The sequence below is a fragment of the Camellia sinensis genome, chromosome 11 (assembly GCF_055761805.1).
Source record: "Camellia sinensis isolate YWXY chromosome 11, ASM5576180v1, whole genome shotgun sequence".
NCBI lineage: Eukaryota > Viridiplantae > Streptophyta > Magnoliopsida > Ericales > Theaceae > Camellia > Camellia sinensis.
This window is the reverse complement of record NC_138971.1, coordinates 147,312,946-147,385,034: the sequence shown is the minus strand read 5'-3', so window position 1 is coordinate 147,385,034 and position 72,089 is coordinate 147,312,946. Positions and strand designations below refer to the sequence as shown.

The 72,089-nt window shown below is 33.7% G+C and overlaps 3 protein-coding genes and 1 pseudogene across 8 annotated transcripts; all 4 read left to right on the top strand.

The window, feature by feature from the left end:
* The first annotated feature begins 1,209 nt into the window (after window positions 1-1,209).
* LOC145802943 (putative LRR receptor-like serine/threonine-protein kinase At3g47570) lies at window positions 1,210-4,962 on the top strand. The gene is made up of 2 exons (XM_082895854.1): window positions 1,210-3,982; window positions 4,339-4,962. The coding sequence occupies exons 1-2, from the start codon at window positions 1,267-1,269 to the stop codon at window positions 4,752-4,754; spliced, it is 3,132 nt and encodes a 1,043-aa protein (XP_082751980.1). The 5' UTR covers window positions 1,210-1,266; the 3' UTR covers window positions 4,755-4,962.
* A 10,461-nt stretch (window positions 4,963-15,423) lies between these two features.
* Window positions 15,424-18,893, top strand: LOC114273682 (uncharacterized). Its single transcript, XM_082895516.1, has 2 exons — window positions 15,424-16,726; window positions 16,850-18,893. Exons 1-2 carry the CDS (start codon window positions 15,424-15,426, stop codon window positions 18,019-18,021), a joined length of 2,475 nt encoding a protein of 824 aa, XP_082751642.1. The 3' UTR covers window positions 18,022-18,893.
* Window positions 18,894-26,936: 8,043 nt separating this feature from the next.
* LOC145803288 (putative receptor-like protein kinase At3g47110 pseudogene) lies at window positions 26,937-29,311 on the top strand (annotated as a pseudogene).
* Window positions 29,312-47,260: 17,949 nt separating this feature from the next.
* Window positions 47,261-66,752, top strand: LOC145802942 (putative LRR receptor-like serine/threonine-protein kinase At3g47570). 6 transcript variants are annotated; one of them, XR_014344779.1, is made up of 8 exons: window positions 47,261-47,585; window positions 49,892-49,949; window positions 50,507-50,586; window positions 50,849-50,985; window positions 51,072-51,141; window positions 51,701-51,774; window positions 52,946-53,049; window positions 66,525-66,752. XR_014344779.1 is itself a non-coding variant. In XM_082895853.1 (6 exons), exons 5-6 carry the CDS (start codon window positions 52,734-52,736, stop codon window positions 57,535-57,537), a joined length of 537 nt encoding a protein of 178 aa, XP_082751979.1. In that variant the 5' UTR covers window positions 47,261-47,585; window positions 49,892-49,949; window positions 50,507-50,586; window positions 50,849-50,985; window positions 51,072-52,733; the 3' UTR covers window positions 57,538-57,984. The 6 variants fall into 6 exon arrangements, 1 of the variants encoding a protein (XP_082751979.1); XR_014344777.1 differs by having other exon boundaries at window positions 51,072-51,774; XR_014344778.1 differs by lacking the exon at window positions 66,525-66,752 and adding an exon at window positions 57,317-57,984 and having other exon boundaries at window positions 51,072-51,774.
* The last annotated feature ends 5,337 nt before the right edge of the window (window positions 66,753-72,089 follow it).

Below are 72,089 nucleotides of genomic sequence, written 5' to 3'. Positions count from 1 at the left end.
ACTATTTGTATATATAATATTTATAATTGGCTTAATGGAAATAATTATAAATCCGTTAAAAAGATTACAATTAATGTATCAAATTATATAAAAAGATTGGACTGTTATTTACATTGCCAATATATGATTTGCATAAAGAAATGTTTTTAAAACCAAAATTGTGAAAGTCTTACCTAAGATGGGACTAAAAATATTTGAATATTGAAAATGAATGTGCTAAAAAAACCTTGACTACAAAAACTTAATTAGTAATTTTATATCTCAAAAAGCAAGAAAAATTCGGTTTTAAATAAAACATGTAGAACATAAAAAGATGAGTTGGATGTTTCTTTTATACCATAGTTTTTAAGTTGGAATCAGCACTCTACATGTACTACACTTTTGGATTACTTATTCCAAATACATAATTTTTGTTAAGTTCCATATAAAAATTATATTACGAAATAAATAAAAATTTTATTCGGGTGCAAGTTCAACTCGATAGAGTGGATGTGAAATTCCTCCATTTATTAGCCAGCAAGTAAGAGCAGTTTAGATGTTCTTGGAACTCGTTTGAGAACTTAGTCTTTTTAGTGGGTTTATAATTTTTTTATGAGGTGAAAAAAATTGTGTTTAAGAAAGATTTTGTTAATTAAATAAATAGTTGTGAGGAAAAAAAAAATTTAATTGATGTGTACGATGTAACTCTTTGCTATTGGGGTTGAATTTTTAATTTTTTGACAACGACTCCTTAATAACACAATAAACTACAAACACAGGCAACCAAAAAAAAAAAAAAAGAAAAAAAAAGGACAAATCATATCAGAAATCCCTACATTTTCACCTTTGTATTATTTTAGGTTTTGTCATTATAAGTAGTTCAATTTTGACCTTAAATTTGGTGTCAATTTGGTCTAATTGACAATATCAATTAGGATTTTAGAAAGAAAATAGTCACCGAAATTGTGTAGATTAACTCACTAAGTCAAATAATTTACAATTTCCTATAAAAGCATAATACAAGATACTCGTGTGTATTCTTTATAAATAAAAGACTAAAAATTGAAATTAATTAGATACAAAATCATAAATTTTGAATTAAAATAGAACCAATCGAAATTATAGAAAACAAAATAGAACAATGACCAAAGAATAAGAATTACTAGTGTAATTTGCGACCAAAAAAAAAAATCCCAAGCCTATGGCTCTATAAATACATATCCTTTAATGTATACAAGTTGGCCAGCTCCATTTCTCATCACAATAATATTCTATTTTTGACACCAAATGGAGCAAACTAATTCAACTTTTCTCAGTTGTCTACGTATATCTTTACTTTGTTTCATTTTCTTTTTCATGAACTCTTTTGAACTAATTACCACTGCCAAGGGCAACCCCAGTTTAGTTCTCACCAACGAGACAGACCATCAGGCTCTGCTTGCAATCAAGGATTTGATACAAGGAGATCCTCTGGGTGCCTTAAACTCATGGAATCATTCAATTCACTTTTGCAATTGGCAAGGAGTCTCATGCGGTCGTCGACATCAACGTGTAACAGTCCTAAACATATCATCTCTCGCATTGGTGGGTTCGGTATCTCCTCACATTGGGAACCTCACCTTCCTTAGTACAATTGATCTAGGTAACAACAGCTTTCATGGCGAAATCCCACAAGAACTTGGCAAGTTGTTTCGTCTGCAATATCTTTGGCTTTTGAATAACTCTTTCCAAGGTGAATTTCCAATCAGTTTGACTCATTGTTCACACTTGAGAGTTATCCGTGTGCATAATAACAATCTAAGAGGTAAAATTCCTACCGAGTTGGGTTCCTTGCCCAGTCTCTCCGCCTTGAATCTTGCAAGCAATCATCTCACTGGAACTATCCCACTTTCAATTGGGAACCTTTCCAATCTACGTGGGCTTTGTCTAGCGTACAATAATCTAGAGGGAAGCATTCCCACCCAACTTGGGCAGCTTTCCAAGTTGGAGTTTCTTCAGCTGACGGAAAACAATTTGTCTGGTATGGTTCCGACTTCGCTTTACAACATCTCATCAATCTACTACTTATCTATCAATTTCAACCAATTGCACGGAACTCTACCACCAGATTTAGGCTTGACCCTTCCAAATTTAAAAGGATTTTATGTTGAATCCAATCAATTCTATGGCCAAATTCCATCGTCAATAGCAAATGCTACAAGACTTGCGCACATTAATTTTATCAGCAATTCGTTTACTGCGCCCATGCCTATGAATCTGGGAACCCTTGATGCTTTAGAAAGTGTAGAGGCTTCTAACAATTCACTTGGAACAAACCAAGCCAGTGAATTAATGAGCTTCCTCACTTCTTTATCCAATTGTTCCAATCTACGTGTTGTGGGTTTGGCAATGAATCATTTTAAAGGTTTTTTGACCCATTCTATTGCAAATCTCTCCACCAAGATCACTTGGTTCAATCTACAATACAACTATATATCTGGAAACATACCTCTTGGTATTGGGAACCTTGTAAATTTGCAATACCTATTTCTAGATCAGAACTTGCTTACAGGTAGTATTCCAAATTCCATTGGAAAACTCTCCATGTTACAAATCTTCTTTCTTGACATAAATAACATCTCTGGAGAGATTCCATCGTCTTTTAGAAACCTGAGTAGGCTTGGTATACTTGACCTATCAACAAATACGATTGAGGGAAGCATTCCTATTTCTTTAGGCAATTGTACCAATCTACAACAAATTCATCTTGATTACAATCATCTCACGGGAGCAATACCTTATCAAATCTTTGGTCTGTCTTCCCTCATTAGTCTATACTTGAGTCAGAATTACTTAACAGGACTATTACCACAAGAAGTTGGTAACTTGAAAAATCTGGGTAGACTATATATATCAAAAAATAAACTATTTGGAGAAATCCCTGCCACTCTCGGCAATTGTGAAGTTTTAGAATTCCTCTACATCAATGGTAACCTTTTCGAAGGTACAATTCCGACGGCCTTCAGACAATTGAAAGGTATTCAAGGACTAGATGTTTCTAGGAACAACTTGTCTGGACAGATTCCAAGGTTTCTCGGGGAGTTTCGGTTCGTTCAATATCTCAATCTTTCCTACAATATATTTGATGGTGAAGTTCCGAATGGAGGAGTTTTCACAAACATTAGTGCCTTCTCAATTGTTGGAAATAGTAAGCTATGCGGAGGAATTAAACTATTGCAATTGCCTGCATGCCCGATGGAAGTCTTAAATGAAAGGAAACGACCTTCCAACCATAGAGTAATAGCTCTAGTAGTTACTCTCACTATTGTTGTATTATCATTGTGCATTCTAGCTATTCTTTACTGGAACAGAAGGTCAAGACAACAAGTCAATTTAGCCTCACCCTTGAAAAACCAATATCCACAACTCTCTTATGGAGAACTTTTTCAAGCAACCAATGGGTTCTCTCCATCCAACTTAATTGGTGAGGGAGGATATGGTTCTGTTTATAAAGGGATTCTCAACTCCGATGAACAAATTGTTGCTGTGAAGGTGCTCAAACTGCACGAACATGGAGCGAACAAGACTTTTGTTACAGAATGTGAAGCGTTGAAGAACATTCGCCATCGAAATCTTGTCAAGATAATTACACTTTGCTCAAGCATTGATTTTAAAGGCAACGACTTCAAGGCTTTGGTCTTCAAGTTCATGGAAAATGGGAGCTTAGAAAATTGGTTACACCCAAGTCTTTTAGAGCAAAATGAACCTAAGAACTTGAACTTTGTTCAAAGGCTAAACATTGCCATTGATGTGGCTTGTGCATTGGATTATCTTCACAATCATTGTGAAATGGCTTTTGTTCATTGTGATTTAAAGCCAAGTAATATTCTTCTTGACGGTGATTTGTGTGCCCATGTTAGTGATTTTGGCTTGGTAAAGATTTTTTCAGCAACCAATGGAATTTCTATTCATCAGCAATCAAGTTCAATTGGGATTAGAGGAACAATTGGCTATGTTGCCCCAGGTAATTGTTTATTGCTTCTTATGTTGAAATTGATTAAGAAATATTATTTAGTTATATTATATTATTATCTTGCGGTGAACTAAAAACCAATTACGAGATTATATAGAAATTAAGCCATGTTTTAGAGATGACTTTCCTTGGCTTTGCCTTATTATTTGTATAGCTACCACAACAAATTAAATCAATCATGGTCTTACCCCTATGGTATTTGAACATAGATTTTAACCCTTGAGATAATTTTATCTTTTGAAATGTTGAACTTTTTTTTTTCAACAAAAGAAATACAACTTATTAGTTAAACAATCATACCAAAAGTAAAAATTTTATGCATTTTTTTAAACTATTTCTTATTGCAGAGTATGGTATGGGTGTGGAGGTATCAATGCAAGGTGATATGTACAGTTATGGAGTGTTACTACTAGAAATGTTCACAGGAAAAAGACCAACTAATAACAGGTTTACAGGCAATGTAAACCTCCATAGCTACGTACAAATGTGTCTTCCGGAGCAAGTAATGCAGATCGTTGATCCCCAAATCATATTGGAAAAGGAAGAGGAGCCAAGTAGGAGCATTCAAAGTAGTACAACCAACATTTCTAAACTAGAGGCTTGCCTAGTATCAGTCTGTCAAATTGGAGTTTCATGTTCTGCTGAAATGCCGAGTGAAAGAATGAGTGTGAAAGATGTTGTCAAAGAACTACACAAGATTAGAAATGTATTTCTTGGGGTTAGGGGACAAAGGCATTATGATGGAAGAAGAAATGATTCTTAACTAAAGCCGCATCTATAGGTTATTTTGATGTTCTAAGATTTTCTTTCCCTCACTTTCCTTCTCCCCCCTTTTATTTTCTGAATCTGTAATTGTTAAGCTCGAAAAGGCATGAAAGTGGTTGTACTTGTTGCATTGTCATCAAATATTTATAACTAGTTAAGGTTTCTATATGTTTATATGTATGCCTTCTCTATCTAGTTTTGTCATAGTTTCGTTTTCTGGTTTATTCCCTCTAGTAGTTCTATTGTACATAAGGGAGCTTGGCTCAAAACAAAAAAACTGATGCCATAGAAGCTAAAAGAGAAAAACAAAAACGAAAACAAAAAAAGATTTAGCTCATAATATGATGGATTATGAAGTTATGATACATCAAATACTAACCAATATCACTCATATAAATTATTGAGCAAAGGGAAAAATGTTTCATTTATGTTGATTTCACTCTCATCATCTATTAATCTAAAACTTAATCTGATGGTGTAATGGTATTAGTGACATATTAGTTAGATGCAAAACTAAAACTTAATCAATGTATATAGCTAATGGGAAATATAAATAATCTTTATTATAAGGAAAACAAAAATTTACTAGTAGAAAGTGTTAAAAAAATAAAAAAGCACAATGCTAGCAACAATCTTCTAGTCTATAACCTACCTATAAAAGCAGGAAAATCTGCCTCTAACATCAGTGTGTCTAACCGAGGTGAAATGGAAAATTCACCCTTGTTGAAGATTGCAGAGCAAGATCTCCATTAGTTGGGTCTTCTCCAGCAATCTGTTCATCACCTCTTCCCGCATGTGTTCCTGCAGCTTTCCACTCAAGCTTCTTCCACAAGTTCTGCTATTTTAAGAGGTGTAAACTGTTGCCTTGCTGCAAACTACTAGGAGTTTGGTCCAAGAAACAAAAGAGGCATGGCATTCCTCAACTTCCATATTCCAATAGCTATGAATTCCATTTCTTACTTCCATTGTCCTATGTTTGTGTAGCGATCTCGGTTTCGATCCTTCTTTCATGTTTTGCCACTTCGACTAGGCCGCTTGGGGGTCGAGCTGCCCGGTCAGCTCGCGGGGGTCCAAAGGGCAGCGGCCCTTGGCGGGTCCTAGGGCAGCGCCCTGGCAGGGTTAAAGGGCAGGGCCCCCAAAACAAAAATGCAAAATGCGTTCGAAGTTGCTTGTCTGCTCGAGCGGCCGTTTATGCGCTCGCGCGGAGAATGTTTGGTTTCAGAAATTTGACATGTCTCCAAAAGTACTAGGTTAGTGTATTTGACGCTCGAGCGGGGCATTCCACCTCGAGCGGACCATGTTATATCAATTCGTGAATCTGATATTTCATATCACTTTTTCAGTCCTCTCTCTCTCTAAAACTCTCCAGAATTCCAGATCGGGAGCTTCTCTCTCTAAAAGTCATCTTCTCTCTTTGATTTCTCAAAATCCATTGGGATTCAGACCTAAGTTCTTCACCAAAGTTGGTTGTCATCTCGAGGGCTTCGTTGTGTGCGGTGAAGATCGAGTTTCAACACCGTTGATTTTGGGGGTTTCATCTCATTTCTTCTTCAAAACTTGAGGTAGGGATTTTCTTAGAGTTATATATATATTTTTGCAAGATCTAGATAATTTTCGAAATTATCCTTTGATTAGTTTTGAGAAATTGATTGTTGATTTCAAGAAGATGAGTGATTTTGAAAGAGGGTTTAATTTCTTTTCCTTTTAAAATAGAAATTGAAGGTTTTGAACCATATTGATTGAAGAAAGATGATTTTGGGGAGATTCTTCTAAATATCTCGGAGATGAATGGTTTTGGTGAGAAAACCTAGAAATTGGGTCTTTTCTTCGAAAGATGTTGAAAATCCTTAGAAGATGTTGTCATATTTGTTTTGTGTACCAAAATAAATGGATGCTTTGAAAATTGTTTATTTATATATATAAATGACGAATTTTGTGAAAAAAATGAGAAATGTTGTTTATTTTGGAAATTGTTGTCAAAATGTTGATTTAGTCTTGAATTGACTAAATTGTTGAGATTGTTCGAAATGTGGGAATTACGTTATTCTCTTGAATGAATTGGATATAAAAGTATATATATATATATATTCATCTTGTGGAATTGTGTTGAAAAGAGGATTGAGAATTTTGATCACAATGATATCCCTACCTCAAGTGTAGAAGCTCAAAGAGAAGAAGAAGAACATCAAAGATGCCCAAATTCGATTTGACTCGGATCAAAGGAAAGCCCTTGAGATGCTCCAACACTTTAACAAAGGAACTAGGGTTGAGAGATACTTAGATCTAGGAGTATTTTAGAGAGAGAAGGTTCCCGATTAAGGTTTTGAGGTGAAAAGATCTCAATTTTCTGGGTAAAAATGAGCTGCTGTGAACTGATATAGGCAGTCCTCGCTCGAGCGAAGGAGTTGTCGCTCGAGCGACCAGACACAACAAGTGACCTCCCTTGAGCGCAAGAAGCCTCGCTTGAGTGTGGAATACAAAGCTTCAGAAGTTTTTCAGACGCACACGCTCGTTCGAACGTAAGAAGCCTCGCTCGAGCATAGAATACAAACCTTAAGGTCTTACACAGACGCACACCCTCGCTCAAGCGCAAGAAGCCTTGCCCGAGCGAAGGAACAAATAACACAAGGCTCGCTCGAGCGTAAGAAGTCTCGCTCGAGCGAAGAACTTCATCTATCTAGAAATTCTGCGTCCAGGAAAGAAACCTGAGGACTCCCAATTCTCACTCGAGTGCAAGAAGCCTCGCTCGAGCGAAGAAGCAAACTACAAAAAGCTCGCTCGAGCGCAAGAAGCCTCGCTCGAGCAAAAAAGCCAAAATTTGGGCAACAACAATCTAACCCAACTAACAACCAACCTGCTCCAAACTCGCCCAACGTGTTGTAAAACTCAAATACAAAGAGTCAAAGAAGAAGACATGGATACAATATTAAACCACGAAACCCGAGTCCGGGATACAAAGAAGGTCGGGGCAAAACCTGGATCGCGATATAATTTTTAGCGACAGTTTGAAAATTGTCACAAAAAATGTCACTAATTATAAGTTTTAGCAACAATTTAAAAAAATTGTCACAAAAAAGTCACTAATTTTTAACTTTTAGTGATAGTTTGAAAAATTCGTCACAGAAAAATATCACTAATTATAAATTTTAGCAACAACTTATAAAAATCGTAATAAAAAAGTAACTAATTATTAATGTTTAGCTACATATGCAAAAAAAAATCGTCACAAAAAATTATTTGTAACAATGATTTTACTTGGACTTATTTTCAATAGGACTTGATGAGAATTAAGTCTAACTATTAGGACCTATTGGTAGTTTTCCCTAAACTATAAACAAATCCCATGATAAAAATGAGATGTTCAATCAATTCAATTCTTACCATTAACTTTTCAGCTTAGAGTATAAAAGAATGAACAAAAAAAATATAATATAGCACTTTTATAAACTTTAAAATACAAAATAATTTTACATGATTTAAGGATGGGGCACTATTTTAATTTTATAAAGGGCAACTTAGATATAAACTCCATATATAAGGGAAATAGTGTAAATCTGAAAAATCCAAGAAGACACGTGACTCCTCTAGTCCTACATTGGCTCCGCCTCTGGTGATCGGTGAAAGGTAGTGACATGTGATATCCTATTAGCATACAAAAATTTCTCGTAATTTATCCATGTATATTTTATTGTGAAAAAGGTATTTCGTGTATAAAAAAATTATAAAAAATTAAGTTGATCGGATATCAATAGCCTTTCAACAAAACATAACACATTTGTATTGAAAAAAATGAATGGCAACTGTTATTTTAAATATAAAATTGAATGCAAATGCAATTTAATAAAAGGTCTAACAATATCCGTAAATGCAAGTGTTACTTTAAATATAACACTAAAGACAAATATAATTTGATGAAAGATCTAACAATATCCAAGTAACTTACTTTTCTACAAATTTATTCTACACAATATACCTTAAAAAGTAAATGATTGAGATCATCTAAATAGAATTCGAGTTTTGACTAATGTACTTCACCGACATCAACCACTAAAATCCGTGTTTGTCACAGTGGAACAATTCAATGAACTTGTGAACAAGTTGGGAAGTTATTCAATACTCCTGTAACATTGTTAGGTGATGTTTCAAAGTAATAATTATTGATCTAAAATATGAGACCTACTATTTTTGTATTAGAATTATAGGAGACAATTGATGATGTGTGGAACCTATAAATAGAAAGGAATAATGCTATAGAAGCATTGAATAATTTCCCAAACAGGTTAGCCAAGGGAGTTGTGTTCCATTCTTCACCACTTAATTTCATTAATTTTAAACGTAGACGTTATTCAGCTCTACCACTAATTTTATAGTCAAGTTTGTAAATTTGCAATCAAAGGATTGTGAGAGACATATCCCTTTCTTTCCTAATCCTCCATTTATTTGGATCAAATGATTTCATCACAAAAAATAAATTTTCCATAAAATTAGTTTTTAAAATTATTATTTTTATATTTAATTATAATTTTAAAGTTGATATACTAAAATTATATTAGTGATAAAGGTGATGGGTTGATGGTAATAATGGCAGTGTGCCAGTGGAGTAGGAGTGGCCATGGAATTCTTTTAGACTTGAAAAAAATATTTAAATTATAAAATCAGACCTATTAACCAAAGTACCTTTAATGTAAAAAAAAAATATAAATATATATATATATATATTTAAAAAAATTGTAGGAGCCACTGAGTAAGGAAAAATTATTTGGCCCTCGTAAGATGTCACATAATGATACTTCTCACTAATTATAATATACATAAAATTATGAATATTTCCTATTATATCAATCATAACACTTTAAGTACACTACGGGACCATTGTCCAGTACAGGCCCACAACGTTGACTTTTACCATGCAGGTCACTCAAAAGCTGTCCATGAATCAAAGAGGCCCATATGAACTACATTTCCATGCAAATTAAATTCTCAGAGGGACCTACGGAATATATTTCCACAGATTTTAAATTCTTATATTGTCGTATTATATACAAGTTGAAGTACTTGACCCCCTTCCTCCCAAAAAAATCTTTCTAGGATTAAACTTTTTTTAAAAGTAATTCTTTTGGGACAAATTGGTATTCCCAATATTGTCGTATTATATACAAGTTGAGGTACTTGACCCCACCCACCCACCCACCAAAAAAAATCTTTTTAGGATTAAACTTTTTTAAAAGTAAATCTTTTGGGACAAATTGATATTCCTAACCACCCACCCAAAAAAATCTTTTTAGGATTAAACTTTTTTAAAAGTAAATCTTTCGGGACAAATTGATATTCCTAACCGTATATTTTTAAGCGATATTTTTAAAATTTTATCTTTAAGGTTTATTTTGACAATTAAGTTAAAAGTTAATTTATTAGCTCTTTAGCTTTTTTGGATCGCATCACCTCTCTATTTTTTTAGTACATTTTAAAAAAAAAAAAATCAAAAAATACTTTTTTTACCTACTTTTCAAAATAGGCCTAAATGTCGTTTTTTTTTTAAACTTTTCAGACAGCCTTTTCGTGAAGGCTCAAATTGGTTTGTTAATATTTTTTATAACAAAATTTTTATTTTTAAAAATGAAAGAGTTTAATTCTTAAAATTTTTATTTGTTGTTGGGTTAGATAGGAAAATGTCTCGTAGCTCAAATTTTGTGACTCAAAAGTGGCTCAAATGGCTAAAATGACGTCGTTTTGGCCATTTTTATGTTGTTATGTACTCAAAACGACGTCGTTTTGGCCATTTGAGCCACTTTTGAGCCACAAAATTTGAGCTACGTAGCATTGTCGGGTTAGATAATCGTAATTTATGTTGTAATTATTGATTCATTATATTCCGTTTGTGATAAAAATAAAATCCAATAAAAAACTACTCAAATGATGTGGCTGATACACGGATTCTCTCTTAAAGAATGCATTTATTTTTGATGAAAATAATCACTAAATTGATTGAAATTAACTTACGAAATTGGCCAAGTTTATTAATTGGCCAAGAAACCCACAAGACTAACAGGAACATAAGTATTTTTACAAGACTACATGTAGCATAAGTCTTTTAAATAGGACTTATAAATAATTTAACATAAATATAAAGTGGTTAGAATTATCACAACAAAAACTATAGCAAATAATCATAATCCATGTACTTTAGCCTTTGCTGACACTGGGAATCGTGTTGATGCAACACTTACCCCATAACTGAAAAAATAACCATTGGATTAAGTTTCTTAAAAATTATATATAAAGGCCAAATTTATTTTAGATTTTAATGATTCATAGGCTTAAATTGACTGGACAATCATCATTTTAGTTAAGAAAATGTTAAGATTGGAACAATTATAGATAGAAACTTATCAAAATACTCACAAACTTTAAGTGAGAGGCATCTGAAGTGGTGATGAATTTCACCAAGACTTGTAAATGTTTGGTATATACATGGAAAATCCTATGGCGTGCACATTTTCAGGAATACATATCATATGCACTTTCTCATAAATTGGCGTAATTTTATTATAAAATTTTATAATATCAATTACAAAATGCCTAATCTCGTCACAAATTGACATAACACAAAATATTGTAACAAAACCACAAACTTTTGTTACGTGATTCACAAAATTTTGGACATTTTGATATATTAATTTGTGACGAGATTATGTATTTTGTAATTGATATTACAAAATTTTGTGATAAAATTATGCCAATTGTGATAGAGTGCATATAGTATGCACCACTAAGGGAGTGCACACCCTAAGCTTTCACTATTTGTGTATATAATATTTATAATTGGCTTAATGGAAATAATTATAAATCCGTTAAAAAGATTACAATTAATGTATCAAATTATATAAAAAGATTGACTGTTATTTACATTGCCAATATATGATTTGCATAAAGAAATGTTTTTAAAACCAAAATTGTGAAAGTCTTACCTAAGATGGGACTAAAAATATTTGAATATTGAAAATGAATGTGCTAAAAAAACCTTGACTACAAAAACTTAATTAGTAATTTTATATCTCAAAAAGCAAGAAAAATTCGGTTTTAAATAAAACATGTAGAACATAAAAAGATGAGTTGGATGTTTCTTTTATACCATAGTTTTTAAGTTGGAATCAGCACTCTACGTACTACACTTTTGGATTACTTATTCCAAATACATAATTTTTGTTAAGTTCCATATAAAAATTATATTACGAAATAAATAAAAATTTTATTCGGGTGCAAGTTCAACTCGATAGAGTGGATGTGAAATTCCTCCATTTATTAGCCAGCAAGTAAGAGCAGTTTAGATATTCTTGGAACTCGTTTGAGAACTTAGTCTTTTTAGTGGGTTTATAATTTTTTTATGAGGTGAAAAAAATTGTGTTTAAGAAAGATTTTCTTAATTAAATAAATAGTTGTGAGGAAAAAAAAAATTTAATTGATGTGTACGATGTAACTCTTTGCTATTGGGGTTGAATTTTTAATTTTTTGACAACGACTCCTTAATAACACAATAAACTACAAACACAGGCAACCAAAAAAGAAAAAAAAGAAAAAAAAAGGACAAATCATATCAGAAATCCCTACATTTTCACCTTTGTATTATTTTAGGTTTTGTCATTATAAGTAGCTCAATTTTGACCTTAAATTTGGTGTCAATTTGGTCTAATTGACAATATCAATTAGGATTTTAGAAAGAAAATAGTCACCGAAATTGTGTAGATTAACTCACTAAGTCAAATAATTTACAATTTCCTATAAAAGCATAATACAAGATACTCGTGTGTATTCTTTATAAATAAAAGACTAAAAATTGAAATTAATTAGATACAAAATCATAAATTTTGAATTAAAATAGAACCAATCGAAATTATAGAAAACAAAATAGAACAATGACCAAAGAATAAGAATTACTGCTGTAATTTGCGACCAAACAAAAAAATCCCAAGCCTATGGCTCTATAAATACATATCCTTTAATGTATACAAGTTGGCCAGCTCCATTTCTCATCACAATAATATTCTATTTTTGACACCAAATGGAGCAAACTAATTCAACTTTTCTCAATTGTCTACATATATCTTACTTTGTTTCATTTTCTTTTTCATGAACTCTTTTGAACTAATTACCACTGTCAAGGGCAACCCCAGTTTAGTTCTCACCAACGAGACAGACCATCAAGCTCTGCTTGCAATCAAGGATTTGATACAAGGAGATTGTCACGACCCCAAACCGCCCCTAGTAGTTTGGTGCCGTGATGGCCAGTAATCCGTAATTACCGAAGGCCAACTTTCAAAGCTTAACACAATCAGAGTATAATAAACGGGGCTCACAAATGCGGAAGCAATAAATCGAAATACAAGTGGTCCGTGAGAGCAGTGCATAAGTTCAATGAAATGGCATACATCTTTACAACTTGAATATAACAAAGCAAAATACGTATTACATCTTGATCAAAAGGCTTCTCGAGCCGACATATACAAAATACAGTGAATACAAGCCAAGAAGCATAATTTTCAAGAATTGCCGACATAAATAAAAATGACATCGCCGACGTGAATACAAAACAAAGCCGACAAAAATCAAGGATCCAAAACAGTCTTTCAAAAACACATTCTAGGCGTCGCCGACGTCCTGCTCGTCACCTACATATATATAGAGAGGATGAGTATGGAAACTTAGTGAATGGTACTAGTAATAAAGGTTTTGCATGAATATAGCCGAAGTCTTTCCAAAACAAAACATGCCAAAGCCATACAATATTAGCCGAGATCCTTTTCAAAGCAAAACACATCAAAACTTTATCGAAACAAGGGATGAACCGTATTCATCTATCAAAGTCTTACAAGTCTCAAGGGATGCTCACTGACATCGGCAAAACACAAATCAAGCTTTCCGAACAAACAAGTCCACGCGGTAAACCGTCGGTGGCAAATCAAGGACTGCACGATCCGTAATCAATTAGTCAATGGTACTGCGAAAGTTTATAGTCCTCCAGCACGAGGGACTTGTGTTACTTAAGCCCGTAGCTCCTTTTAACACGATGATCTAGTGTTACTTAGGCCCGTAGCCCGATTTAACATGATGGTCTTGTGTTACTTAGGCCCGTAGCCCGCTTTAACACAATAGTCTTTCCAAGAAAGGACCGTATCCTTTTATACTTAGTGCTGCGAAAGTTTAGAGTCCTCCAGCACAAGGGACTTTTCAAGGATGACATCAAAACAAAGCTTATACTTGATACATCAAAACAAGGCTATTCATTCATGCTTAACAAAACTTTCGTCAAAACAAAGCAAGGCAAGACTTATCAAAAACAGTATAACATAGCTTTATTAAAAGCACCACTCACCTAGTTCTTCAGGTGTAGGCTCAAAGCAAGGATCAAGGTCCTACAATCACATAGTAATCACATTCTCAAAAAGAAGCTTTATATGCATGCAAATGATCTCGGCATTCTCACCAAATCCAAGTCAATAACAAAGCAAGACATGCTGGGAGATTAAACACTGTTCCCGTCTCACGAAAACACACTGGGTACCAACCAGGTCTTTGCCGAGGTCCCGCACCTCCTCGCCGAGGTGTGGTCCTGATGGCCTCAATCAAAACAAAGTCGGGAAAACCTGGGTTTCCCTTTGAAGAACATGATCATGAAGGAGATGAATGCAAGGTCATAACTTGTTACAAAAATCTGAGATTTCATGCCATGAGTTCAAAACATGGACCTGGGTACCCATACAAGAAGGTCATGCAAGAACAAACACATAACATGGTTTTGGGTTTCCGAACTTTCGGGTCAAAACGAGACTTTCCTCAAGAACACATGAAAACTATTTTTCTCTTTCCAAAACCAACTTCAAATCGATGCATGACACGCAAAACAGATTCGATCATGCAATGCAGCTAGATGATCAATAACAACAATCAAAGTAGATCGAGATTCTTACCCCAAAGCTCGAATCTAACGGCTCAAACCTCGAAGATCAAGCTTGGAAGATCTATTCTCACTCAAGAACTTCTCCTCCTTCTCTCTAGAGCTTCTCTGTCTAAAGGCAATGATTTGAGACAAAATGATTTGCTTCTAGGTCTGCCGGCTGTCTTAACAATCAGCTCGAACACGTGGCGCTATCGGGTCGGTTCAACTCAAAAGGTGATTGATTGATAAGACAAGTCTATGACAAAGCGTACGCAGCAAGCTGGGGTAAGACACATCGCCAAGTAATGACATCGGCTCAAGTCAAAGCTTCGGCAACAGGATAACAAAGACATCGGCTAGGGAGGACGACACTTGACTAAGCTGTGCCACACCTTGGCCGGGGTGTGCCACACCTCGGTCTAGGCCATACCTGCCCGAGGACAAGGATCACTAAGGGCAAAACATCTCGGCAAACAAGCCCGAGGTGAAGATGAGGGTCAACCAAGGTCCCAAAACATTTCAAACTACCAAGGCTCAGAGTTGAACTAAACTCAAGATGACCTCGGCTACACGCCGAGCAAAGAACAAAATCAAGCAAACAACACTTCAACAAAACAAGGCAAGACAAAACTTTCAAAATAACATAACGAGACAAGATCATGCATGAATGTATGCAGGTATGACAAGAGTAAGGTGAGGGTTACTACAGAGATCCTCTGGGTGCCTTAAACTCATGGAATCATTCAATTCACTTTTGCAATTGGCAAGGAGTCTCATGCGGTCGTCGACATCAACGTGTAACAGTCCCAAACATTCATCTCTCGCATTGGTGGGTTCGGTATCTCCTCACATTGGGAACCTCACCTTCCTTAGTACAATTGATCTAGGTAACAACAGCTTTCATGGCGAAATCCCACAAGAACTTGGCAAGTTGTTTCGTCTGCAATATCTTTGGCTTTTGAATAATTCCTTCCAAGGTGAATTTCCAATCAGTTTGACTCATTGTTCACACTTGAGAGTTACCCGTGTGCATAATAACAATCTAAGAGGTAAAATTCCTATCGAGTTGGGTTCCTTGCCCAGTCTCTCCGCCTTGAATCTTGCAAGCAATCATCTCACTGGAACTATCCCACTTTCAATTGGGAACCTTTCCAATCTACGTGGGCTTTGTCTAGCGTACAATAATCTAGAGGGAAGCATTCCCACCCAACTTGGGCAGCTTTCCAAGTTGGAGTTTCTTCAGCTAATGGAAAACAATTTGTCCGGTATGGTTCCGACTTCGCTTTACAACATCTCATCAATCTACTACTTATCTATCAATTTCAACCAATTGCACGGAACTCTACCACCAGATTTAGGCTTGACCCTTCCAAATTTACAAGGATTTTATGTTGAATCCAATCAATTCTATGGCCAAATTCCATCGTCAATAGCAAATGCTACAAGACTTGCGCACATTAATTTTATCAGCAATTCGTTTACTGTGCCCATGCCTATGAATCTGGGAACCCTTGATGCTTTAGAAAGTGTAGATGCTTCTAACAATTCACTTGGAACAAACCAAGCCAGTGAATTAATGAGCTTCCTCACTTCTTTATCCAATTGTTCCAATCTACGTGTTGCGGGTTTGGCAATGAATCATTTTAAAGGTTTTTTGACCCATTCTATTGCAAATCTCTCCACCAAGATCACTTGGTTCAATCTACAACACAACTATATATCTGGAAACATACCTCTTGGTATTGGGAACCTTGTAAATTTGGAATACCTCTTTCTAGATCAGAACTTGCTTACAGGTAGTATTCCAAATTCCATTGGAAAACTCTCCATGTTACAAATCTTCTTTCTTGACATAAATAACATCTCTGGAGAGATTCCATCGTCTTTTAGAAACTTGAGTAGGCTTCTTATACTTGACCTATCAACAAATACGATTGAGGGAAGCATTCCTATTTCTTTAGGCAATTGTACCAATCTACAACAAATTCATCTTGATTACAATCATCTCACGGGAGCAATACCTTATCAAATCTTTGGTCTGTCTTCCCTCATTAGTCTATACTTGAGTCAGAATTACTTAACAGGACTATTACCACAATAAGTGGGTAACTTGAAAAATCTGGGTAGACTATATATATCAAAAAATAAACTATTTGGAGAAATCCCTGCCATTCTTGGCAATTGTGAAGTTTTAGAATTCCTCTACATCAATGGTAACCTTTTCGAAAGTACAATTCCGACGGCCTTCAGACAATTGAAAGGTATTCAAGAACTAGATGTTTCTAGGAACAACTTGTCTGGACAGATTCCAAGGTTTCTCGGGGAGTTTCGGTTCGTTCAATATCTCAATCTTTCCTACAATATATTTGATGGTGAAGTTCCGAATGGAGGAGTTTTCACAAACATTAGTGCCTTCTCAATTGTTGGAAATAGTAAGCTATGCGGAGGAATTAAACTATTGCAATTGCCTGCATGCCCGATGGAAGTCTTAAATGAAAGGAAACGACCTTCCAACCATAGAGTAATAGCTCTAGTAGTTACTCTCACTATTGTTGTATTATCATTGTGCATTCTAGCTATTCTTTACTGGAACAGAAGGTCAAGACAACAAGTCAATTTAGCCTCACCCTTGAAAAACCAATATCCACAACTCTCTTATGGAGAACTTTTTCAAGCAACCAATGGGTTCTCTCCATCCAACTTAATTGGTGAGGGAGGATATGGTTCTGTTTATAAAGGGATTCTCAACTCCGATGAACAAATTGTTGCTGTGAAGGTGCTCAAACTGCACGAACATGGAGCGAACAAGACTTTTGTTACAGAATGTGAAGCGTTGAAGAACATTCGCCATCGAAATCTTGTCAAGATAATTACACTTTGCTCAAGCATAGATTTTAAAGGCAACGACTTCAAGGCTTTGGTCTTCAAGTTCCTGGAAAATGGGAGCTTAGAAAATTGGTTACACCCAAGTCTTTTAGAGCAAAATGAACCTAAGAACTTGAACTTTGTTCAAAGGCTAAACATTGCCATTGATGTGGCTTGTGCATTGGATTATCTTCACAATCATTGTGAAATGGCTTTTGTTCATTGTGATTTAAAGCCAAGTAATATTCTTCTTGACGGTGATTTGTGTGCCCATGTTAGTGATTTTGGCTTGGTAAAGATTTTTTCAGCAACCAATGGAATTTCTATTCATCAGCAATCAAGTTCAATTGGGATTAGAGGAACAATTGGCTATGTTGCCCCAGGTAATTGTTTATTGCTTCTTATGTTGAAATTGATTAAGAAATATTATTTAGTTACATTATATTATTATCTTGCGGTGAACTAAAAACCAATTACGAGATTATATAGAAATTAAGCCATGTTTTAGAGATGACTTTCCTTGGCTTTGCCTTATTATTTGTATAGCTACCACAACAAATTAAATCAATCATTGTCCTACCCCTATGGTATTTGAACATAGATTTTAACCCTTGAGATAATTTTATCTTTTGAAATGTTGAACTTTTTTTTTTTCAGCAAAAGAAATACAACTTATTAGTTAAACAATCATACCAAAAGTAAAAATTTTATGCATTTTTTAAAACTATTTCTTATTGCAGAGTATGGTATGGGTGTGGAGGTATCAATGCAAGGTGATATGTACAGTTATGGAGTGTTACTACTAGAAATGTTCACAGGAAAAAGACCAACTAATAACAGTTTTACGGGCAATGTAAACCTCCATAGCTACGTACAAATGTGTCTTCCGGAGCAAGTAATGCAGATCGTTGATCCCCAAATCATATTGGAAAAGGAAGATGAGCCAAGTAGGAGCATTCAAAGTAGTACAACCAACATTTCTAAACTAGAGGCTTGCCTAGTACCAGTCTGTCAAATTGGAGTTTCATGTTCTGCTGAAATGCCGAGTGAAAGAATGAGTGTGAAAGATGTTGTCAAAGAACTACACAAGATTAGAAATGTATTTCTTGGGGTTAGGGGACAAAGGCATTAGGATGGAAGAAGAAATGATTCTTAACTAAAGCCGCATCTATAGGTTATTTTGATGTTCTAAGATTTTCTTTCCCTCACTTTCCTTCTCCCCCCTTTTATTTTCTGAATCTGTAATTGTTAAGCTCGAAAAGGCATGAAAGTGGTTGTACTTGTTGCATTGTCATCAAATATTTATAACTAGTTAAGGTTTCTATATGTTTATATGTATGCCTTCTCTATCTAGTTTTGTCATAGTTTCGTTTTCTGGTTTATTCCCTCTAGTAGTTCTATTGTACATAAGGGAGCTTGGCTCAAAACAAAAAAACTGATGCCATAGAAGCTAAAAGAGAAGAACAAAAACAAAAACAAAAAAAGATTTAGCTCATAATATGATGGATTATGAAGTTATGATACATCAAATACTAACCAATATCACTCATATAAATTATTGAGCAAAGGGAAAAATGTTTCATTTATGTTGATTTCACTCTCATCATCTATTAATCTAAAACTTAATCTGATGGTGTAATGGTATTAGTGGCATATTAGTTAGATGCAAAACTAAAACTTAATCAATGTATATAGCTAATGGGAAATATAAATAATCTTTATTATGAGGAAAACAAAAATTTACTAGTAGAAAGTGTTAAAAAAATAAAAAGCACAATGCTAGCAACAATCTTCTAGTCTATAACCTACCTATAAAAGTAGGAAAATCTGCCTCTAACATCAGTGTGTCTAACCGTGGTGAAATGGAAAATTCACCCTTGTTGAAGATTGCAGAGCAAGATCTCCATTAGTTGGGTCTTCTCCAGCAATCTGTTCATCACCTCTTCCCGCATGTGTTCCTGCAGCTTTCCACTCAAGCTTCTTCCACAAGTTCTGCTATTTTAAGAGGTGTAAACTGTTGCCTTGCTGCAAACTACTAGGAGTTTGGTCCAAGAAACAAAAGAGGCATGGCATTCCTCAACTTCCATATTCCAATAGCTATGAATTCCATTTCTTACTTCCATTGTCCTATGTTTGTGTAGCGATCTCGGTTTTGATCCTTCTTTCATGTTTTGCCACTTCGACTAGGCCGGTCGGGGGTCGAGCTGCCCGGTCAGCTCGCGGGTGTCCAAAGGGCAGCGCCCTGGCAAGGATAAAGGGCAGCGCCCCTAAAACAAAAATGCAAAATGCGTTCGAAGTTGCTTGTCTGCTCGAGCGGCCGTTTATGCGCTCGCGCGGAGAATGCTTGGTTTCAGAAATTTGACATGTCTCCAAAAGTACTAGGTTAGTGTATTTGACGCTCGAGCGGGGCATTCCACGCTCGAGGGGACCATGTCATATCAATTCGTGAATCTGATATTTCATATCACTTTTTCAGTCCTCTCTCTCTCTAAAACTCTCAAGAATTCCAGATCGGGAGCTTCTCTCTCTAGAAGTCATCTTCTCTCTTTGATTTCTCAAAATCCATTGGGATTCAGACCTAAGTTCTTCACCAAAGTTGGTTGTCATCTCGAGGGCTTCGTTGTGTGCGGTGAAGATCGAGTTTCAACACCGTTGATTTTGGGGGTTTCATCTCATTTCTTCTTCAAAACTTGAGGTAGGGATTTTCTTAGAGTTATATATATATTTTTGCAAGATCTAGATAATTTTCGAAATTATCCTTTGATTAGTTTTGAGAAATTGATTGTTGATTTCCAGAAGATGAGTGATTTTGAAAGAGGGTTTAATTTCTTTTCCTTTTAAAATAGAAATTGAAGGTTTTGAACCATATTGATTGAAGAAAGATGATTTTGGGGAGATTCTTCTAAATATCTCGGAGATGAATGGTTTTGGTGAGAAAACCTAGAAAATGGGTCTTTTCTTCGAAAGATGTTGAAAATCCTTAGAAGATGTTGTCATATTTGTTTTGTGTACCAAAATAAATGGATGTTTTGAAAATTGTTTATTTATATATATAAATGACGAATTTTGTGAAAAAAAAAATGAGAAATGTTGTTTATTTTGGAAATTGTTGTCAAAATGTTGATTTAGTCTTGAATTGACTAAATTGTTGAGATTGCTCGAAATGTGGGAATTACGTTATTCTCTTGAATGAATTGGATATAAAAGTATATATATATATATATATATATTCATCTTGTGGAATTGTGTTGAAAAGAGGATTGAGAATTTTGATCACAATGATATCCCTACCTCAAGTGTAGAAGCTCAAAGAGAAGAAGAAGAACATCAAAGATGCCCCAAATTCGATTTGACTCGGATCAAAGGAAAGCCCTTGAGATGCTCCAACACTTTAACAAAGGAACTAGGGTTGAGAGATACTTAGATCTAGGAGTATTTGCAGAGAGAGAGAGTATTTTAGAGAGAGAAGGTTCCGGATTAAGGTTTTGAGGTGAAAAGATCTCAATTTTCTGGGTAAAAATGAGCTGCTGCGAACTGATATAGGCAGTCCTCGCTCGAGCGAAGGAGTTGTCGCTCGAGCGACCAGACACAACAAGTGACCTCCCTTGAGCGCAAGAAGCCTCGCTTGAGTGTGGAATACAAAGCTTCAGAAGTTTTTCAGACGCACACGCTCGTTCGAACGCAAGAAGCCTCGCTCGAGCATAGAATACAAACCTTAAGGTCTTACACAGACGCACACCCTCGCTCAAGCGCAAGAAGCCTTGCCTGAGCGAAGGAACAAATAACACAAGGCTCGCTCGAGCGCAAGAAGTCTCGCCGAGCGAAGAACTTCATCTATCTAGAAATTCTGCGTCCAGGAAAGAAACCTGAGGACTCCCAATTCTCACTCGAGTGCAAGAAGCCTCGCTCGAGCGAAGAAGCAAACTACAAAAAGCTCGCTCGAGCGCAAGAAGCCTCGCTCGAGCAAAAAAGCCAAAATTTGGGCAACAACAATCTAACCCAACTAACAACCAACCTGCTCCAAACTCGCCCAACGTGTTCTAAAACTCAAATACAAAGAGTCAAAGAAGAAGACATGGATACAATATTAAACCACGAAACCCAAGTCCGGGATACAAAGAAGGTCGGGGCAAAACCTGGATCGCTATATAATTTTTAGCGACAGTTTGAAAATTGTCACAAAAAATGTCACTAATTATAAGTTTTAGCAATAATTTAAAAAAATTGTCACAAAAAAGTCACTAATTTTTAACTTTTAGTGATAGTTTGAAAAATTCGTCATAGTAATAAAAAAGTAACTAATTATTAATGTTTAGCTACATATGCAAAAAAATCATCACAAAAAATTATTTGTAACAATGATTTTACTTGGACTTATTTTCAATAGGACTTGATGAGAATTAAGTCTAACTATTAGGACCTATTGGTAGTTTTCCCTAAACTGTAAACAAATCCCATGATAAAAATGAGATGTTCAATCAATTCAATTCTTACCATTAACTTTTCAGCTTAGAGTATAAAAGAATGAACAAAAAAAATATAATATAGCACTTTTATAAACTTTAAAATACAAAATAGTTTTACATGATTTAAGGATGGGGCACTATTTTAATTTTATAAAGGGCAACTTAGATATAAACTCCATATATAAGGGAAATAGTGTAAATTTGAAAAATCCAGGAAGACACGTGACTCCTCTAGTCCTACATTGGCTCCGCCTCTGGTGATTGGTGAAAGGTAGTGACATGTGATATCCTATTAGTATACAAAAATTTCTCGTAATTTATCCATGTATATTTTATTGTGAAAAAGGTATTTCGTGTATAAAAAAATTATAAAAAATTAAGTTGATCGGATATCAATAGCCTTTCAACAAAACATAACACATTTGTATTGAAAAAAATGAATGGCAACTGTTATTTTAAATATAAAATTGAATGCAAATGCAATTTAATAAAAGGTCTAACAATATCCGTAAATGCAAGTGTTACTTTAAATATAACACTAAAGACAAATATAATTTGATGAAAGATCTAACAATATCCAAGTAACTTACTTTTCTACAAATTTATTCTACACAATATACCTTAAAAAGTAAATGATTAAGATCATCTAAATAGAATTCGAGTTTTGACTAATGTACTTCACCGACATCAACCACTAAAATCCGTGTTTGTCACAGTGGAACAATTCAATGAACTTGTGAACAAGTTGGGAAGTTATTCAATACTCCTGTAACATTGTTAGGTGATGTTTCAAAGTAATAATTATTGATCTAAAATATGAGACCTACTATTTTTGTATTAGAATTATAGGAGACAATTGATGATGTGTGGAACCTATAAATAGAAAGGAATAATGCTATAGAAGCATTGAATAATTTCCCAAACAGGTTAGCCAAGGGAGTTGTGTTCCATTCTTCACCACTTAATTTCATTAATTTTAAACGTAGACGTTATTCAGCTCTACCACTAATTTTATAGTCAAGTTTGTAAATTTGCAATCAAAGGATTGTGAGAGACATATCCCTTTCTTTCCTAATCCTCCATTTATTTGGATCAAATGATTTCATCACAAAAAATAAATTTTCCATAAAATTAGTTTTAAAAATTATTATTTTTATATTTAATTATAATTTTAAAGTTGATATACTAAAATTATATTAGTGATAAAGGTGATGGGTTGATGGTAATAATGGCAGTGTGCCAGTGGAGTAGGAGTGGCCATGGAATTCTTTTAGACTTGAAAAAAATATTTAAATTATAAAATCAGACCTATTAACCATAGTACCTTTAATGTAAAAAAAAAATATAAATATATATATATATATATATTTAAAAAAATTGTAGGAGCCACTGAATAAGGAAAAATTATTTGGCCCTCGTAAGATGTCACATAATGATACTTCTCACTAATTATAATATACATAAAATTATGAATCTTTCCTATTATATCAATCATAACACTTCTAATACACTACGGGACCATTGTCCAGTACAGGCCCACAACGTTGACTTTTACCATGCAGGTCACTCAAAAGCTGTCCATGAATCAAAGAGGCCCATATGAACTACATTTCCATGCAAATTAAATTCTCAGAGGGACCTATGGAATATATTTCCACAGATTTTAAATTCTTATATTGTCGTATTATATACAAGTTGAAATACTTGACCCTCTCCCTCCCAAAAAAATCTTTCTAGGATTAAACTTTTTTTAAAAGTAAATCTTTTGGGACAAATTGATATTCCTAACCACCCACCCAAAAAAATCTTTTTAGGATTAAACTTTTTTAAAAGTAAATCTTTTGGGACAAATTGATATTCCTAACCGTATATTTTTAAGCGATATTTTTAAAATTTTATCTTTAAGGTTTATTTTGACAATTAAGTTAAAAGTTAATTTATTAGCTCTTTAGCTTTTTTGGATCGCATCACCTCTCTATTTTTTTGGAACATTTTAAAAAAAAAAAGTCAAAAAATAATTTTTTTACCTACTTTTCAAAATAGGCCTAAATGTCGTTTTTTTTTTTAAACTTTTCAGACAGCCTTTTCGTGAAGGCTCAAATTGGTTTGTTAATATTTTTTATAACAAAATTTTTATTTTTAAAATGAAAGAGTTTAATTCTTAAAATTTTTATTTGTTGTTGGGTTAGATAATCGTAATTTATGTTGTAATTATTGATTCATTATATTCCGTTTGTGATAAAAATAAAATCCAATAAAAAACTACTCAAATGATGTGGCTGATACACGGATTCTCTCTTAAAGAATGCATTTATTTTTGATGAAAATAATCACTAAATTGGTTGAAATTAACTTACGAAATTGGCCAAGTTTATTAATTGGCCAAGAAACCCACAAGACTAACAGGAACATAAGTATTTTTACAAGACTACATGTAGCATAAGTCTTTTAAATAGGACTTATAAATAATTTAACATAAATATAAAGTGGTTAGAATTATCACAACAAAAACTATAGCAAATAATCATAATCCATGTACTTTAGCCTTTGCTGACACTGGGAATCGTGTTGATGCAACACTTACCACATAACTGAAAAAATAACCATTGGATTAAGTTTCTTAAAAATTATATATAAAGGCCAAATTTATTTTAGATTTTAATGATTCATAGGCTTAAATTGACTGGACAATCATCATTTTAGTTAAGAAAATGTTAAGATTGGAACAATTACAGATAGAAACTTATCAAAATACTCACAAACTTTAAGTGAGAGGCATCTGAAGTGGTGATGAGTTTCACCAAGACTTGTAAATGTTTGGTATATACATGGAAAATCCTATGGCGTGCACATTTTCAGGAATACATATCATATGCACTTTCTCATAAATTGGCGTAATTTTATTATAAAATTTTATAATATCAATTACAAAATGCCTAATCTCGTCACAAATTGACATAACACAAAATATTGTAACAAAACCACAAACTTTTGTTACGTGATTCACAAAATTTTGGACATTTTGATATATTAATTTGTGACGAGATTATGTATTTTGTAATTGATATTACAAAATTTTGTGATAAAATTATGCCAATTGTGATAGAGTGCATATAGTATGCACCACTAAGGGAGTGCACACCCTAAGCTTTCACTATTTGTATATATAATATTTATAATTGGCTTAATGGAAATAATTATAAATCCGTTAAATAGATTACAATTAATGTATCAAATTATATAAAAAGATTGGACTGTTATTTACATTGCCAATATATGATTTGCATAAAGAAATGTTTTTAAAACCAAAATTGTGAAAGTCTTACCTAAGATGGGACTAAAAATATTTGAATATTGAAAATGAATGTGCTAAAAAAACCTTGACTACAAAAACTTAATTAGTAATTTTATATCTCAAAAAGCAAGAAAAATTCGGTTTTAAATAAAACATGTAGAACATAAAAAGATGAGTTGGATGTTTCTTTTATACCATAGTTTTTAAGTTGGAATCAGCACTCTACATGTACTACACTTTTGGATTACTTATTCCAAATACATAATTTTTGTTAAGTTCCATATAAAAATTATATTACGAAATAAATAAAAATTTTATTCGGGTGCAAGTTCAACTCGATAGAGTGGATGTGAAATTCCTCCATTTATTAGCCAGCAAGTAAGAGCAGTTTAGATATTCTTGGAACTCGTTTGAGAACTTAGTCTTTTTAGTGGGTTTATAATTTTTTTATGAGGTGAAAAAAATTGTGTTTAAGAAAGATTTTCTTAATTAAATAAATAGTTGTGAGGAAAAAAAAATTTATTTGATGTGTACGATGTAACTCTTTGCTATTGGGGTTGAATTTTTAATTTTTTGACAACGACTCCTTAATAACACAATAAACTACAAACACAGGCAACCAAAAAAAAAAGAAAAAGAAAAAAAGAGGACAAATCATACCAGAAATCCCTATATTTTCACCTTTGTATTATTTTAGGTTTTGTCATTATAAGTAGCTCATTTTGACCTTAAATTTGGTGTCAATTTGGTCTAATTGACAATATCAATTAGGATTTTAGAAAGAAAATAGTCACCGAAATTGTGTAGATTAACTCACTAAGTCAAATAATTTACAATTTCCTATAAAAGCATAATACAAGATACTCGTGTGCATTCTTTATAAATAAAAGACTAAAAATTGAAATTAATTAGATACAAAATCATAAATTTTGAATTAAAATAGAACCAATCGAAATTATAGAAAACAAAATAGAACAATGACCAAAGAATAAGAATTACTGGTGTAATTTGCAACCAAAAAAAAAAATCCCAAGCCTATGGCTCTATAAATACATATATTTGGCTCTCCTTTAATGTATACAAGTTGGCCAGCTCCATTTCTCATCACAATAATATTCTATTTTTTACACCAAATGGAGCAAACTAATTCAACTTTTCTCAGTTGTCTACGTATATCTTTACTTTGTTTCATTTTCTTTTTCATGAACTCTTTTGAACTAATTACCACTGCCAAGGGCAACCCAGTTTAGTTCTCACCAACGAGACAGACCATCAGGCTCTGCTTGCAATCAAGGATTTGATACAAGGAGATCCTCTGGGTGCCTTAAACTCATGGAATCATTCAATTCACGTTTGCAATTGGCAAGGAGTCTCATGCGGTCGTCGACATCAACGTGTAACAGTCCTAAACATATCATCTCTCGCATTGGTGGGTTCGGTATCTCCTCACATTGGGAACCTCACCTTCCTTAGTACAATTGATCTAGGTAACAACAACTTTCATGGCGAAATCCCACAAGAACTTGGCAAGTTGTTTCGTCTGTAATATCTTTGGCTTTTGGATAACTCTTTCCAAGGTGAATTTCCAATCAGTTTGACTCATTGTTCACACTTGAGAGTTATCCGTGTGCATAATAACAATCTAAGAGGTAAAATTCCTATCGAGTTGGGTTCCTTGCCCAGTCTCTCCACCTTGAATCTTGCAGGCAATCATCTCACTGGAACTATCCCACTTTCAATTGGGAACCTTTCCAATCTACGTGGGCTTTGTCTAGCGTACAATAATCTAGAGGGAAGCATTCCCACCCAACTTGGGCAGCTTTCCAAGTTGGAGTTTCTTCTAACGGAAAACAATTTGTCCGGTATGGTTCCGACTTCGCTTTGCAACATCTCATCAATCTATTACTTATCTATCAATCTCAACCAATTGCACGGAACTCTATCACCAGATTTAGGCTTGACCCTTCCAAATTTACAAGGATTTTATGTTGAATCCAATCAATTCTGTGGCCAAATTCCATCGTCAATAGCAAATGCTACAAGACTTGCGCACATTAATTTTATCAGCAATTCGTTTACTGTGCCCATGCCTATGAATCTGGGAACCCTTGATGCTTTAGAAAGTGTAGATGCTTCTAACAATTCACTTGGAACAAACCAAGCCAGTGAATTAATGAGCTTCCTCACTTCTTTATCCAATTGTTCCAATTTACGTGTTGTGGGTTTGGCAATGAATCATTTTAAAGGTTTTTTGACCCATTCTATTGCAAATCTCTCCACCAAGATCACTTGGTTCAATCTACAATACAACTATATATCTGGAAACATACCTCTTGGTATTGGGAACCTTGTAAATTTGCAATACCTCTTTCTAGATCAGAACTTGCTTACAGGTAGTATTCCAAATTCCATTGGAAAACTCTCCATGTTACAACTCTTCTTTCTTGACATAAATAACATCTCTGGAGAGATTCCATCATCTTTTAGAAACCTGAGTAGGCTTGGTATACTTGACCTATCAACAAATACAATTGAGGGAAGCATTCCTATTTCTTTAGGCAACTGTACCAATCTACAACAAATTCATCTTGATTACAATCATCTCACGGGAGCAATACCTTATCAAATCTTTGGTCGTCTTCCCTCATTAGTCTATACTTGAGTCAGAATTACTTAACAGGACTATTACCACAAGAAGTGGGTAACTTGAAAAATCTGGGTAGACTATATATATCAAAAAATAAACTATTTGGAGAAATCCCTGCCACTCTCGACAATTGTGAAGTTTTAGAATTCCTCTACATCAATGGTAACCTTTTCGAAGGTACAATTCCGACGGCCTTCAGATAATTGAAAGGTATTCAAGAACTAGATGTTTCTAGGAACAACTTGTCTGGACAGATTCCAAGGTTTCTCGGGGAGTTTCGGTTCGTTCAATATCTAAATCTTTCCTACAATATATTTGATGGTGAAGTTCCGAATGCTGGAGTTTTCACAAACATTAGTGCCTTCTCAATTGTTGGAAATAGTAAGCTATGCGGAGGAATTAAACTATTGCAATTGCCTGCATGCCCGATGAAAGTCTTAAATGAAAGGAAACGACCTTCCAACCATAGAGTAATAGTTCTAGTAGTTACTCTCACTATTGTTGTATTATCATTGTGCAATCTAGCTATTCTTTACTTGAACAGAAGGTCAAGACAACAAGTCAATTTAGCCTCACCCTTGAAAAACCAATATCCACAACTCTCTTATGGAGAACTTTTTCAAGCAACCAATGGGTTCTCTCCATCCAACTTAATTGGTGAGGGAGGATATGGTTCTGTTTATAAAGGGATTCTCAACTCCGATGAACAAATTGTTGCTGTGAAGGTGCTCAAACTGCACGAACATGGAGCGAACAAGACTTTTGTTACAGAATGTGAAGTGTTGAAGAACATTCGCCATCGAAATCTTGTCAAGATAATTACACTTTGCTCAAGCATTGATTTTAAAGGCAACGACTTCAAGGCTTTGGTCTTCAAGTTCATGGAAAATGGGAGCTTAGAAAATTGGTTACACCCAAGTCTTTTAGAGCAAAATGAACCTAAGAACTTGAACTTTGTTCAAAGGCTAAACATTGCCATTGATGTGGCTTGTGCATTGGATTATCTTCACAATCATTGTGAAATGGCTTTTGCCATTGTGATTTAAATCCAAGTAATATTCTTCTTAATGGTGATTTGTGTGCCCATGTTAGTGATTTTGGCTTGGTAAAGATTTTTTCAGCAACCAATGGAATTTCTATTCATCAGCAATCAAGTTCAATTGGGATTAGAGGAACAATTGGCTATGTTGCCCCAGGTAATTGTTTATTGCTTCTTATGTTGAAATTGATTAAGAAATATTATTTAGTTACATTATATTATTATCTTGCGGTGAACTAAAAACCAATTACGAGATTATATAGAAATTAAGCCATGTTTTAGAGATGACTTTCCTTGGCTTTGCCTTATTATTTGTATAGCTACCACAACAAATTAAATCAATCATGGTCTTACCCCTATGGTATTTGAACATAGATTTTAACCCTTGAGATAATTTTATCTTTTGAAATGTTGAACTTTTTTTTTTCAGCAAAAGAAATACAACTTATTAGTTAAACAATCATACCAAAAGTAAAAATTTTATGCATTTTTTAAAACTATTTCTTATTGCAGAGTATGGTATGGGTGTGGAGGTATCAATGCAAGGTGATATGTACAGTTATGGAGTGTTACTACTAGAAATGTTCACAGGAAAAAGACCAACTAATAACAGGTTTACGGGCAATGTAAACCTCCATAGCTACGTACAAATGTGTCTTCCGGAGCAAGTAATGCAGATCGTTGATCCCCAAATCATATTGGAAAAGGAAGAGGAGCCAAGTAGGAGCATTCAAAGTAGTACAACCAACATTTCTAAACTAGAGGCTTGCCTAGTACCAGTCTGTCAAATTGGAGTTTCATGTTCTGCTGAAATGCCGAGTGAAAGAATGAGTGTGAAAGATGTTGTCAAAGAACTACACAAGATTAGAAATGTATTTCTTGGGGTTAGGGGACAAAGGCATTAGGATGGAAGAAGAAATGATTCTTAACTAAAGCCGCATCTATAGGTTATTTTGATGTTCTAAGATTTTCTTTCCCTCACTTTCCTTCTCCCCCCTTTTATTTTCTGAATCTATAATTGTTAAGCTCGAAAATGCATGAAAGTGGTTGCACTTGTTGCATTGTCATCAAATATTTATAACTAGTTAAGGTTTCTATATGTTTATATGTATGCCTTCTCTATCTAGTTTTGTCATAGTTTCATTTTCTGGTTTATTCCCTCTAGTAGTTCTATTGTACATAAGGGAGCTTGGCTCAAAACAAAAAAACTGATGCCATAGAAGCTAAAAGAGAAAAACAAAAACTAAAACAAAAAAAAGATTTAGCTCATAATATGATGGATTATGAAGTTATGATACATCAAATACTAACCAATATCACTCATATAAATTATTGAGCAAAGGGAAAAATGTTTCATTTATGTTGATTTCACTCTCATCATCTATTAATCTAAAACTTAATCTGATGGTGTAATGGTATTAGTGACATATTAGTTAGATGCAAAACTAAAACTTAATCAATGTATATAGCTAATGGGAAATATAAATAATCTTTATTATGAGGAAAACAAAAATTTACTAGTAGAAAGTGTTAAAAAAATAAAAAACACAATGCTAGTAACAATCTTCTAGTCTATAACCTACCTATAAAAGCAGGAAAATCTGCCTCTAACATCAGTGTGTCTAACCGAGGTGAAATGGAAAATTCACCCTTATTGAAGATTGCAGAGCAAGATCTCTATTAGTTGGGTCTTCTCCAGCAATCTGTTCATCACCTCTTCCCGCCTGTGTTCCTGCAGCTTTCCACTCAAGCTTCTTCCATAAGTTCTGCTATTTTAAGAGGTGTAAACTGTTGCCTTGCTGCAAACTACTAGGAGTTTGGTCCAAGAAACAAAAGAGGCATGGCATTACTCAACTTCCATATTCCAATAGCTATGAATTCCATTTCTTACTTCCATTGTCCTATGTTTGTGTAGCGATCTCGGTTTCGATCCTTCTTTCATGTTTTGCCACTTCGACTAGGCCGGTCGGGGGTCGAGTTGCCCGGTCAGCTCGCGGGGGTCCAAAGGGTAGTGCCCCTTGGCGGGTCCTAGGGCAGCGCCCTGGTAGGGTTAAAGGGCAGCGCCTCCAAAACAAAAATGCAAAATGCGTTCGAAGTTGCTTGTCTGCTCGAGCAGCCGTTTATGCGCTCGCGCAAAGAATGTTTGGTTTCATAAATTTGACATGTCTCCAAAAGTACTAGGTTAGTGTATTTGACGCTCGAGCGGGGCATTCCACGCTCGAGCGGACCATGTTATATCAATTCGTGAATCTGATATTTCATATCACTTTTTCAGTCCTCTCTCTCTCTAAAACTCTCCAGAATTCCAGATCGGGAGCTTCTCTCTCTAGAAGTCATCTTCTCTCTTTGATTTCTCAAAATCCATTGGGATTCAGACCTAAGTTCTTTACCAAAGTTGGTTGTCATCTCGAGGGCTTCGTTGTGTGCGATGAAGATCGAGTTTCAACACCGTTGATTTTGGGGGTTTCATCTCATTTCTTCTTCAAAACTTGAGGTAGGGATTTTCTTTGAGTTATATATATATTTTTGCAAGATCTAGATAATTTTCGAAATTATCCTTTGATTAGTTTTGAGAAATTGATTGTTGATTTCAAGAAAATGAGTGATTTTGAAAGAGGGTTTAATTTCTTTTCCTTTTAAAATAGAAATTGAAGGTTTTGAACCATATTGATTGAAGAAAGATGATTTTGGGGAGATTCTTCTAAATATCTTGGAGATGAATGGTTTTGGTGAGAAAACCTAGAAATTGGGTCTTTTCTTCGAAAGATGTTGAAAATCCTTAGAAGATGTTGTCATATTTGTTTTGTGTACCAAAATAAATGGATGTTTTGAAAATTGTTTATTTATATATATAAATGACGAATTTCGTGAAAAAAAAATGAGAAATGTTGTTTATTTTGGAAATTGTTGTCAAAATGTTGATTTAGTCTTAAATTGACTAAATTGTTGAGATTGCTCGAAATGTGGGAATTACGTTATTCTCTTGAATGAATTGGATATAAAAGTATATATATATATATATATATATATATTCATCTCGTGGAATTGTGTTGAAAAGTGGATTGGGAATTTTGATCACAAAGATATATTGTGTGGAACAATTGAATATGGAAGTAATGTTGCATTGCATTATTAAGCATACATTGGTATTTCAATTCATTGGACTATGTTATGCTTTGGAAATTTGCATTGAGAAAAGAATGTTGGAAAATGCGTTTTCATGAAATAGTTTTGGGGTAAATACGGTGGTAAGTCTTGAGAGGAGGTGTACATGAAATTGTTTAAGCTGGCTCGAGTGTCCTTGGTGAAAGACCAGAAAGTCGCACAGATAGGTGTCGAACCTTCCGGTTAATACCGGTAAAAATGACAATTGGTAATACTCGTATAGTTTACTTGTAGACACCAACCTAGGGATCACCAAAGTTGTATTTATTGCCCCTTTAACTAAATTGATAAATTTTGAACAGTTGAAATTGCATAACATCATTGAGCATGATGGTTTTCAAAAGATAAAGATGTGTTTTATTTTCAAAAAGGCATGGCATGGCATGTGCATTCATCTCTTGAGACTTGTATAAAATGTATATACTTTGTTAAGAATTTCCTACGGGGCTTTATGCTCACCCTACCAGATTTTTGTGCAGGAAAAGATGTGGTGAATCCGCCTAATTGAGGGCGTGGAAATGTGTGTATTGAGAGCACTAAAGTTCTCATTTGCTGTGATCCTATTTGTAAGCCAAGCGCTATGTATGTGTGGGTTTGAATAACCATTTTGTGTATCGGGCTTAAGCCTTGGAAGATTGTAAACCCTTGGGGGTGTTTATTTGGTTATTTACTTGTTGTTGAATCAATGTAATATCGCATGAGGAACTATTATTATTATGTAATGCAAGTATGGGAAGTTATATTTGGTTTTCCTTTAAGAGAGCCATGATTGTTGCATTATCATTTGGGCTAGAAATTTGGGGCGTTACAGTTTGCTTCATTGAAAATTGTTTTCAGATGTCTGCTTATGAGCTTGGTTAGTGCCGACATTGAATTGAATTTGTTTTTTGTTCAAATTAATGTTCATGCATTTTTGCTTTGTTTTGAAGTTCTTATTAATATCTGTAAATGAATCCCTTATTCCTACTTGAGCCTCAACATTTTAAGCTTCAGTTGAAATTGTTGTTTTTAAATAAGTACTTAAGGACAACAAAGTCAGTAGTTGATGTTGAAGCACCATTAAGAAAAATAGGAAAACAATAGTTTTTTAACAGAAGAAGAGAAGACAATAGTTCATCTGATCTTAATTCAATTATCTGCCTTTGTTCAAGTGAGCATTCAGTAAAACAAAATTGTAATTTGCACAAGATATTGCAAATTCCTTGTTTTGGTTTTGTTGGTTGCTTGGAGTTGGTTTGAATAGAATTTGAATTAGTTTTCTTTGTGTTTTAATAAAATTTGAATTACCAAAAAAAATTTTAAAAATTGAATGTTTGTAACTTTGTAAATGCATCGAGTTGTGTTTAGTGTGTGGATGCAACACAACTTAACTTTAGACGAGTTCATTTTCAAAGTGTTCTTTTAGAGTTGGTTTTGTGCCAATTCAAATGGCTTATAATTTATTTCTTTTGTTTTTCAATTTACCTTTTTTGTATTGCTAATGATATTAAACATAGTTCAATTTACCTTTTAAGCATAATTTTAGTTGAATTTTCACTGTGAATGAAAAGATTAGAGAAGCCATTGTTCCTCTAGTAATCTTTTCAAAGATTTTAATTCCAGTGAGAGGTGAATTTCAAATCTTTTAATCTTAGTTGCTTTCCTCATGCATGCAATATCTAATTGTCATGATCTTAGGTGACATTTGTGAGGTAGTTTGGATGTTTTTCAATGTTACTTGGACTGCTTTTATAACATCTGTAGGGAAATAGTAAATATTAGCAGTTCAGAACTCTTTCAGTGCCAACAGTAAATAGTCCTTCCAAAAGACTTTTAGTAGAACAACAAAGCTAACCCTAAAGTCAGTTTAGGGTCTAAAGCTGTCCAGATATGGAGAACTCTTAGTACAATAAAACTTATTTTGTTTTATAGCCACGTAGTTGATACCAAAGGATATGAATATTGCAAATTCCAATTTTTGTTTTTCAAGAATATTTTCAAACTCATCAATTTTTTTAATTTTATTTTTCATTTCAAACTCTTTCATTTTCATCATTAGAAACACAAATTCTTGTATTACAGGTTTGCATAATTATAGTGAATTCTCCAAGGCACTGAATCAAGAAAGGCAACATAAGTGTCAATAAGGCCATATTTGTTGACTGTAATCACAGCTAGAATACTATATATGGAGCATATTGAGTTACTTGGGTTTAAGCTCGATTAGGAGCTTTTTTTCAATACCAACTTCTAGAGTTCTTTTGATTTTTCAAGTTGATCGCAAACTTGACTCATTAAGCACCAAGAAACCATCCTTCTGTATGAACCAAGCTACTTAAGCTTGGGATTGGTTTCCACTCAATCAAAAGCCAAGCTTGATATTTTGTAGCAACATAAAAGAAAATGTCATTTTCACATCATCTACTGCACCCAATACATTTACCTTTAATTGATTAATTTCTTACCCTCTTTTTTTTTTTCCTCAGATCGTGAGAACATTATTCATTGTAGAGAAAGAAGGTTAGCCCTAATTGAAACCCTGTTGTGAGCTTGGGATAACAGATTCCTTAACACTACTTTTCATTAATGAATTTCAACCCTCCCATGTTTTCTTGTAAAAAATAGGAAGAAGATAAAATTGAAAGAGGATATATATATTTTTTTTGTTTTTGTTTTTTGTTTCGGTGAACTGCATGTAAAGCCAACCCAAGGCTCCCATCTGTGCTTTGGAAAGCTTCCAGTTTGGCCGTGAACACATATACGCGGCCAACCCAGTGGCTTCTTAATTTCATTTTCTACATACTCTTGGCAGTGGCTCCTGAATTTCATTTTCAATCGTCATGAAACCCTCTTCCATCAATTGTTACAGATCTTCAATTCAGGGAAAGGCCTTTTGCTTTCTCTTATCCCCCTCTGGTAAGTACCTCATTTGTTTCTCTTAATTTAGTATCATTATCTTAATTTCTTAATCCATTTTTGCATCAGTAAGTGGAATATGTGTTAGTTTTTAAATTTTTTGGTTTCCTCTCCAGCTGAAATGCAACAATTATATTCTCTAGTTAGGTTTTGGAGAGAGTGATTCTCAAGTTCGTTGACTCAATTGATGGAAGCATGCCAGCTATTTGCTAAAATTCCTATAAGAGCGTTCCTTATGTTTCTTTTTTTTTTTTTTCCTCATCGATTTGTTTACTTTGTTTTTGGTAGAAGTTGTTTACTACCTTATTCCAAACATGCCTTCAGTGCTTAATTGTTTGGTATTTGATACAAAAACTTGAAAACCAAATTTGGGAACCGAATCATGTGAAGTATGGTATGGAGAGAAGATATTCACATCTCATTTTGTATTCTTATGTTTCTGTAGATATATGTGCATAGCAAAATCATGATAATTGATGACTGTATATCCTTGATAGGATCAGCTGATATAAATGACAGGAGTTTACTTGGATCAAGAGATTCTGAGGTATCAACTTAAACTTTTGGATCCTTCTTCATTAATGTTTTCTAGTGTTTGGCCAACTGTTCTAAATTGCAAAACCGGATACAGTATGATTTATCTTGTAGTTGATTGCATAATGGAACTCATTTATTTTTCATTACCCTTTCTTTCAAAAACTATAAACATGAGCTCTGTATTGAAGGCGGGGCAAAGAATTTCTATGCGAATTTGTAGGTTTTTTTGGGGGAAAAAATAATGCTTCGTTCTTAATATATAGTCTCCAAGTTTGAAAATTTTGCATATGTGGATTCTCTTGGTTCCTTTTTTTTTTTTTTTTAAATAATAAAAAAAATTGTGAAGTGAGCCATTGATGCTCTTTGCATAATGACTGGAGAGGCAATCAGAAGAGTGGTGGAATCATCTGATCTACACATTATAAGATTAGATAGATTCTTGTGATAACTTTCTTATTTTTGAGTTCTTTTGGTGTGTCTGCATTATATGAGTATTACCTTTTTTTGGTTCAACTGAGAACAACTTTCACAGATGGATTGATTGTTGGATTTATTTTCTAGTGTGGCCCAATAGCCTACATATATCTACATGTTTTAATTTATTTGGACTCCACAATTAGATAAAGCCAATATTCAAGATAAAGTTCAGTAATTAGAATTTTAATATAATTACTCGTCTAAGATAAGAAGGAAACCTTGATGGATAGGAATTCTTCTGATAGAGTATATCTGGCCCTCTTTTCTCCTCTATATAAGGATGGATGACTCTCCTTAAGAGAGACAAAGAGAAGAATGTGAGCCAAGAATTAAAGGTTCAACTATTAGAGGTATTTTCTCAACTTCTGTAATTCAATGGCTGACAAAGGTATGTTCGTTTTATTCTTGAGTTGTATTGAATTCAAGATCCTGTAAAGTTTAATTCCGCATTATGAATATGGTTACATGTATTATTAATTCTTGCATTGATAAGTCACAATTTCTCAATAATACAAGTTGTTGAACAATTCAAATTTTTTTTACCCCTTTAAAATGTACAAATTAATAACTAAAGTAGTAGATACAACTCTTTACTTTCAGTTTGCTGTTCTTAACACAAGGAATTTTGTTGTTATTGCTGACTTCTTGAATTGTTTCTCCATTTAGTCACGTCCCAAAATTCGAACAATTAAATATTATATTAGGACTAACCCCAATCAATATTCCATCATCCAAATCCTAGGGGTGAAACAAAAAAAACTAAATGCAAACCAAACCATCCACCATAAATTCATAACTAACCAATACCTCAACATCAAGGTAACAGTAAATAGTCAAAACAACTTAAATAAAGTACGGTTACAAATCATGCCAAATTATTCCAATACTAAAGTCATTAAAAGAAAATAATAAATACATAAATTAGTATTAACCCTAAACTCAAGAAAAATAAAAGAACTCCAAACGACATGTCCTACGATCACAGTTATTTCTTGTCACCACCAAAGCCTCTATTAATCCTGCAAAGGAAGCTCAGCTGTGCTCAAACAGAACGCACCCGAGTTGCCAAGAGACAAAATGGGTCAGTATACAGGTATACTGGTATGAGTACAAGAATTGACACCCACGTGTCCACCAGACACAAACAAAAAGTACATTATTTCTTGTTACGGAACAAGACAAGTAGTTCCAACCGTACCGAGACGAATGGGTAGTTTCTCAAGATGCGGTGGCATTTAGTTTCTTGTCCGTACACAACGAAATATAAATTGATTATAAAATAGACAAAATAGAAATAAAAATATGTTGGGTCAGTCCTACATAAAAAGTTAGTAAGACCCACCATCCTGCAAAAAAAATAAAGTTAGTATAATTTAATCATAAGTAACTCGCTGAATAAGTATAAAAATGTACCGTTTCCTGTTTAAATAATTTGAATTGACCAAAACTCAAAGAACGAAAGTTGTACAGAATCAAATTTTCTAAAAGCGAGCGCAAACGAATTTAACAGAAATTGAACATGTTAAGAGAAAAACTTGATCTAAAAATCTAGACGGAATTCAATCGAAAAATCTGAAGCTGAAAACGAACAAAAACTTCCCTAAGATGATTTTTTTTCGAAAAAGTTCAAAACATGAAAAGTGTGCAGAATAATGTTTTACTTCAGTTTACGCAAAACCAATAAAAATGAGCTCGTTTCATGGGTTAAAACAGCCTATAAAATCTGCATTACCAAAATGAATCAAACCGACAATAACCAAGGTCATCCGATTATAAGTTCTAATCGATCTTTTTAATAAAAAGATACAACACAAAAGTTGTCCAAAATCACATATATATGCCTCTGCTCAAATTTCATAATTTATTGAGGTCGATTACTATTTTTCAAAATGTTCAAATCAATAAACTCATAATTAAATTTTTGTACCTTAACTCCACCACTTCGGCCCTCCCCTTCCGGCCTACACATATATCCCATGTGCCTCCCGTATACCTAACACCGCTCCGAAGCTAAACTTGCACGGGGTTATCGTCCCGAGTTTGACTCACACTCCCCGAATGGTTAGCATATACGTACGCGCGCAAATCAAAGCACTCGTCTACTCATGAGAACGAGGCAACAATATATATATACACAACATGTCACACATGAGAATAAACATAACAATGCCGAGCCTAAGGTATTCAAATAAATCTCATAATCTTCACTTTTTTTTATACACTCTTTCTCACCATCACTCAAATAAAACAACAATCCATGGAGTCATGGTGGAGTATAAGGAATTTATCTATAGGTTCTTAATTAATTTTAATTTCATATGACCATGACTGTAATCACAACTATAAAATAAATCCATATAAAAATCCTAAACATGGCATACACAACTAATCAAAATAATTAAAATCAATCCATCATCTACATGCAAATACAAAACCAATCCAACATCAAATAAAAATAAATAAATAAAAACAACGAATCAATCCATCATCTAACCAATATCTATGGATTCTAAGTTTATTTTAATTTTATATAATCATGAGTGTGATTACAATCATAAAATCAATCCATATAAAAACCCTAAACCTTGCATATACCACTAATCAAAATAATTAAAATCAATCAATCATCTAAAAACCCTAAACCTTACATAAACAACTAATCAAAATAATTAAAATCAATCAATCATCTATAAACCGTAAACCTTACATACACAACTAAACAAAATAATTAAAATTAATTAATCAATCATCTAAAAAATCTAAACTTTACCTCCACAACTAATTCAAGTAATTAAAATCAATCAATTATCTAAGAACCCTAAACTTTACATACACCACTAGTCAAAATAATTAAAATCAATCTATCATCTTTATGTGAATACAAAATCAAACTAATATCAAATAAATAAGTAAAAACAAAGAATTAAATATAAATCAAGGGAAGTGAGTTTTGTACTCATAATATTATTTTGAAGATCAATAAAATATTTGGAGAACTAAACGAGCCACCAAAACAAAACCCTAATCCTTTTTATTTTTTTCTCTCTTCCTCTCTCTTTTTTTTTCCCCGCCGTTGCTCTTTCTCTCTCGGAACTGATTCCTCCGATTTTCTTTCATAAGTCTCTCTGTAACGTCCTCAAAATAACAATATTAAACCCATCAATAAAGATATGCATTGATATGTAAAAGTTCCACATTCTTCCATTTATCAGAGTTCCATTACAAAAAATATTACATGTTAACAACAAAAGCAAATGCCCTAAGGGCTTACAGCTCTCCAAGTTAACACTTGGTTACAACAAAAGAGTACTAACTCATTTACACGTTAAGCCCTTGGCTTGAATATACATGTAATACATCAAAAATAAAACGACAAAAGTATGTCCGCCTCTAGCCTCCCAAGCTATGTCTTTGGAGGTGGCATGCTACCTGTACCTGAAAATGATATTCCCATATAGGGTGAGCCACAGCCCAGTAGAAATACACTAAACCAACCATGAACAATGATTAAAAGATTAGCAATTGATAGATGGCCAATACTGATACATTCACATAAATCACATATTTATGTCATACGACTTACGAGTCCAAGTTACTTTCCATTTTCCCTTTTTCAACAGATAAGCATATTAGCTCTATCATTATTTCAACAGATATGTATAACAATAATATCCCACATTCACAGATAAGCGTATAAGCTGTATCCACATTTCACAAAGATATGCATATGAGCTCTATCTTCACTTCTCTAGACAAGCATATGAGCTGTATCTACGGAGTTCATCCCCTATCTTCTCCCAACACTATCCGGTTTAGAGGTACATCCCCTATCTTCTCCTAAACCGCGGAGTACATCCCCAATCTCCTCCTCTACACATAACGTATACAAACACATTGGTTCTATATACAATCACTCAATACATACAGTTAATGTATTCTATTAACCGTCAAATTCCATGACACATTCCATTGATTAGTTTCCGTTTGCCTAATCATCATGCATTGTCTACAACAATCATGACTATCCTCCACCGATAGCCCAAAGCAGTTATTTCTAAACAGAAAATAAATGCACAAATGGATATTCAATCAACATTTCATTTCGGTGAGTGATAAATAGTTCAACTACACCCTTTAACCCCATATATTCCCAATCTCAACAATTTCATTTCATGTTCTCATTTCTCGCAATTAATTATCCCAATTAATCAAACAATGTAATTAGGTCATTTTCCATAATTAACATTTCAACCCTTAGGTTCCATTTTCATCAATGATTCAACATTTATTCCCTTTCTCTATGCCAAACATGCATCTAGGTTTATTATGAATAAAACCCCAACTTTTGTAAAATAACACAAAAGCCCCAAACTTTCACCAAATTACCAAACTAACCCCAACATCTCAAAATACTAAAATTTAAAGGCAAAGCCCATAGAGAGGAGTAGGGTATCCCTACCTCGAAGTTTGAGCCAAAAAGGAGATGAAGACTCGAAGATCAACGTGCTCCAAATCCAAACTTTTTCAGATTAAATCGAAGCTCTCAACGCCCTCTATCTTTTTAACAAAGGCCCTAGGCTAGATTCACACTCTAGGGAGATGAAATCTTAGAGAGAGTGTAGGTTTAGAGAGAGAGAGTCTCGGATCTAGGGTTTGAAAGAAAAAGAAAGTGAAAAACTGATGTTCAAAAACGCTACTGTCCGCTGATATAAAACACGCTCGCTCGAGCGAAGCCTTTGTCGCTCGAGCGACCAGACACAGAAAACTCTTGCTTGAGCCAAGAAGTTCTCGCTCGAGCCAAAAACTCAGAAGTACGCTCGAGCGAAAGAATGCTCGCTCGAGCTAACAACTCAAACCCTCAGGTCTGCAACCAGAAGCACGCTCGAGCGACAGACTTCTCGCTCGAGCGAAGAACAAACCAGACCGCTCGAGCGAAGAAAGCTCGCTCAAGCCAAGAAATGCAGTTCTCAGGTCCAGAAACAGACGCAATCGCTCGCTCGAGTGAAGCCACTCTGGCTCGATCCACCAGACACGAACTCAACTCTCGCTCGAGCGACCAACTCATCGCTCGAGCGAAGGTCCAAAAATCTGGGCAGCAGCACTAGGCTCCCAAACACAACCAACCTGTAAGAAACCTGCCCAACACATCCTATAACTCAATATACAATGTAGTAATAGATGTAAACAAGACAATAAACAACTACCAACATCCACGGACACATGTCCGGATCACTGTACAACAAGGGTAAACCCGGGATCGCTATACTCTCTCTCTCTCTCTCTCTCTCTGCCGTCTCTCTATTCTTGTTCTCTTTTCTCTCTTCTTGATTTGCTTCCTAATGCAACTGTTGTGAATAAAATATAATGTAATATTATTAGGTTGCCCTTCCATTTTATTGTACAAATCTCCTCCACTTTTTTGTAGTAGTTTCTCTTAGTTGTGTTATGATTTAGAGATTTGAATTCAGTTTCGATTTAGTTAGAAGTTTGTTAGTTAGTTGGGTTAGTTAGTGGTTAGGAGAAGTTTGTTGTTAGTTAGTAGTGGGTGTATACAGCTATGATTGAGAGGGGAAAGAGGGAGAGTTTTCTTTTGGACTGTAATCAGGTTGTAAGAAAAGAGAGTGAATAAATTGCAGATTCGGTTTTCCATTTCTCTCTTCTTCTTTTCAATTACTGCTTTCTTCTTTCATAGCCATATCAATTGGTATCAGAGCCGGCTATTCTTGGCCTGCGAGAGGAATTCCACAGAAATGGCAGATGGAACTAGGGCACAAGAATAAAAAAAAAAATGGAGGAAGCAATACGAACGCTTAAAGACAGCAGCGATAGGCAAGCACTGGATATCAGAGAGATCAGAAATTCATTGAAAGATGTGAACGAAATCAAGGAATTGATTTTTGCCATGAATGTCAAGTATGATCAAATGGCAAATGGAGTCTTTGGAAATCATCCAGAAACCATGGAAGCACAGGTTCGTTCGGATTCACCTCAATCATCTTCTTTTTTCAATACCAGATATGCAAGAATTGATTTTCCAAGATTTTGTGGGGAAGATGCCACTGGTTGGTTGTATAAATGTGAGAGATTCTTCGATTATAACTCAGTTGAAAGTGCAAACAAGGTGAAATTAGCTACTCTGCATTTAGAGGATAAGGCCCTACAATGGTATCAATGGTTTGAGAAATGCCATCGCCAGATTAATTGGGATCTGTTCAAACAAGGAATTATTTCCAGATTTGGGCCCAACTCTTATGAAGATGCAACGGGTGATCTGACCAAATTAAAGCAAACAACCACTGTGAAGGAATATCAAGAACAATTTGAAATTCTGGCAAATAAAACCTGTGAGTTACCAGAAGTTTTTTTCATTAGTTGTTTCATCAGTGGGTTAAGAGAAGACATTAAGGCAGGGGTGTTAATGTTCAGGCCTACTACTATAGTTCAGGCCATTGGATTGGCTAAAATGCAGGAAAATAGCATTGAAGCCATAACAAGAAGAGCAAGACAAGGGAATAGAGCAGGAGAATCTATTTTTTCCCATCAGGCCAAACAAAATCCAGTTATGAATCCTGTAAGGAAAGAACTACCAAAGGACTGGGAAGAAAAAAAAGCCAAAGGATTATGTTTCAAATGCAATGAGAAGTATACAAGGGGCCATATCTGTAAAAAGAAGCAGTTATATGCTCTTGAGGTTGAACAAGAAGATCAAGAACAGGTGGAAGACGAAGGTGCAGATGTGGAGGAAGACCAGGTTCCAGAAAAGGAATTACAAATTTCTATTAATGCCCTGTCTGGCTCTATTTCCTACAGAACTATGAGGGTAAAAAGAAATGTCAAGAAAAAGCTAGTTATGATTCTAATAGACTCGGGAAGTACTCATAATTTCCTAAGTCCAGAAGTAATCAAGAGAGTTGGGATAATGGCCTCAGAGACAGACCCATTACCAATTTTAGTAGCTGATGGCACCAAACTAATGAGCACAGCAATATGTAAAGGATTTCGGTGGGAAATGCAAGGCACTGAATTTCAAGCTGACATGAGGATTTTGCAACTCAAGGGCTGTGACATGGTTTTGGGAATTCAGTGGTTAGCAACATTGGGTCCAGTGAAATGGGATTTCAAGAATCTGAGCATGGAGTTTCAGTTGAATGACATAAGGCATGTGCTAAGAGGAGGAAAGAAAGAAGAATTGACAGTCATTGGGGCTAATAAGATGAAAAAGATAGTTCAGAAACAAGCACAGGGAGTTGTAGCTCAGGTGTACTCTTTTCAGGCTGAATGTGCTGAAATAGAGGATACATTACCACCAGACTTGGAAGCATTACTGGTTGATTATGGAGATATTTTTCAAGAACCTAAGACCCTTCCTCCAACCAGATCTCATGACCATTGCATACCATTGAAAACAGGGGCAGAACCTACCAATATCAGGCCTTACAGGTATCCCTATTTCCAAAAAACTGAGATTGAAAAACAGGTCAGCGAGATGTTAATTTCAAGAATTATTAGAACCAGTGTTAGTCCCTATTCTTCACCTGTGTTGTTAGTTAAGAAGAAGGATGGGAGTTGGAGAATGTGCATTGATTATCGAGCCTTAAATAAAGCTACTGTGAAGGATAAATTTCCTATTCCTGCTATAGATGAACTCCTTGATGAATTGTGTGGTGCTAAGTACTTCTCCAAGCTGGATTTGAGATCTGGTTATCACCAGATAAGGGTAACTCCTACAGACATTTACAAAATTGCATTTAGAACCCATGATGGACATTATGAGTTCATGGTAATGCCATTTGGGTTAACAAATGCCCCATCTACTTTTCAAAGCTTGATGAATGAAGTTTTTAGGCCTCACTTAAGGAAATTCATCTTAGTATTTTTTGATGACATTTTAGTATATAGTAGTACATGGACCAATCATTTGCATCATTTTCAAACTACTTTACAGTTGCTGCGAGTTCACCAACTATTTGCCAAAAGGTCCAAGTGTGTGTTTGGTAAAGAGGAGGTAGAATATTTGGGGCATTTGGTTTCAGAAAAAGGGGTCTCTGCGGAACCAACCAAGATTACAGCTATGACTAGTTGGCCAGCACCTGCTACCTTAAAGGAACTAAGAGGATTTCTTGGCCTCACAGGATACTATAGACGGTTTGTTCAAGGTTATGGAAAAACTTGTTCTCCACTAAATCAATTACTCAAAAAGGATTCCTTCCAATGGAACTCAGAAGCGGCAGTGGCATTTGAACAGCTTAAGGCAGTAATGACCACAATACCAGTTCTAGCTTTGCCTAATTATACTAAAGAATTTGTGGTGGAATCAGATGCATCGAGAAAAGGCTTAGGGGCGGTGCTAATGCAAGAGGGGCATCCAATAGCTTTTTGGAGCAAAGGTTTATCTACACGAGATCAACTTTTATCTACCTATGAAAAGGAGCTAATGGCAGTGGTCTTAGCTGTACTCAAATGGAGGCATTACCTTTTAGGTAGGAAATTCCTTATCAGAACAGATCATCAAAGCTTAAAGTACCTATTGGAGCAAAGAGTGGGCACCCCTTTTCAACAGAAGTGGATTACTAAATTGTTGGGTTATGATTTTCAGATCATTTACAAATGTGGAAAGGAGAATATGGCAGTGGATGCCTTGTCTAGGAGGGAGGATACTACAAATAACCCTGCTACTTTGCATGCTATTACTTTTGTATCTACTAGTTGGTTAGCTGAAATCAAGCAAAGCTGGATATCTGATCCAGTGGTACAACAAGTCATTGCTAATTTGATTCTTGATCATACTTCCCATAAGGGTTATCGTTGGGAGCAAGGGATTCTGACCTATAAAGGCAAATTGGTGGTAGGGAACACGCCTCAGCTCAAGATCTAGATTATGGAGGAATTTCATTGTTCTGCAATAGGTGGGCATTCAGGGATTAATAAAACTACTAAGAGAATTCAGAGAATTTTGTATTGGAAAGGGTTAAAGAATGATGTTTCGAAGTTGGTTTCCGAATGTGACATTTGTCAAAGGTTTAAAAGTGAAAATGTGAAATCCCCTGGATTGTTACAGTCTGTAGCTATTCCCAATCGAGTTTGGTCTGATATCTCTATGGATTTTATTGAGGGCCTTCCCAAATCCCACGGAAGATTTGTTATATTTGTGGTTGTCGACAGGTTAACTAAGTATGGCCATTTCATGGCACTTTCACATCCATACACAGCCAAAGATGTTGCTCAAGTATTCTTGGATCAAGTATACAAACTACATGGACTGCCCTCATCTATTGTGTCCGATCGAGATGTAGTTTTCACTAGCAAGTTCTGGCATGAGCTTTTCACTTTGCAAGGTTGCAAATTGTGTTTAAGTTCAGCCTATCATCCACAAACTGATGGTCAGACAGAGATCTTAAACAAGTGTTTGGAGAATTATTTACGATGCATGTCAGGTGACTGTCCTAGGAACTGGGTTAAGTGGCTTTCTTTAGCTGAATGGTGGTACAACACTTCTTACCATTCAGCCATCAAAACCACTCCATATTACGCTGTTTATGGTCAAGATCCTCCAGACCACACCTTCATTGCTTCCAACCCTTCTGCTGTGGCTGAGGTGGATAATTAGATACGAGAAAGAGCTTCCATTCTCAGAATGTTAAAAGACAATTTGCATCAAGCTCAACACAGGATGAAGCATTATGCTGATATGCATAGATCTGACCGTGAATTTGAACCACATGACTGGGTTTATTTACGGCTGCAACCTTATAGGCAGACTACTTTGGCTTTACACAGGAATATGAAGCTTGCTCCTCGATTTTATGGTCCATTTCAGGTTGTGGCAAGAATTGGAAAGGTTGCTTATCAGCTCCAGCTACCTGATTCTGCTCATATCCATCCCGTGTTTCATGTTTCTTTGTTAAAGAAAAAGTTGGGTCAGCACATCGTCACACAGCCTACATTGCCACCAGTCGCACCTGATGGTACTTTTCAAATGGAACCTGTGGCAGTGCTGGACAGACGTATGGTTAAGAGGAACAACAGGGCGGTGATTCAACTCCTCATTCAGTGGTCTCACTCATTTCCAAAGGATGCTACTTGGGTGGACTACCAGGACATCATCACCAAATATCCCCATTTCCAGCCTTGAGGTCAAGGCTGTTTTTAAAGGGTGGGAAATGTTATGATTTAGAGATTTGAGGAAGGAAAATGTCTCAAATCCCATAATAATAGATCAATACGATTGTGACTAGCAGGTTCCAATCAAAACCAAGATTATGATCCACACCTAAGTTTTCTCTTTAAGTGATAATTAGAGAAATAAAATCAATAACTTTAGAATGAATTTTTTTAGTGAACTTCTGTCTTTTTTTTTTTTTTTTTATACAGTCATTCATCAAAAGGTCATGCCTACTTTAGATAAAATGAATGAATGAACCAATTATTGGATCTTCTGGTTAAACCTGTAATGACCCAAAATATTTTTTTAAATAGCCAGTGCATAATTTAATTGAGCAAATTTTCGAATTTGATTGCTGTGTAAATTCTGTGCGAAAACAGTTCGGTTTTGTATTTTTTAAAAATAGTTCTCGATCTCAGAAAATTATGAAATGTTTATATGTTGTTCCCATATGAGTCTAGCACGTTGGATAAAAATTTCAAAATTAAATGATGAGTATTTATTTTATGAAAATTCACGGACTGATTGGTATTCAGTTTAATTTATAGCAGAATTTGAAATTGAGTTTCGGGTGTTCGGACCAGGATTTGATATAAATTTGTTGGGTCTATTTTAGTATATAATTGGACCATATTTAACTTATGGGTGAGAATTTAATTCAAGACCCATGACTTAGATTCAATTTAATTTGAGTTTGTTGAATGACTCATGTTTAACTGTTTGGTCTATTTTAATTATGTGATTAGTAGTGATCACATTAGAAGTTGTTATTATTTATTATATAAGATTATAATATATATTTGAAAGTTAAATTTGTGGTGTGTACCATACGGTGAAAAATTATATATTTTTGTAGTGAATAAAAATGGGTGTATATTTTGAAGTGAGCAAAAAAATATATTTTGTGATGTACAAAAATACTATATTTTTGTGATTAAAAAAATTATATCATTTTATAATTTATGTTATCAAAGTTTAAAATATTTTACAATATATTTTATATTAAGTTTTGTGATGTGAAACAAACCCATGTGGGGTTGTCCCCCACTCCCCTTCCCTTCTCCTTATTCCCATCAGACATCTTCCTCTTTCCTTCATTTTGCCTTTTTATTTTCTTTCTCTTTCATTTGTTGAACAGAGGGTCTTCCCTCCCCTGCCTCACTGCTTCGTCTCTTTCCCCCATGAATGCTCAATATTTGAGCTTAGAGTAAGAGTCTTTAGAGTGAGATTTTGCAAAAGTGTTGTAAATGAAAGTTGGAGAGCTCATCATACTCTTCGCGCTGGTAGTCTCGGATTCATGATAGGGCGATGTTTGCCTTCCAGATCTGCTCTTCTTTATTATTTGAGGTAGGAACTTTCTTCATATTTTTACATTAAAGCTATGTTAGGGTTATTTTGAAAAAATATATCATTATAAGAGGTACTGTGTATAGATATATTTTCAGATTTTTGTTTGGTAATTTTTGGAAGAAAAATTATGTTGAAATGTTAAGAACGTTGGTATTTTGAGATTGATTTTGTAAAAAATCATTTTGTGTTGTTAATTTTGTAAAAGAAATCCGAAAATAGAATTTAATAGTTGTATGGATTGTATCTACATCATATTATGATTATATGATTTATTTTGAGAAATATAAAGTTAAATTTTTTTTTTATCTTTGATTTGGAATTTATTTTTGAGAAAAATAAATTAATGTTGAGGAATATGGAGTAAATGCTTAAGTAGGAATTATAGAGTTGTTTTGGGATTAAAAACTCTAAAAGTGTTATATTCACGATATTTTATAAAAGATGATATGTTGATGATTAAGTTGTGTTCATTTTTATGAAAATAAAAATGTGAAATGTGGACTTTCAAACTCATAACCTTGAAAATGTTACTATTGGGCATATTTCGTAATTTTTGATGTAAATATCATGTTGATTAAGTAATTTTAGAAGAAGTTGTGAAATTGTTATTGGTAGAGAATTTGGTAAAAATATTATCTCTTTAAATAGCTTGGCATGGAAAATGGTTATGTTGAAATATAGTTATGTTTGAGGGATGAGGCATGTGAAGTTAAGTTTGGTATTATTAATTTGAAAATTTTTGAATATAATAAACTTACTAATTTAGTAGATTAAATTAGTTTTGGTTAAAAGGTTATATCTGTTATGGTTAAAAGTGTGTTATTAAGATTATACCATAACGTTTGACATAGTAGGATGGAAATGATAATATTTAATAAGTAGGAATTTCCTTTGAGTTATATATATGTTTTTGCAAGATTTAGATGATTTCCGAAATCATCCTTTGATTTGTTTTGAAAATTGATTGTTGATTTAAGAAGATGAGAGATTTTTTTTTTTTTTTTTTAAGTGGGTTTACTTTCTTGTTCCATTTAAAATAGAAATTGAGGATTTTGAACTATGAGGATTGAAGAGAGATGTTTTTGGTGACTTTCTTTCAATAAATGAAGATGAGTGGTTTTGGTAAGAAAATATAGAAATTGAGGGTTTTTAAAAAGATGTTGACAATCTTTGAAGATGTTGTTATATTTATTTTGTGTTCCAAAATAAATGATGTTTGAAAATTTGTTTATTTGTTTACATATAAATGATGGTTTTCATGGAATATGAGAATTGTTGAAGTTTTGGAAATTGTTGTTCAAAATGTTGATAGAGTCATGGAGTGACTAAATGGTTGAGATTACTCTAAGTGTGGGAATTTCGTTGTCCCATAGATGAATTGGAATAAAAGTATTTATATTCATCTTGAGAAATTATATTGAAATGAGAAATGAGAAATGAGAATTTTGGTCACAATTGGGAATATTGTGTGGAAGTATTGAAAGTGGAAGAAATATTGTATTGTATTATTAATCATTGCATTGGCATATCAATTCATTTGATAATGATGAGCTTTGAAATATGATTTGAAAACTTTGCATTGAGAAAGGAATGTTGGGAAACAAATTTTCATGAAATGATTTTGGGGTAAATACGGTGGTAAGTCTTGAAAGGTGGTGTAGCTAATATATGTTAAGCCTTCTAGTTAATACAGGTAAAAATGACAAATTGGAAGTACTTGTATAGTCTCCTTGCAGACACCAGCCTAGCGATTGAAAGGTGGTATAGATGATAGGTGTCGAGCCTTCCAGCTAATACTGGTAAAAATGACAAATCGGTAGTACTTGTATAGTCTACTTGCAGACACCAGCCTAGGAATTACCTGGGTCGTAATTACCATCTTGGGATTTTATTGAAATTGTTGGATTAATGTGTTTTCAAATTGGCATTGTGCATAAGATTTTCAAAAGATGAGAAAAATACTTTAAGCATGACATGGCATAGGCATTCATCTCATAAGACTGTATAAAATGGATTTGATGAATTGTTTAATTATTTGATTCAATTGATAATGAGATAATTGAATGAATTGAAAAGGATGTCCTGTTACCATCGAAACATATTTATTTATTTAAATTAACTTGTTGTGGTTAATTAAATAAATTGGATTTAAGAGATTATGTAATAAAATCATATGATTTTGACATGATATGATTTTACGTATATGTATGAGTATTTTGGTACCCGCATATCTTCTAATGTTTTAATATGAGATTGTTTGGTGAGCTAGTGGTTGCTTACCCCCTGCCTGTACATGTGTACAGGGAATACTTTTCGGATTTGAAGATCAAACAATAGGTTTTACCATTTTACAAGTGTAAGGTAGTGATGGATTGTACTACTTCATTTGTTTGTTTGGCTGAGTGCTATTTTTTTTGTAAAGAGTAGTGTCCTCTATTTTGTTGTAAGCCTCAGGGCATTCATTTTATTTAGATGTAAATGCCTTTATTGTATCACGAGAGGGAATATACATATTTAATTATTCATCATTTCATTCAAGGATGAATTGTCATTTCTAAATGAACTTAATTAATGAATATTGGTAATGTTATCCGAATAATAAAATACAGGGCATGACAAAACCCATCCGTTGAGGTCTGTTATGGTAAAGATTGAGAAAAATAAAGAAATATAAAAAATAGAATCAAGATGATAAGATGGAAAATGTGAATTTCTAGCAATGGTGAATTTGGAGTGGAGCTGGGCTCCGGCTTGAAAGCAACAAGCAATGGATTAAGCAACTTGCGCAAAACTTGAGTTCTCAACAAGGGGCAGTGTTTTTGTATGTCAATTAACATACAAAATTTACCAATTAAGACTATATTTTTGCTTGTTGGGTATTTTTATTCACTTTATGCTTTGCAATTATTGTTTTCCAGTCCTATGAAGAGCCATGGTGTCCATTGATAACCCAACTCATTAGTCTTTGTACTTTCAATCATCCCCAGATGTTGTCAAGGTAATCTTTTTCATTGCTTGATTTTCAATAGATCTATAGATCTATTTCCTAATTTAATTGTGTCTACTTGGAATTGTATGCTAAATTAGTGGCTTTTCTGTTTGCCTATATTAGTAATATTTTTTTTTAACTATTAGTAATATGTCGTATAGAAATTTGGACTGCATGAATAGAAGATTGAAATGCTGCTTGATTCTTTTGAAGAAATAGTTGCCTCTTTGCTTATATTTCTTCCTATTTTATGATGATTTGAGTGGTTTAGGTTTTAGCTGCATGTCCACAAGCACATGCTAATAAAAAGAGGTGGTTGCGACGCCCATTTGACTCGAGAAATCATGGCCATACATATGCCCATTACTCACAAGAGCTACTTATAGGAGATATGAAGAATTCTAGATTGTAAGGGTTTGAAGAATTCTTCCATACTAATTAACTAGCTTACTAAATGAGTATACCTTTTTAATTTGCAAATCTTCTTGATACAGGGAATTCATAACCAGTGGAGCATAACCATACGCGTAACCTTTGACAAAGTATTGGCTGGATGCAAGAAGGGTAAAAAAAACTATTAACTAATCCACCAAGTATTGTCATTTTTTGTAGGACAACAAGACTATAAACTAATCCACCAAGTATTGTCGTTTTTTGTAGGACAACAAGGGACTGATTTGTTCTTTGGTTCCCAATTTCATTAAATGGAAAATGTGATTATAACTATTCAATAGAAAAGAAAAAACAGTGTGTCTTTTGTGTTGGGGATTTTTTTGAAAAAAAAAAATCATTTCAATTTTGTTTTCTTATTATTTCTGCCAACAATAATGCAACCCCCATGCGTGTAGCGGGTGGGGGTCCAACTAGTATAATAAAAAATCCCAAACTACAAGTTAGTATAACAATAGCAACACAATGAAAACACACAATCCAACTACATCAGGAAATAGAAAATTCTGGGTCCACCAAGCGATCTTCAATCTATTGCACCACCAAAGGACTCCCTCTGTCGATTGAGAGGGAAATGAGGGGTTTTTTCTCCGTCACTCTCTTTGTTCTGTGTTGTTTTTGTTTTTTTCAGACTTAATCAAAACGACGTGATTTTGATTTCTCTTAATTTCAGCCAGTTGATTGAAATATAGAGAGATCACTCTATAGAAGGAACTCTGGAGGATCTTAATTTCAGCCATATGAGAGGTATGTGACCACTTTGTTGGAGAAATGAGACAACATGATCATGGATTCATGTGGAAAATGGGTATACACATAATCACGTTGTGTACTATTATATTCATGTGGAAATTGCAATGTTTTCAAAAATAAAATTAAATCAATGATAAATTTTATCAAGTTTAATAATTAAAATGATAAACATTTTCATGAATTGTAAATATTTTGTGAAGGCACCATTGATTTATAATTTTCCCATAATTTTTTTTCCCTCTTTCTACCTAATTCCAAAAAAATTTTGCAAACGAACTGAATCGTTCATAAATAGCTCATGGTTGGTTCGTCCTACTTATGGTAGTTCTAAGAGTTGGCAGTAAGATGCACAAAATATTAAAATATTTCTATTCTTAAGGACAAATTACACCGATAGTCCTATATTTCTGTCCTTGTGTCATTTTGATTTTTGTAATTTCAATTGACTCGATTTTGATATTAAATTTATAATTTTGTCTCAATTTAATTCAATTTATTGCAATTGTTAGTATTTTATGAAAGAAAATGTACACATAAACATGTATTATGATTTTATAGACAAAATTATTAATTTGTTTCATTCAGTGAGTTAATTTCAACTAACTTAGTGACCATTTTTCTTAAAAACCTAATTGATGTTATCAATTTGACCAAATTAACACGATTTAAAATTAAAGGTCAAAATTGAGCTAATTGAAATTATAAGGACCAAAATGATATAATGAGCAAATTACAAGGACTATTAATGTAATTTACTCTAATCTTAATACAGTTCACATATCTCAAAATATTTTTACATATTTCAATACAGTTTTTATACATTTTTTCAACAATAACAACAACCCTTACAAGCATTGCATAACATTCGCCATCGAAATCTTGTCAAGATAATTACACCTTGTTCAAGCATTGATCTTAAATGCAATGACTTCAAGGCTTTGGTCTCCGAATTCATGGAAAATGGGTGCGTAGAAAATTGGTTACACCCAAGTCTTTTAGAGCAACATGAACCTAAGAATTTGAATTTTGTTCAAAGGCTAAACATTGCCATCGATGTGGCATATGCATTGGAGTATCTTCATCGTCATTGTGAAATGGATTTTATTCATTGTGATTTAAAGCGAAGTAATATTCTTCTTGACGGTGATTTGTGTGCCCATGTTAGTGATTTTGGCTTGACAAAGATTTTTTCAACAACCAATGGAATTTCTATTCATCAGCAAACAAGTTCAATTGGGATCAGAAGAACAATTGACTATGCTGCCCCAGGTAATTGTTTATTTGTTGAAATTGATTAAGAAATATTATTTAGTTACATTATATTATTATCTTGCGGTGAACTAAAAACCAATTACGAGATTATATAGAAACTAAGCCATGTTTTAGAGATGACCGTCGGAAAAAAAATTAGTTTTATAAGGCTTATTTTGGGCCAACTTTGACACCAAAATTGAGTGAGCCCCAAATGTTTTTTGGGGTGGGTCTGAAGACGTGACGTGTTCCTTGTAGCTTGGCAAGTCACACGGTGAAGACAGTTTGTCAAAACCATTTATGAGTGAATATGAACTTGACATTGTTTTTGGGTTCACGGAATTAGACATTTAAAAGATTAAATGTGGGTTTCCTTGAAATGGGTTGTTCCACATTGAAACTTTAGGAGAGCTTGTGTAACGCCCCAAAATATTTCAACATGAACTACCCATAAATAATCAACATTTATCCAACAATAGCAATAATCTGCCCGTCTTTACATAATTACTATTGAGTCTTTACACAGGTTTTACATGCGGGTATACATTCATCAATACAAACATATGACTCTATAGCATGTAAAACATCCATTCTTAAAACAATACAATGCCCTTAAGGGCTTATATTTTTCAAGGCATAAGCCTGGTTACACAAAAGATGGTTTCTGCAACCTATACACATTAGCCCTTGGCTCAAAAGAATTACACAAAATAAAAGAGCTATGTACTCTTCTCAAAAACATCCACGCCCTCAGTTTGGCGGGATCACCACATCTTTATTTGCACCAAATCCCACAGGGGTGAGCACAAAGCCCAGTAGAATATTCCTATAAAGTATATACAGTTATGCTTTTTTCCTCAACATAAAAAAAACAAACATGATTGCAACGCCATGCCAAGATTAAGGTACTGAGGAAAAACATTCATTTTAATGCACCAATTCAAAATCACCATATGATCTCATCCATTTCAAATTCCGATTTATTAATTCAATAGGGGTGGTAAATACGACACTGATAATCCCTAGGCCGATGTCTGCAAATAGACTCTACGAGTACTACAAAACTGTCATTTTTACCGGTACTAACCGGAAGGCTCGACACCTATCCGCGCGGCTTTCGGGTCTTTCACTCTGGACACTCAGGCCACCTTAACAATTTCATCTACATCTCCTACCCGGACATACCAACGTATTTACCCTTTTTACATTTTCATAGTTCTCAACACAATAACCATTTCTTTTCCTTATAATGGAAATCTCAAAGATTTAGATGCACAATGCACTATGATAAAGGAAATAACATGTAACGCAAATGATCCTTTCCATATCTTAAGACATTTCTCCACTCTTGAGTATCTCTACTACAATGCCAACACTCACATTCTCATCTCCTCTTTTCAATGTTCATCCACATGATTAATATATTTCATCAACACGTAGTCACAATTTTCATATCACAAGACATAACAATTAAATCTCACCACAACCTTGCTCATTTATGTATTGTCAACAATTTAACATTAACACCTCATATTCATATAACAAGAAATTCTCAATTTTTTCCAAACATTGATGCAACTCACTCTCTTCATCATTTTAAAACAAGAAAATAAGAAGCTTCAAAGACATTTGCCATATTACCAAAATCCCCAATTTCTAGGGTTTTTCTCAAAACAATCACTTCCCATTTTATGGTGAAAACTCTCACCCAAAACATTTCTTTTCTTGGGTCAACAAGATGAATCCTCAAGGATTGACCAAAAATTTGAAAGTTAAAGAAAAGCCCTCTTTTGAATAAAATCTCTACACATTTTGAAATCACAAGATTTATATCATGACAAACTAGAAGGAACTCTTACATCATCATAAAAAGGGCAAAACTAGTATATATAACTCAAGAATATCCCAAACTCAAAGTAGAAGCCCAAGGAGAAGGGTTAGACAAATGTGAAGCTTCCAAAAATGGTAAAACCCACTTCTTCTTGGATAGAAATGAAGATCTTGAAGAGCTCAATCTTTTTGTCTAAGGAAGGAGGGTGAGAAGACCACTAGATCTAGGGCAAATATAGAGAGAGAGGGTATTTCTAGAGAGAGAAGCTCTCAACTTAGGGGTAGGATGAAAAAGAGATGAAAAAGTTATGTAAAAAGTTGCTTTTACAATCTGATATACGCGAAATCCGCTCGAGCGGAGAGTCTCACGCTCGAGCGTCAGACACAACAACAGCAACTCGCTCGAGCGCAAAGATCACCGCTCGAGCGTGGATTTTACCCGCCCAGTAAATCACAGATTGCAGATAGACGCTCAAGCACCAGAAGGGCCGCTTGAGCTCGGACACGCTCGAGCGTAAGAAACTCCACTCGAGCAAGAAAAACACTCTTGTAGCACTTTTGCAGAGACACTCGATACTGAAAGGTTGCAAACTTCGCTCGAGCATAAGAAGTCCTGCTCGAGCGGAAGACCGAAATTTTGGGCAACAAGCTTTTAGACCGAAAGGCAACCAACATGTTCTAAACACGCTCAAGTCATTCCAAAACTCAAATTCAAGAAGTGTAAGGAAGAAAGACATAACCGGCAACATCAGACAACAAGATTCGGATCCAGAATACCATGACAGTCGGGTAGAGACCCAGGGTCGCTATAGCTTGTATATGTATATAAGCTCTAGAGTACAATACTTGGGTTGGGCCCCAAGGGGCACCCCAAGTTTGTAGAAGGGAGGAGTTATGGACAAATGGAACCTTGGCTCTAACCACCACACACGCGCGCGCACCGCCACCCCCGCCGTCCGTGCCAGGCGCGGTTGTGGATTGTGGGTCGGGTCGGTTCTAATATTAATTTTTTGAAGAAAATTTATTTGAACTTTTTCCAAAAATTCTTAACAAAATTAATTCAATTTGAATTTATTTTTTCTGTCCATTTGTTACTTTCTCCAGTCCAATAGATCAAACAGTCTAAACAGTTTCAAATATGTTAGAACCCGAACAGTTATAAAACTGCCAGACAGATTTAAATCTGTCCAGCAGTTACCAACTAATAGAAACTACTGCAGTTAATAGATTTGAATCTGTTCAATTTAAACAAATCAAACTGTCAAGTAGATCTGTTGAAATTCAAACAATACTTGTTCATTTCAAAACCACCCCTGTTCGGTTTGAATATCAAACCTGTTCAGTCCTATATATACCAGATTTGTTCCAGCATTTCTTTCAATCCGAAAATTGATTGAAAATTACATTTTGCTATCCTATTTTTCTCTTTTGCATTACTTATTCTTCATTCTAGTTTTAGAAAAAATTAAAGAGAGTATAGAACTCAAGGTTCTAGTTCGCACGGACAAATTTGTTTGGAGTGCTACTACAAATTTGTGAAGATCATTATATCTTGGGAGATAGACGCCACTTAACCGTAAGCACCGTAGCGAGGCGAATCTGTCTTAAGGACAGAGTGTCCCACACTCGACTTGATCTTTTTATTTATTTTTTTTCATTCGGTTCGATAAAATAAATTCTGTAAGTTATTTATTTTATTTATTTGATTTTGTTTCTTTTATTTTTATAGAATCTTAAGACAGATTCGAATTATTCTGTTTATAGAATTTTTCGTTTGTTTCCTTTCTTTTTTCTTCTTCTTACAGAAATTATTTTCTGTGATTTTACAAAATAATATTCTGGTTGGAAAACAAATAGTAGTAATATACTGTTTGACGGATAGTAGTAATATACTGTATATTTTCTTTGACAGCTAGTAGCAATATACTGGTGTCATTAACAATTCAAAATATTTATTTGTGGAATTTTGTCAGAAATTAATTTTGGTTTTTAGAAATTATTTCTGAGTGTTCATTAATTAAAATTTTCTTTCAGTATTTTAATTATTGAAGTGTTACAGAAATTTAATTTTCTGTGTGGAATTAATTTGGTTAACTAAAATTTTATTTTATTTTCAAATTAATTGAAAAAATAAAAGTTACAATTCTTGTTTCTTTTATTTTACAGAATTTAATTTTTTGTGTGGAATTAATTTGTTTAAATAAAATTTTATTTTATTTTCAAATTAATTGAAAAAATAAAAGTTACAATTCTTGTTTCTTTTATTTTACAGAATTTAATTTTTTGTGTGGAATTAATTTGTTTAAATAAAATTTTATTTTATTTTCAAATTAATTGGAAATAAAAGTTACAATTCATGTTTCTTTTATTTTTATAGAATTTAAAATTTGGTATTTATGGTTTAATTTTCTGTGTAGTATAAAATTCTAAATTATAATTTTGTTTTATAATTTAGAATTCATGGCTACAAAAATTGGTCAAACTAATGTTCAAACCAGTACTAGTATGGTGATTGCCATTGCGCCAACCCCTCCTTATGTTGGGACTGTGCCAGTGAATCATGGTAAAAAGCTAGAGAAGTTCTTAGGAACTGATTTTTGCAAAGGCAAAGGAAGATCAAGTAGGAAGGTTGCTAAAGCCAAAATGATCGAAATGGATAAATGTCCAATGGTGTAGATGTCATAAATCTTTCTGCAGTTGTTTCCAAGGCAAACTTTGTCGGAAATCCTAAAGAATGGTGGGTGGACACTGGTGCTACTCACCATATCAATGCCGACAAAAAGATGTTCACATCTTATTCAGTGGTGGACAATGGTGAACAACTTTTTATGGGTAACTCTTTGACTTCTAAAGTTGAAGGATAAAGAAAGATTATTCTAAAGATGACATTTGGAAAGAAACTCACTCTCAACAATATGCTGCATGTACCAGACATTCGCAAGAATCTTGTTTCTAGGTCTTTGTTGAGTAAAAATGGGTTTAGGCTAGTTTTTTAAAGTGACAAGTTTGTATTACTAAAAACGGGATGTATGTAGGAAAAGGCTACATGTTTGATGGCCTTTTCAAAATGAATGTAATGACTGTTGTACCCTTCGTTATTAATAAAAATGCATCTTCTTTTTACTTGTTTGAGTCTTCAAATTTATGGCATGGTAGACTTGGACATGTTAATTATGGATCTTTGAGTAGATTAATTAATATAGAATGTTTACCTAAATTTGACATTGATTCAAATCATAAATGTGAAATTTGCATTGAGGCAAAATTATCCAAAACTCCTTTTCATTCAATTGAAAGAAGTACGGAACCACTTTAATTAATTCATAGTGACATTTGTAATTTTAAATCAATTCAAACTAGAGGTGGGAAAAAGTATTTTATCACTTTTATAGATGACTATATTAGATATAGTTATGTTTATTTAATTTGAACCAAGGATGAAGCTTTGGAAACTTTCATTCAATACAAGAATGAAGTTGAAAATCAACTTGGTAAGAAAATCAAAAAACTAAGAAGTGATAGAGGTGGTGAATATGAATCAACTTTTGGTGAGTTTTGTAAAGAACATGAAATAATTCATCAAACCACCGCTCCTTACTTACCTCAGCAAAATGGAATTGCTAAAAGGAAAAATAGGACTTTAAAAGAAATGATGAATGCCATGTTAATAAGTTCTGGATTACCGTAGAACTTGTGGAGGGGAAGTAATACTTTCTGCTAATTATATACTTGATAAAGTACCCCGAAAGAAAGTGAATCAAACACCTTATGAATTGTGGCATGGGAGAGTACCATTCTATAAATACTTAAAAGTGTGGGGGTGTTTGGCTAAAGTGGCTATTCCTAGCCCTAAAAAAACTAAGATAGGTCCTAAAACTGTTGATTGCATTTTCATTGGTTATGCCAAGAATAGTAGTGCATATCAGTTTTTGATTCATAAATCAGAATATTCCGAAATGCATGTAAATACTATTATGAATCTCGGAATGCATCTTTCTTTGAACATGTGTTTCCTAATAAGATTGGACAAGAGACTAGTAATAATAAAAGATCTTTTGATGCTTTTACTAGTAATGATCAAGAACAAGATCAAGAACAAGAACAAGAGCAAAATCAAATTGATGAGAGGAACCTAGGTGTAGTACACATGCTAGAACCTCAAAATCTTTTCGCCCAGATTTTCTAACATTTTTGTTAGAAAATAAGCCTTTAACTTTTAAAGAAGTTATGTCCAGTCTTGAGGCTCCTTTATGGAAAGAAGCAATATACAGCGAAGTTGAAGCCATCCTACAAAATCACAGTTGGGAATTAGTGGATTTGCCACCAGGTTGTAAACCTCATGGGTATAAGTGGATTTTCAAAAGAAAAATGAAAGCTGATAGATCAATTGACAAATACAAGGCAAGACTTGTGGTCAAAGGATATAGACAAAAAGAAGGTCTTGATTACTTTGACACATACTCACCGGTTATTAGAATAGCATCCATTAGAATGCTAATTGTCATTGCATCTCTATACAATTTAGAAATTCATCAAATGGATGTGAAAACCGCTTTCTTAAATGATGAGTTAGATGAAGAAATTTACATGGAACAACCAGAACGTTTTTCTGTTCCAAGAAAAAAGAAGAAAGTGTGTAAATTGGTTAAATTATTATATGGTTTAAAACAAACGCCAAAGCAATGGCATGAGAAATTTGACAAGGCAATGATGTCAAATGGATTTAAAATTAATGAGTATGACAAATGTGTTTATATTAAAAACACAAACAAATGTTATATCATTATATGTCTTTATGTAAATGATATGTTCGTCATAGGTAATAATAATGAAATGATTAAAACTACCAAGAAAATTTGAATAAACATTTTGACATGAAGGACATAGGCATTGCTAATGTAATTCTTGGTATGAAAATTACCAAAACATTGGAAGGTTATGCTTTGTCACAATCTCATTACATTGAGAAAATACTTGACAAATTTAGCAAAGACGATGACCATCTTGCTAGAACACCTGTAGATGTTAATTTGTTTCTTTCTAAGAATGTACAGGAAAGTATTTCTCAATTAGAGGATGCCCAAATTATTGGAAGCTTAATGTACTTGATGAACTGCACTCGCCCAGATATAGCTTATGCAGTAAGTAAATTAAGTAGATATACAAGTAATCCAGGAGTAGAATACTAGAAAGCAATTATAAGGGTTCTAAGATATCTCCGATTTACTCGTAACATTGGGCAGAATTATACTAGATATCCAACAGTACTTGTAGGTTACTGTGATGAAAACTGGATATCGGATACTAGAGACTCAAAATCCACCAGTGGGTATGTCTTTACTCTTGGTGGGGTGGCTGTATCTTGGAAATCTTCCAAACAAACTTGCATAGCTAGGTCTACTATAGAATCAAAATTCATAGCTTTAGATAAAGCTGGGAAACAAGCAGAATGGCTTCGTCACTTCCTTGAAGATATTCCAATATGGATAAAACCGGTGCCTGCTATATGCATACATTGCGATAGTCAATCAGCAATAGGTAGAGTACAAAGTCATATATATAACGGTAAGTCCTGACACATTCGTCGTCAACATAACACCGTGAGACAACTACTCTTTAATGGAATTATTTCTATTGAATATGTGAAGTCTAAAGACAACATAGCGAATCCACTAACCAAAGGGTTAGCAAGAGAGCTAGTTGAGAATTCATCGAGGGGAATGGGTCTAAAGCCTATTAAATAAGAGTTACCACAATGACAAACCAACCTAGTTGACTGGAGATCCCAAGATATAGGTTCAAAGGGACAACCAAGTTGTGTATGACTCAGAAGGATCACTGGGGAATCTAACTCCTACCCATTTCTATGATGAAATAGCAATGTCAGTAGCGTTTTAGGTTAAGTAAAATTTTAATGATTCTTATATCTAGGTAAACCTAGTGGAGTATGGTAGGATAATCTTCATAAGAATCACCTATGTGAGTGTGAACTGGGCCAGTTCTATGAGATTTGTGAAGGGCTACAAGTCTTTCGAGCACTCAAGAAAGACCAGGTTGTTCAGGGCCAAAATGAACACAATAGTGAGAACTAAACTGTGTCTGGTGATATACTATGTGAGTTCTATTGTCTTGGTTTACACAAATGGTTGAACAGTTCAAGACATCATGTTCACTGGTTAGCTAGTGAATCCGATAGTGTCTCATAAGGGAAGGTTCAAAGCCAAAAGCTACATATCCATTGCAGAATATTTCTAATTTCTGTACTCTCTGTAATTAGATCATGTTGTTGTATTTTCTCTCAGTCAAATTCTATTCATGTGGGGGATTGTTGGAAAAAAATTGGTTTTATAAGGCTTATTTTGGGCCAACTTTGAGCCCAAAATTGAGTGGGCCCCAAACGTCTTTTTCGGGTGGGTCCGAAGAGGTGATGTGTTCCTTGCCACGTGGCAAGTCACACGGTGAAGACGGTTCGTCAAAACCATTTATGAGTGAATGGGAACTTGACGTCATTTTTTGGTTCGTGGAATTGGACATTTAAAGGATTAAATGTGGGTTTCCTTCAAATAGGTTGTCCCACATTGAAACTTTAGGAAAGCTTGTGTATGTATATAAGCTCTAGAGTACAATACTTGGGTTGGGCCCCAAGGGACACCCAAAGTTTGTAGAAGGGAGGAGTTATGGACAAATGGAACTTTGGCTCAAACCACCAAACACACGTGCACACCGCCGCCGCCGTCCGTGCCGGACGCAGTTGTGGATTGTGGGTCGGGTCGGTTCTAATATTAATTTTTTGGAGAAAATTTATTTGAACTTTTTCCAAAAATTCTTAACAAAATTAATTCAATTTGAATTTATTTTTTCTGTCCATTTGTTTCTTTCTCCAGTCCAATAGATCAAATAGTTTAAACAATTTCAGATCTATTGGAACCCGAACAGTTATAAAGCTGCCAGACAGATTTAAATCTGTCCAGCAGTTACCAACTGATAGAAACTGTTGCAGTTAACAGATTTGAATATGTTCAGTTCAAACAGATCAAACTGTCCAGCAGATCTGTTGAAATTCAAACAGTACTTGTTCATTTCAAAACCACCACTGTTCGATTTGAATATCAAACCTGTTCAGTCCTATATATACCAGATTTGTTCCAGCATTTCTTTCAATCCGAAAATTGATTGAAAATTACATTTTGCTATCCTATTTTTCTCTTTTTCATTACTTATTCTTCATTCTGGTTTTAGAGAAAATTAAAGAGAGTATAGAACTCAGGGTTCTAGTTCGCCGGACAAATTTGTTTGGAGTGCTACTACAAATTTGTGAAGATCATTGTATCTTGGGAGATAGACGCCACTTAACCGTAAGCACCGTAGTGGGACGAATTTGTCTTAAGGATAGAGTGTCACACACTCGATTTGATCTTTTTATCAGTTCGATAAAATAAATTTTGTAAGTTATTTATTTTATTTATTTGATTTTGTTTCAATTTATTTTTTGTATACAAAAGATTGTCCCAACAATGACTTTCCTTGACTTTGCCTTATTGTTGTTATAGCTACCACAACTAATCAAATCAACCGTTGTCCTACCCCTATGGTATTTGAACATAGATTTTAACCCTTGAGATAATTTTATCTTTTGAAATGTTCGACTTTTTTTTTCTTTTTTTTTTTCAGCAAAAGAAATACAACTTACTAGTTCAACAATCATACAAAAATTAAAAATTTTGGGCATTTTTTTCACCATTTCATATTGCAGAGTATGGTATGGGTGAGGAGGTATCATCGCAAGGTGATATGTATAGTTATGGAGTGTTACTGCTAAAAATGTTCACAGGAAAAGGACCAACTAGTAATATATTTATAGGTAATGTAAACCTCCATAGCTATGTAAGAATGTGTCTTCCGGAGCAAGTAATGTAGATTGTTGATCCCCAAATCATATTGGAAATGGAAGAGGAGCCAAGTAAGAGCATGCAAAGTAGTACAACCAACATTTCTAAGCTAGAGGCTTGCCGAGTATCAGTCTTTCAAATTGGAGTTTTATGTTCTGCTAAAATGCCGAGTGAAAGAATGAGTGTGAAAGATGTTCTCAAAGAACTACACAACATAAGAAATATATTTCTTGGGGTTAGAGGACAAAGGCATTAGGATATATGAAGAAATGATTCTTAAATAAAGCCACATATGTATGTTATTTTGATGTTGTAGAATTTTCTTTCCCTTACTTTTCTCTCCCCCCTAGTTTTCTTTTCTAAAACTGTAATTTTAAGCTAGGAAAAGCATGAAAGTGGTTGTACTTCTTGTATTGTCATCAAATATTTATAGCTAGTTCAGGTCTCTATATGTTACATATATGTCTTTTATATTTATTTTGGTTCATGCTCTCAATCATCAAAAACTCAACAAAATCCCCGAATCAGACACCCACAAATTAACACGAATATGTATGCATATGTAGATTAGATATACAAAATTGCCAATGAATTGAGGGAAAATCAAATCGATAGAAAAATATAAAAAATTGAAGGAGTGGAGACTATCTCAGATTGTTCATCAGTTACATTCAAAGACTCCACTACCTTCTCCATTTTTGGATTTCTTGAAAGACTCTATGGTTTGCGGCCAAATAGGAGGAGGAGAAAGAGTAATGCTGCATCTCACTAATTTTGGACTTCCAAAATCAACCCTAATGATATGGCAAGCATTTATTAGATAATTTTTATGTTTTAATTGGTTCTCAAGTGATGTGACTTATGTCACATTACTTGTGGTTAGTTTAGGGGTCCAAAATTGATGATTCAAAGTGTTTTCCAAATTACAAATAGAAAATATGAATTGCGAAAATTTTACATTCTCTTGTTTTAAATTTTCAATCGTACAATAAATGATTTATTTTATTAATAAATTATTAAATCAATTAATATTTTAATAACATTATAAATCTATCTTAATTAATAATTTTGATAATTTTATTATTGTATAGAAAAATAGTTAAGCATTTTTTTTCTATTAATTTTGTTAAATAAAAATTCTTACAATAAAATATTTATAATCTCTAAAATTATAAATTTGAAAAAAAAATTATTAAACAATTTATTTGTAATTTACTCTTATTTTTTTTAGCACTACATAGAAACTGGGCTCATAGCAAATTACTATTGTTCATGTATTGACGTAATATCGCTAATATATTGAATTTTTACTCAAATAGGATGTTGAATTATTATTATTATTATTATTTAAATTACAGTTTGATAAAATGTAGGGAAATCAGTGTGGGGAACCCATTGTTCTCAAAGAACCCTTCCCTTAGGACATGTTCGGTGTAATTTTAAAAAATTGATAACTAAAAAGTAATTAAATTTTTTTTTTTACTTCTCAATTGTTAATTTTTTAAAACTTATTTAAATTATTTCTTGTGGTATTGTCATCAAATAATTTTAACTAATTAAGTTTTGAGGGAATTACTTAACAATTGGGTAGAGACAAAGAAAATACACAAATATGGAGGGGTGCAATAAGACTTGCACTTCCATAACTTTTCACTTGCACCCCACCACAGATTCACTTGTACCCCATGTTTTTATAAAATAAAAATTTCTGCGCCACGGTCAAGTAATCCCTCGTTAACTTATATGTTATATATATGCCTTTCTCTATCCAGTTTTGTCATGGTTCTGTGTTTTGGTTTATGCTCTTAAGTAGTTCTATTGTACATAAAAGAGCTTGCCTCAAAACAAAAAATTGATGCCACAAGAGCTAAAAGAGAGTGTGACAACCTCATATGCCATTCGTCTCTTTTCCTTTTTTTAACCTTGGATTTGTCACGTTAGTGTGTCGAGCCTCACTTGAAGCCTTGTTAATCATTTGGGTTGTTGTGCTCAAAAGTTTTCTAGAAATTCTTGTTCTTGTCTCTTTAGTGTTGATTCCCGCTTGTTCCGGAGGGTGCGAGGTCCGGTCCTGAGTGCCTAGGATTGAATGGGAAAATTCTGGGCTGGAAACCAAGGGCCGCACGTGCGGGGCCTAGGGCCGCACGTGCGGAAGAGAGGTTGCACGTGCAGGAAGTGAGGCCGCACATGCGGAATTCAGGGGAGGTTTGGAGCTGCACACTGCAATATATGCAGGTGCGGGAGGAGGTGCGGCAAGGGAAGGCCGCACGTGCGGGCTTGAGGGCCGCATGTGCAGGAGAGAGGCTCCGCACATGCGGGATGGGTTCAGTTCGAAAACCTTGTTTTTTTAATCTTTTAGGGCTGAATGTATCTCATTGTTTTCAACATCCCTTTCTCTCTAAAAGCATTTTTACTCTTCCTTCTCTCTAAAAACCCTCATCTAGCACTCAAAATCTTTGATTTCTTGAGATCCTTTAAGCCTAGAGTCATCATCTCTCACTAATCTTGAAGATCAAAGCTAGGGCTCCTTTTGGTGTAGTGGAAATTGAAGAATCTTCCATCTTGACTCTAGGGTTTCATCTCTTTCATCATCAAGCATTGAGGTAGGGAATCACTTGGAGTTATATATACATTTTGTAAGCTTTTGATTGATTATTTTGAGAACTCTTTCTTGTTGATTTTGAAAATGGGTTTTGATTCAAGAAATTGGGAATGTTGTAGAAGAAGCTCATCTTTTACTCTTTTTAAGGATTTTTCTTGAAATATTGGACAACATGGGTTGAGATTGAGGTGTATAATGAGGTTTTACAAAAGAGAAGGAAAATGTTAGGGTTTTTGTGAAAACCTAGAAATTGGGGGATTCCTTTTTGAAAATATGAGAATTTTATATTGATTGTTTGTAAGTATAATGACTCCTTGACGTATGAGAAATTGGGGACTATATTTGAACTTGTTAACAAATGCTTATATATGTTTAGTGATGAGTTGATCCTTTTGTTGAGTTCCATGAACCATTAACATTGAAATCGTTGATGTTCAAGAACTATTGTATATGGCCTTGAAATGGCTAAGGTATTGAGGATGGTACAAGATGTGGAAGGTTGCCACATGTTGTTACATTTGATTGAACTTATAGTATTTGTTGATTTATATTAAAAGGAGAAAAAAATGGGTTATGTGGTTGTCATTGTATCATTCATGAGATACTCAGAAATGGAAGGATGTTATGAAATTTTGAGCATCATTTGCATTATACATTCTTTCAATTGATTATATTGCATTTTAAATTGAGTTGAAAACGTTACATTGAGAAAATAATATTGTGAATGGAAACTATGGAAATGTTTATGGGGTAAATACGTTGGTAAGTCCGGTTAGGAGGTGTAGATGAAATTGATAAGTTGGCCTAAGTGTCCGGGGTGAAAGACCAAAACACGTGTAACGGAGGTACCACTTCCTTTCCGGTTAGCAACTGGTAAAGTGGGGTTATTGGTAGTGCTTGTTGAGCCTACTTGCAAACACCGACCTAGGGATTACATGAGTCGTATTTACCGCCCCTTTTGTTTAAAATTGGAAGTTTTGAAATTGTTGAGATCACAAATTGTTGTTGAAAAATGGTAACTTCTGAGAAGAGTATGAAATGAGTTTTTTTCCTTAAAATGGCATTGCATGGCATTTGCATTTGCATTTAAAATTTGAAAATCTTACATAAATGTATATACTTTGTTAAGGGTTCTCTACTGGGCTATATACTCATCCCTATGGGTTTTGGTGCAGGAAAGGACGTGGTGAACCCGCCAATTTACGGCGTGGAAATATGTTTTGGGAGCACAAGGCTCTTCATTGTGATTGTAAATTTTTGTAAGCCAAGGGCTAAACATGTATGGGTCCAAGGGACCATTTTGTGTAACCGGGTTATTGCCTTGGAAGATGTAAGCCCTTAAGGGCATTTTAATTACTTGGGACTAGATGCTCCACATGCTATAGATTCATGTGTTTTTCATACCATTGAATGTATATCCGCATGTGAAACTTTTGTATAAGCTCATTCATTAATCATGTAAAGACGAAAGGATTGTTGTCATTATTTAGTGAATGTTAGTTAATGTGGTTGGTTTTTGTTGAATTATTTTAAGGGCGTTACAGAGAGAGACAGAAAAAAAATTAGCTCATAAATTATCATACATCAAACACTAACAAATATCACTCATATAAACGATTAAAGTTTGAGGAAAATGTTTCATTCATATTGATTTTACTCTCAAAATAAATGATTTTCATACAATTGTTGAGTTTGTGGTGTCATGGTAATAGTAACATATTGTATTAGTTAGAAGCAAAACTAAAACTAATGTATATAGCTAATGGTAAAAATGAATAATCTTATTATGAGGAACACAAGATTTACTAGTAGAAAGAGTAGAAAAAATATGACATAGATGATGCTGCGGGAAATGCATAATAAGAGAAGTAGGATACTGATTTTAGGGACCATTGATTCAAAGATGAATACCGAAAGTAACATCATTCTCTAAACTCATTGATTAATAAAAAATATTGAGAATAAAAACTCAACAGATCATTGATTGAAATGAATATCCAAAGTTAGAAGAACTCTGTTTGGTTTGGAGATTTCAAATATAGTTTTCTAATTTTTTTAATTTGTATTTTTGTATTTTATAGTGATTTTTAAAAAAAAAATTTAATTAAATTTTTTTTTAGATCCACTTAATCTTGATATACTTAAAAAATATATAATTTGCACAAAAATCTTTAAAAAATTCATTGAATACAACAAAATCTGAACATCTATTGAAATTTTTTATTTTTTATATATAGTTTTTGTATTTGGTGAATCTTTTAAAGTTTTTTTTCATAAATTTTATGCTTTTTAAGTGTATTCAGATTGGATATATCTAAAAAAATATAAAAAAAATACATAAAATATTTTAAAAATTCACTAAAAACAAAAAAATACAAAAAATAGAAAAATTAATTTTCAAAAAAATTGTGTAAACCAAATAGTAATTATCAAATACTTATGTTTTCAAATATTTAGGGTGACCCTCAACTATTAGATCTTCGTAGATCGACTGAATGCTATTACGTCAGTCCGGACCAAGTCCTACTTTTCCTAAATAAATACGTCTTGATCTAGGCGGCCTTCTTTTCTAAATGGGGCCATATTTGGCTTTGTGGTTATACTTGTTTTGGATGGACTCGGATTTCCTTCTCTTGTAACAAAATTAACCCCAAAAAAAAAAATAAAAAAATCCTAACTACTATCCTATACAATAGAAAGTTATCAAAGTATTAATTAAAATATATTTCTAATATCATTAAAATTGTTAATTGACTTAATAATTTATTAATAAAATTAGTCATTTGTTACACGATTAAAAATTTGAAAGGCCGAGATATAATTCTTAAAATTATAAAAATTAATTTATATTTTAAGCAAATCTTAAAAAATATATTTATAATTTATCCTACTTTAAAAGTGATTAATGATTTTCCATGAATTGATGATGAATTCCACTTAGTTTCCACCAATGACACCATACCACATGATGACAATGGCACTAAATTTATGTGGATTTATATAGTGGGGTAATTCGTTGATTTTAGATCATATATTAATTTGTCAAATGCGATTTTAAATAATGGGGAGACTAACTCATTTGGTGCTATTAAAAAAATAATAGAGAGAAAGAGATTTACGTTATATTTGCTTCATAAATTATAATTATAATTTTATTTTATTTTATATTTTTATATTTTTTTAATTTTTATCTAAATTTATGAACTAAAAACAATTGTGAAAACCAATTTTTTTTTATTTTTTATTTTTATTTTTTATTTTTTTTTGTCAATGATCGACTTTCTTAACATGCTCAAGATATTATGGGTGTTTATTAAAAAATATTAGATAATGTTTGAATGTTAGCATATTTGAAATGATTTTAACTAAAAATATTATTAATTTAAAAGTGTTTATTCTAACATATTAATTTGAAGTGTTTTTTCTCAAATAGTGTGCTAGGATCTATTAAAGATGAGATGATTTAGTCAAAAAGACATTAAAAAAAAAATCAAAAAATTCTTTCATTTTCTCTTTACTTTTTGTATATCTTTTCGCAAAAAGTTATAAAGTCATTTTTAAATACTTTATTTTTTTTCATCTCATATTTTAGGTGATGTTTGATAAAAACTAAAAGCTAAATGTTAAGTAGTGAAAGACTCTAAAACCATATGCAAGTTACGACATTTATGAGTTTCATCATCATAATTGTCCTAATTCTATGAGAGTCATAATTAAAATATATATATATATATATATATATATATGAGTCATAAACTAACATCATAATGTGTACGACCAAGTCATAACTAATACCCCAATATGTCACAATCAAGAATTTTATGTCAAAATCAGAGACCTCAAAGGTCATAACTAAAGACATATACCATAGAATTTTCTAATTAACAATAAAATGAATGAGCTTTTTTAGGCTTAAACAATTTTTAAAATTTCCCAACCTAAAAAAAACATTTTTTTAAAATTGAAAATCTTCATCATTATTCTCACTTTATTTCTCAAACATATTAAAAAAAATTACAACAACAAAAAATCTTAAAGTTTGATTATTATAACAAAATAATTCTAAATTTTTAATTTTATTAATTTAAATTTTAAAATTTTAATTTATTTTATTATACTTAAATTAAATTTAATAATTAATTTTTTTTTTATCAACTTCACCAACATTGAATTCAAACATTAAATTTTTAATTTTATCTATGCTGAACAAATGGAAGCCAACAACATGCTCTATTTAGGAAATCCAACTCAAGATTATGAGTGTAAAATTGGTCCGCGACCCGTGGGTAGCTCGATGCCCGCCCATGGCTTGGGGTGGGCGCGACCCATTTAGGCCAGGGCCCAAACCTAGCTCAAGACCCTGGACCTAGGCCTAGGCCGTTATTTTGAAATACAACCTGGCCCATGGGCCAGGCCTGACCAAATTTACACTCCTACTCAAGATAAGTGTTTCCCTTCTACTATATTTATATTTATAATAATGATACATAATTCTAATATAAGAGCTCTAAATGGAACTCTAGTGAGGTTGAAGAGAGAGTAGAGAGAGCTAGAGAAAGTGTGGGTCCCACGTTCACATACTCTCCACATCATTATAGCTGCATTATAGCTCTCAAATATTATTCTTATATTTATTATATGGGCAATGATACAAAGCTCTAAATTGAGCTCAATAGGTGGCAAGGAAAAAAAATAAAAACACAAACACATACATCAAATCATAAGTGGGGCCCAATTATTAGAGTTCTCTTTTTAGAGTTCCAAAATCATTTTTGTTAAAAGTAGAGCTCCAAATTGAGCTCTGCTGAGGTGGCACGGAAAAAAAATAATAAACAAAAATGCTTGGGAACTCTAAATATGGAGCTCTAGGCAGAGCCGGCCCTCAGTTATTAGGTGCCTAAGGTAAATTTTTTAAAGAGCAATGCTATAGACCACTAATTTACCATCACTAATCCCACCACTAGTGAGGTGGCAATTGAAAAAAAAAAAACAAGGCACAAACACACTGTGGCAGTGGGTGGAACCCACTGCCACATCATTAAAGCCACCACTAATTAGTGGTCTAAAGCATTTCTCTTTTTTAAATTAGGCCCTACATATATCATTACCCAAAAAAAAGTATGTAAACTAATAATTAAGGCTAATATATTTTTTTCATTTAAGAAATGTATTTTTTTATTACCTATTTTAGATTCAATCTAGTAAAAAATATAAGGTATAATTTTTTTAATTAGAAAGATGCAATTGAATTAAAATCAAACATTTTATGAATAATTTCATTTAATAGAAATAAATTTTATAAAATTCAATTTATGGGAAAATTTTTAATCTCTCCATACACTTGCTTAAGTTATTTTTAACTAAAAGTGAAAGTTTTCACACCAATCATCAATTGGACACGAATCAAAATAACACCATCGAACAACATAAAAATAAATAAATTAAGCTAATATTGAAGTAATTATGAAATAACATGACATGATACACTCCCCTAGTTGGAGTCCCTAAATTTTGTTCAAAATTGGGGGCCCAAGGCGACCGCCTTAGTCGCCTCACCTTAGGGCCGACCCTACTCTAGTGGGAGCTCTAATGAGTTAGCCCCCCATGATGTGATGGTTGTGTTTGCCTTTTCTTTTCTTTTTTTTTCTTTTTCTTTTTTTTTTTGAATTTCCAGCTCATTAGAGCTGGTTTAGTGCTCCCTTTTTAGAGGGATGTATCATGACTGAAAGACAAAAACACAAATGCACGCATACACATCACATCATAAGTGAGGCTATGATGGTCGGTTTTGCTACATGTTCCTTCTTTCTCGTTTTCTTTGGGATTGTTGTGTCCGGATGCCTTTTCTCTAAACTCTCATCCTTGCTATCACGCCCTCAAAATAAACCCAATATATATATATCATTGACATGCTATATTAAAAGAAAACAATTCATTATCTCATTCATCAGAGTATTACTAAATGAAAACATTACATGTACTATCAAATTAAATGCCCTATGGGCTTACATCTTTCCAAGCCAACACTTGGTCACAAAAATATGAGTTCTAACTCAAATACAAATAAAGCCCTAGGCTTGAATATTTATCAAATAAAAACAAATAACTAAGATAGTCTTCAAAATCCATATCCTTCCAAGCTAAGTCCTTGGAGGTAGCTTATCACCTGGACCTGAAAATGATGTTCCCATAAAGGGTGAGCCACAGCCCAGTAGAAATATACTAAACCAAATATAAGCATTGATTAAAGGAATAGCATTCAATAGATGGTTAACCAAGATAATCAATTACATCATTTTACAGTCTCATGACACTAATGTCAATGACACGTTTTACTTTCCAACTTTAACAATATGGCTCAGAACCTGGCCAAACTTACAACAGTGAACTATATATATATCATATTCACATTCTTCCAATGTCAACAAACAGATGAGACTCAGGCTCAAATCAAACACTTCATACTTCTAGTTTGATACACATTTTAGTGCTGTATCAATAAAAACACTTCAATATAAATAAGCACACATAACAGTGATGCTAATGGAGTCCATCCCCTATCTCCTCCCAAACAAAATCCGGTTTAGAGGTCCATCCCCTATCTTCCCCTAAACCGTGGAGTACATCCCGTATCTTCTCCCACACAATATGCAAATGCAATGCTCAATCAATACATGTATTTTTTGTATTAATTCAATAGTCAAAATTAATGACTTAACTAATGTGATTAGTTTCAGTTA

Bases quoted from the DNA above. Each gene is read 5' to 3' on its own strand.
- LOC145802943 (XM_082895854.1), top strand. From the start codon at position 1,267: ATGGAGCAAACTAATTCAACTTTTCTCAGTTGTCTACGTATATCTTTA. The intron at 3,983-4,338 runs GTAATTGTTTAT...TTCTTATTGCAG, and splicing joins AATTGGCTATGTTGCCCCAG to AGTATGGTATGGGTGTGGAG.
- LOC114273682 (XM_082895516.1), top strand. From the start codon at position 15,424: ATGGAATCATTCAATTCACTTTTGCAATTGGCAAGGAGTCTCATGCGG. The intron at 16,727-16,849 runs GTCTGTCTTCCC...AACTATTTGGAG, and splicing joins AATACCTTATCAAATCTTTG to AAATCCCTGCCATTCTTGGC.
- LOC145802942 (XM_082895853.1), top strand. From the start codon at position 52,734: ATGGAAAATGGGTGCGTAGAAAATTGGTTACACCCAAGTCTTTTAGAG. The intron at 53,050-57,316 runs GTAATTGTTTAT...TTTATAATTTAG, and splicing joins AATTGACTATGCTGCCCCAG to AATTCATGGCTACAAAAATT.